The following is a 65310-nucleotide window of genomic DNA, read 5'->3' as shown; positions in this document are numbered from 1 at the left end:
GAGCATGCATGCCTCCGTGTTACACATAAAGAAGAATTTTAACAAAAACAGCCATATATAGAACAAAATATTCAAGCTACACAAACAACTAAACTGTACGCAAACCAATGTATATTCTGAAAAAATTGAAATATTATCAAAATCAGATAGTTTAGAACCAAAGGTGAAACATAGATGTTAGTAATCAGCCACCCTTTTTTATATTGTGCAAATGGATAATGCCGGTCACTGTCCTGGCCATCAATGAGATCTGTAGGGCACTTAAAATTCATCGCCTGTTTTCCTGAAGTAATCATCATTTTGCCCTGGATGGTTATAAATGGATGCTACTATCTACCCCGAATTGTGGTCAATTCAAAAAAAAAAAAATGAAAAGCAAGACCACGCTTCATCCATATTATGAAGTAAACTGAGTCAACAAGGCAGAAGAATTTGCTTCAACATTTTGGTCACATGAAATCAACTCTGGGCCAACACCTTAGCAAACTTGGAAAGGTCGATCAAATTAGAGCTGTTCCAGCCTTCCAGGACTCATCATATGAAGACGTCTGATAAAAGGTCATTTTTCTTAAGTAACAAATGGACAGTGACATCTTAAGAAAAGATCAAGAAATTAATATCATCTCATAAGGCTCTTATTGCACATTTTTCTGTCCCATCATTTCACTCGGTGATTTTCATCTTGCTTCGAGAACATCGTGTCAATTGCTTGCTTTCTGCTTCCTCATCTGCTATACCCTTCCAAAGTGCAGGACGTAGTATTTGGCCTTTTGATTAGAATCTTGCCTCCGCCGGTGGAAACTATGGCTCAAATTCCATGTTAGGCATCTTAGGCTGCCTCAACATCGTGCTGCATATCCTGCAACCTTTATTGCCTGATACGTTAGGAAGTACCAGTTCTCATAACATTTCCGCAGCTGGTTCCTATTTATTATTTCCTACCATAATCACATAAAGACTTTTCGAACTCTCATGGTCAGATGCATCAGATAGGTATAATCACTATAAAACCCCAAGTAACACATCCAGTTGAGAAGGGGTCTTTTTCCAGTCATACATTTGGGCTTGCCTCTCCAAATCCAGGCCATCTCTGCGAGCCAATGTGAACATCTTGTGATTAGAGTTAATCAGAAGCTTGCTGGCTGAAAGCAGAAGCTACTTTCTTATGCTGGTAGACTTTGCTTGGTCAAACATGTCATGTCGTCTATCCCTAACTATTGGATGATGGTAGTATGGATTCCCTTGTCGATCTGTCATAAACTTGACAGGTTGTGTTCGGGTTTCATATGGGGGGACGACAGGGAGGGAAAAGGGTTGCACCTTATCAGTTGGGCGACTCTTTGTAAGTCAAAGGTGAAGGGTGGTGTTGGACTTCGGCATATGGCGGATGTTAATAGGGCTAACTTCTGTTTTCTTGGGGTCAAAGCAATCACACAAGATTCTCTTTAGACTGATCTCGTCAATGTCAAATATTTAGCTAAGAAAAGTTTGTGGCATTATAAACTCAGTGGGAGTGAATCCATTTTATGGAAGAGGGTGATAAAATGCTGGCAACTTATTGAATCACAAGTTCATTGGAGAGTCAGTAATGGGTCTACAGTCAAATTTTGGCATGACCGGTGGAATGGTGTTATCATCGCTAACATGATTGCACCTACTCATTGGCCCCTTGTTCTAGACACCATAAACTGCTCAATAGAGGAGATACTTGCCGATCAGGAAACCTATGTCCAACTGTTTTTAGATTCTATGAGCATTTTGATGCAACTTCCGGTCCTTGAGGATAGCCGGAAGGACATACTAGAATGGGTGGACCGTGGCAACCGTCCTCTGTTACGACACCATATTTGGGATGTGCTGCGTGCTAGCAGCACCGTTCAGCCTTGGAGGAATTTCATTTGGAAAGTTGGAGCCCCTCCCCGTGCTACATGGACAACCTACTTGGCAGTTGAAGGTCGCATCCATGTTGATGCAAGAGCCTAAAAGCAGGGTCTTCAACTTGCCTCCAGATGTTATATTTGCAATAAAGCTCAAGAAGTTATTAACCATGTTTTCCTTCATTGCAAGGAAATCAAAAGCCTGTGGGAGTTGGTTACAAGGAAGTTTGGGCAGAGTAATTTCCAACCTACAACTGTTAAGGAAGCTCTTATTTGGTGGACTTCTCGCAAATTTAAAACAAGATCATTTTCAAGTGCTGCAAGAATTTGCTGCACGTAATCATTTGGCATATATGGAAATGGCGCAACAGCTGCAAGCACGAGGGAAAACACGTTATGAACTTTACTGGTAAGGCGCTATGGAGTTTTTGCACTGATTTCATCATCTCTAGAGACTAGAAGCACAGTGATAGGCAAGCTATCCAAACATGGTTAGTGGTTGGGCTACCGTGGGGCTGCTGGAGGTGGGAGAATGGAACTGCCTACAATATCCACATTGCAGTGCATCATAACAAGGATAATAGGGATGTGTCTGCTTTAGTGAGAGAAAGTAGTGGACGTTTTATTTTTGGCATCGCTTGCTGGAGTGATGATAGTAGAGCTACTGATGAAGGAAGCCTACTCCTACACTGCCTACGAGCAGTCCAAGAAATCGATAGGCTTGATGGCATCATTAAGGTAATTTGTAACAACGGAAGTTTCATTAGGCGCTGCTGCAAGTGCTTGAGAAACAATACTGTACACCAGGTTTTGGGTGACTCCGTTAGTCAAGTGCATAACAAGCTGGTTTTTATTAGGGATTCATTTGCTAAGAAGGGTGGACAGAACCATTGCCAGCAAAGTTTGGCATCGGCCTCCTCCAAACTGGAGGCCGTATGTTGTGTGAAGTTTAGGATCGCTCCGATCCCATTTTGTTGATGTATATACTCTCCCCATTTTTTGTTAATAAATTCCAGGGCTAACCCCCAGCATCAGTTCTCCGGAAGTAACACATCCAGCTAACCCTAATAACGCGACCAGAAAAAGTAAAAAAGAAAGGCACAAATCCTATGATCATAATCACAGTGGACAGAAAAACTTAGCACCCACTCAGACTAAATCGGATGCTTCAAAACAATTAACAAGCTCACTGCATGTGAGAATCCAGAATAAATGCCCTTTCTTCTTTACCTAAAACATAACCAAAACCACCATTGTCGCTAATCGAAAGATCTCACTAGTCGCAAACCGTTTCTCCACGAAAAACCTAACCTTCAGTACCAGCACTTTCTTTATGAGCAATTAATTCAACCCAAAAATTGGGTCGAGATAAAATCTATTTCTCACCAAAGTATAAATGTCATCTGTCAAGAAAGCACATCAAAAGGACTCCTGATTCGATAGATGAACTGATAGATCAATAACCAAAACTACGACCAACCTAGGCTGTATCTTGTAAAAGAAGAAATCCTCGAACTTTGATATATACTACGTTTGATTACTAAAAGTCCGACCATCAAAGGACATCAAAAAAGAAGAGGGTGGGAAGTCCTGAAACGATGAAAGCCAATTTGTGGAAGTTAGGAAAGAGGGCAGCAAACATACAGGTTGAGAGGTATGCCAAGAAAATCCTCTGAAGAGGTTGACTGCACAGACGCCAGTGAGGTAGATGGTGGCCACACCAAGCCCACCGGTCAACACCTTGAAAGCAACGTCCCCCGCGCCCGCCATCCCCCTTTTGATCTTCTTCTTCTTCTTCTCGCTCTCTCTCTCTCTGTCTCTCTCCCTCACACCCTCTCTCTCTCTCACACACAAATAAGGGCATCAAGAATGAAATCTCATGCCAACTCTGGATCTGACCCATATCGTCTTAAAAAGATCTACAATCTTCCAAACTTTTTGAAGATTAGTTGCTTGAGGCAAACACGATCCTTGACCTTGGTTAGCTTTTCATTTCCATTTTGCTGCTTACGCAAAAGATCCGTCATTGAGAAACGCTCTAAACTGGGTTTATCTAGAGCTCCTCAAGCTAAGCACCTCATTGCAAAATCCCAACATCTCTAACTGTTACAAATGGATCCATGTGATAAAAAGAATTCGCCATTTTCAAATGTGTTCCACCCAAATCAGATCCAATTTTTGGCGCGTCTAGTTCGTCAGTAATCAAGTGCCTATCGAAAACGAAGCGGAAAGAACAATTCTAAATTGTGGGTTAAGACATAATTGGAATTCACATCATACGCACTGCAAACCTAAATTTTTCTCTGCAAAGTTATTGAGGTGCATTTTTCCTCTTTCGCTGCTGAGGAGCCAGTCCCAAGAGAAAAGTTCATGTTCTGATTTCCATGTAGATGAAAGCAACTGCCAACGAAGGCCAGCGTCCTAGTTTAATTGCTTCCTACTTTACTTCTGGAGGGGATCAACAGAAAAAATAATGTATAGTTTCATACACGAGAAAAGATCAAAACGAACTTCTAGAAAAGACATGCATTATACATAGCCAAGAAAACTGAATCTGAAAACTTAGATTGGCACATTATGAGACAATGGGCTTCTTTAAACACTTGAGTCATAAGAAGGACTAGACTCATGGTGATCCATACGTCAAAACATATAATTCCGGTACCTGCATGCACTCTTAAAACTATGAGAAAATTTCAATAAACGCTTGCGTTACAAATTTAAGTCTACTCTTAATGAAAAATCAAGAATGTTCAAGCTTCTTTATTGTGTGTATCTTTATTCCACTACTCTATGCTAGCTACTGCTTTGATTATGTCTTGATATGAGATAAATTGATATAACTATTATAGCATGTCTCTTGGATACATGGACAAGACATAATGATAATGAGAGCAAGTAATCTTTTCATAAGACATACATGAGGAACGAAAATCATTTGTTGTTTCATACCTCTTTATATTTAAATTCGTGAAACCACAAGGGTGAGACATGGGTCTGACATAATTCTGAAATATATGAACTATTTTCTTGTTAATTGATATATTCATCAATATTAGCTTTAGTTAATCTTCTCTAAGTGTATGAACTCTTTTGTCATGCATATGTTCAAGCTTTATAAATTAAATTAGGGAAATCATGTTAAGTCATCACGCTTATTAAGCCATTCCAAGCAACTTCTTTTCAAGAGAGAGTTTGATGCAAACAACTTCTAAACATTAATTTTTATCAGCAAAAAGTGCAAACAAGTTCTACTTATTTCTTCAATGAGAAAACATTATCTAATTTGTTTCATCAATATATGTAATCCAAGAGTATAACTGGTAGCACTTGTTGGACTTAATGGGCGGAGTGAGCCAAAACATGCTCATGGGTAGCATTTTTTTGGCCTGATTCCATTTCATAAATGTGTTCATCATTATCCAAAGCTTACAAAATCAAGTCCTTATTTATGTTGAACATTTACTACAAAGAATTCTTTCTCAAACCTATAATTATGATTACCATATTTTGAGATCCACCCAAAAACCCTTGATCCAAGCTCGTCTTCAGCAATTCAAAATTAAGGCAGTCTCCCAGCTACCAACAAACCCCACATATTTCACACATATAGTTGGGCAAAAGTTTTGTAAAAATGTAACATGAGAAATAATTAATGTGATATATAAGTATGTGCATGAACAGTGAGCCTGTGGTGGCTGCATGTCCTGTCATGGTCATAAAAGAAAATAAGGATGAACATGACATCATACAACAGTTTGGCATGAACAGGGACATGATGTGATCCAAGCATGTGCCTCGTTAACGTGCAAATAAAGCTTCATAAATTCCATGTTCACACATGTTCATTGACATCGCGCTCCCATGGATGTAATTCTCTTTTACTGACGATTTTTTTTTCGGGTCAATCAAAACTGGGTCTTCTCTCACCTGTTTATTTAAGTGAGACATGAGAGCCGTAAAGCCATCATAACTATTTTGTTGATGCATGGTCATTCAATTGTATTCCTTTCAAAAATTCTTAGACATTTAAAATACATAATAAGATGAATGCGGGGCACCAATATGCAATAACCAAATTGTATAGACCTCCCCCACCTGCTGACATGACAAATTCTTCAATTAATCAAGCATTTTCATAAAAGTGGCCCCTTTGCTCAAAACAAAAGTTTGAATTGCCAACCCTGAATAACTCAAGCTTGGTTCCAAATTGAGACATCGCTAACTGCAAGTTGGCTGACGAAGCAGATGACTTCACATTAAGAGCATCATTGCTCATGTAATCACTCCCATTGGTTTGCCATTTAAAAATGAGTTTGCTCATCGTTTAGCCGGTAGGGTTGGCAGGCTGGTAAAAGCTCAGTCGTTAATTCAATTCCTATAAGTGTTATTCATTTGGACTACAAACGATATGATTGCGATAATGTTATTCATTTGAACTGCAAACAATAGGATTGTGATATTGATGAGAAATGGGTCCTGATTTTCATGTTTCTAGAAGTATATATATAAAAAGGTCCCTCATTGGTCCAAATTGAATATGGCGTAATAGGCAGAGTTGACCCCTAAAACAGTCTTGGGTCCCTCTCTCCATACACGCACGTCACTGAAAGATTTGATCAATGTGAAATGGACGGGGAGCGAAGTTTGGTCCCCTTCACTTTATGGAAGCACGAGGACGGCCACCTTAGAAATTTGTCCCGTCGTCTTTTACCCGCCTTGTTATTGTACTACACAAGGCGCAGGAATCGGTTTCATAATCGAATCGGGCAGCGGTTCAATTTTGCCGATTCAAACCACAGCTTAGAATCATTTTCTACACTGAAAAAAATTATTATTATATATTCAAGGAATTTATGAGGTTGGTCACAGTCAAGATTAGACTTTGACTTTATTCATGAGTGTGGCGGCACTTGGGTTGGGTGTACTTATTCTTGGTCAGCAGTGGAGACCCACTACTTGGTTGTATGAAGAAACACTTATTTAATTCTTGGTGTCCCTATGTACTGGTATGTAGGAGTGTCGCTCAAATTGTATATTGGGGGTTTTGTTTTTGTGCGACAAAGAGTTGACACCAGAAAAATTCGATGCAAAAGCCACCTACCAACCCCTACTCCATCCATTGTATCAACTAAGATACCTGTTACGTTTTCACTTTTCATGTTAGAGATAATTGTTGATGCTCACATATCTCTCAAAGGCATCCATGAGAGAGACCTAAATAAATGAAACCTTTATAATCAACTTGTTGTTTTAACCCTGCAATCTACGTTGAGAACCAGCTTATGTTTATATATCATCTTCAAATTATACTTCTTTTTTGTGTACCTTCCGTTGTTGTAACTTATTTCTCGTGAATTTAAGTATTAGATAAATACAATAGATATGTTAATATAAGAATAAAAAAATCTTGAATTTTGATGTCTACATTGAATTTTATGGGTCGAGAAGACCAAGGCTCTTGACTTTTAAAACCTTACAAAATTTAGCTTATATAGTTGCATGATTTTTTGCTCCTACAAGTTAATGTTAACGATTGGCATCTATTTTTATGTAAATTAAACTTATACAAAAAATAGCATTCATAAGGATTTGGAACGGAGACACTGGGAAGTAGGATAAATTTAAGAGGAAAGGGACCAGATTACAGGTCTTAACTGTTTTCACCGTTCTTCCAAGAATGTGTCCCGGAAATATTCTGCATATGGAAAAGTTGTTCGGTGGACGACTTCAATCAAACAGGTGGAATACCCTTTTTCCTTCATAGTGGCACAGTATTTATGAGCGTAAGCATCGTCACGCACTACTGTACCAATGCACAAGCTTGGGTGTGCTCAAATGGTGCCCACCACCATTTATCGAGAGCCGCTTATTGCTATTACCCGTGAGCACGACGACCCAGAATGGGTAGCCGTGCCATGAACCTGTCTGTACGCCGCTGAGAATTGGTCCTCCCTCTCTCCATGTCTCGTTCCGTCGAATTACAGTCGGTTGGTTCGTATAAAACCCGATCTTCTGACAGATAGCCTTCTCGTTCTTGCATTGACTTGAGAGAGAGATAGAAAGAGAGAGGAAGGGAGGCAGCAATGCTGTCCCCGGGAGAGCATCCTCAAGATTGGCTGTGGTCGTGTGTCTGTGGCCTACTTTTCTTTGCTTTTTCTTTGTCGAAGGAAATATATTCTCCCTCTCGACCGCTCTCTTTCTCTCATTCAATTATATATTTTGACGTTTTCACTCTTCATTCAATGCGACCGTTCATGGTCGACGCTCTGGTTCAACTACAATTGGACGCTACTAAAAGCTTGAAATGTGACTCTTGCTAAACAATTGAGCCAGGAAACGAGAATAATAAATCTCTCTCTCTCTCTCTCTCCCCCCGCCCACCCCTTCTTCTTCCTTTACCTCATTTCAATTTCCCCTTCAACGCCTTCTTTTCTTTCTGCTCCTCGTCTTCACTACCATTTCCAAGAAGCCAAGTAAGGCCTCGACGTTTGTATGTTCTCTTAACTCATACTCCATTGTTTCTCTTCTTTAGTCTGAAAATTGTTGCGAGAAGTTGGTTCGTTTATCCTGAACTGAATGTCTTTTTGATGTTTTTATCTTCACTAAAGTACCGCTTTGATGTTGAGAATATGGGTTCAGAAAAATCCCACTTCGTCCCATCTCCTAAGTCCCCATGCGATCTCAGAGAACTGAAAAATTAGTGCATCTAACTTCGTCTCCTCTGAAATCAAGAACCCACCTTCGTGAATGGACAACCCTGTCGCGGTATACAAGCAACAAGTTGTAATCGAAGCAGAAGAAGAATATCATGAGAACAACATCGCCTGCAGTTCCTCCTCATCCTATAAGAGCGCCTCTTCGTGGTCAAAAACTGGGCAGTTTCGATTTTCTGTCGACGAGGATCTGTCAGAATTTTCTGTTTCTAGTCTGGGGGTGGTGAATTCGGCCTTTTCTATTGAAAGTGCCAGGATTTCGAGCTCGAATTGGAGGAGGCATGACTCCAAAGGTGGGAATTCTGAGGGTCTTGTAAGCTCTCAGAAGGAGCTGAGCGAGGAAGCCTCCCGTTTATTGTATATCAATGATTCCCAGCAGACCAACAACCGATTCCAATTCGCCGGAAACGAAATCCGAACCGCAAAGTATTCTATCTTCACTTTCTTGCCGAGAAATCTCTTCGAGCAATTCCACAGAGTAGCTTACATATACTTCCTCGTGCTTGCATCACTGAATCAGGTCCCTCAATTAGAAGTCTTTGCCAAGGAAATTGCTTTTCTTCCCTTGCTCTTTGTGCTTTTTGTTACTGCAATCAAGGATGCCTACGAGGATTTGAGGCGCCATCGATCCGATAAGATAGAGAACAATAGCATGGCTGATGTTTTAGTGAACGGGAAGTTCGAGCAGAAGAGGTGGAAGGACATTCATGTAGGTGAGATCATTAAAGTCTGTGCTAACGAAGCTCTGCCCTGTGACATGGTACTGTTGTCAACCAGTGATGCCACCGGTGTGGCTTATGTCCAGACCACCAATTTAGACGGAGAATCCAATCTGAAAACGAGGTACGCCAAGCAGGAAACACTCTCCAGAATGCCTGAGAAGGAGGGCATCTCTGGGTTCATTAGGTGCGAAAACCCGAATCGGAACATCTATGGCTTCCAGGCCTATATGGAACTCGATGGGAAAAGGTTCTCGCTAGGACCATCGAACATTGTTCTTCGAGGTTGTGAGCTGAAGAATACTGCATGGGCAGTGGGAGTTGCGGTTTACACTGGCAAAGAGACAAAGGCAATGTTGAACAGCTCCGGCGCCCCATCAAAGCGTAGTCGGCTGGAAATGCAGATGAACAGGGAGATAATTGTTTTATCCTTCTTTCTGATTGCTCTGTGCTCTATAATCACAACATTGTTTGGCGTCTGGATCGTTCGCCACGAGGATGGGCTTAATATTGCTCCATTTTTCCGGAAACAAGATTTCACTAAAAACAATGATGACTACAAGTACTATGGAAAAATCAGGGAGATACTGTTCACATTTATGATGTCAGTTATTATGTTTCAGATCATGATCCCAATTTCTCTTTACATATCCATGGAAGTTGTCCGCCTTGGCCAGGCGTATTTTATGACCAGGGATACTAAGCTTAGTGACAACGCCATGCATTCAAAGTTCCAATGTCGTGCTCTGAATATAAATGAAGATCTTGGGCAAATTAAGTATATTTTTTCAGATAAAACGGGAACCTTGACAGAAAACAAGATGGAATTCCGGTGCGCAAGCATTCGAGGAGTTGATTATAACCACAGCTTTGTGGGTAGTGAGGAGGATAGCCATCTGGTTCAAGGTCTGAGAAAATGCTGGTTTGAAGTTACAATCCCTTAGACTGAAGATTTTTCTTCTCCTAACTTGCATTATATCCGTTGTCTATGAAGCAGTGAATGGGAAAATTCTTAAGCCAAAAGTGAAGGTGAAGCCGAATGAAGACCTGCTGCGACTACTGAGAAGTGGGGTTGGTACAGAGGACAGGAAACACGCTGAAGACTTCTTCCTTGCTTTAGCTGCTTGCAATACTATAGTTCCTCTGACTCTTGAGACCTCAGACGAGAATGTGATGTTGATTGATTATCAAGGAGAATCTCCGGACGAACAGGCACTGGTTTATGCTGCTGCCGCCCATGGCTATACACTCGTCGAACGAACTTCTGGCCACATTGATATTGATATGCAAGGAAAGAAACAAAGGTAGTTTACATGCATTCTTGTTTATTTTTTTACAGCCATACTTCTTTTGTTTGTAACTCATGAATATGCTTTCCTTGTGTTCACTTGGTAGATTCAATATTTTGGGCTTACATGAATTTGATAGTGACCGTAAGAGAATGTCTGTGGTAGTTGGCTGTCCTGACAATGCTGTCAAGTTATTTGTGAAGGGCGCAGACAGTTCGATGTTTGGTGCCATACACAAATCCATGGACCTAGACGTGGTCCATGCAACAGAGGCGCATCTTCATGGCTACTCCTCTCTCGGTCTAAGGACACTTGTTGTTGCTGTAAGAGCATTTAGTGATTCAGATTTTAAGCAGTGGCAGTTGGAGTATGAGAAGGCTAGTACTGCATTGATTGGCCGGGTGAATTCACTTAGGAACCTTGCTGCCAAATTTGAGAGCAATCTCAGCCTTTTGGGAGCTTCTGCAATTGAAGATAAGCTTCAGGGAGGTGTTCCGGAAGCTATAGAATCTCTCAGGCGAGCAGGGATCAAGGTGTGGGTGTTGACAGGGGATAAGCAAGAAACAGCCATTTCAATTGGGTACTCTTGCAGCCTTCTTACAGAGGACATGGTGCAAATTATAATAAATAGCGACTCGAACGAGTCTTGTCGAAAGAGACTTCAGGAGGCTAAAGTTATAGTCAGTGAACGCTTAGTAGAAGGTATGAAACCAACGGAAGGGAGAGTTAGTAACCCAAAACAGGTGGCCTTAATTATTGATGGTACCAGCCTCGTTTATATTCTTGAATCTGAGTTGGAAGATGAGGTAAAACTTTCAGCAGACACCTCTGTTTTTATCCTAATGTTTCCAGCTGCATTATTTTCTCTGTCACTGATTTTTCATGCCTGTTCGGTCTTTGTCTTCTTATATCTAGCTGTTCCAATTAGCTACAAAATGTGATGTAGTGTTATGCTGTCGAGTGGCTCCAATGCAGAAAGCTGGGATAGTTGCCCTTATAAAGAACAGGACAGACGACATGACCCTTGCCATTGGAGATGGTGAGTTTTACTACTAGTTCATATATGTGAAGATATGGTGAAATTTTAGAGTAGACCACTCACATCCATACCTGTCTGCTGGATTATCCAGTTTCAATTTTGAAATATTGATGGTATTGCTGTCAGTGACTAGAATAAGTTTTACTAAAATCAGATGACTACATTTGAATTCTTGAAAATCCACTGCAAGCGACCAAAATTTTAATTGGTTTGCCCATCTTTGTGGAAGACAACTAATCGTTGCTTCTAGAAGGACTAGATGGGCGCATTGACATAAAAAACAGGAGAACGGACAGTTTCTTACGTGGGCACCGTAGGACTCTTTGCGGGACTCAATTTCACAAAGTGGAACTATAAATGAAATTCTGGCGTCTATAGAAAACCATACATGTCTATGTGTCTCTGTACTCGTTTAGCTGCAGCCGCATATAAACACCCTGCCATATATTTAATTTGCTTACCGGAAGTGATTGTTTCTTGATCCTTCCTTGCAGGTGCAAATGATGTTTCAATGCTACAAGTAGCCGACGTTGGAGTAGGTATCAGTGGCCAGGAAGGTCGGCAAGCTGTGATGGCATCCGATTTTGCAATCGGGCAGTTCAGGTTTCTAGTGCCCCTGCTATTGGTCCATGGGCATTGGAATTACCAGAGGATGGGATACATGGTACTGTACAATTTCTACAAGAATGCAGTTCTTGTACTTCTACTCTTCTGGTAAGCATTACGTTTAAGATAAGAAAAGAACTATAGAGCAGGGTGCAGGTCATGCAAATAACACCCTTAAAATCTATCTTGGTTACAGGTATGAACTTTACACAGCATATACGTCAACTTCAACGATCACAGGGTGGAGCTTGGTGTTATATTCTATCATCTATACAACTCTGCCCACTGTCGTCATCAGCATCCTAGAGAAAGATTTAAGCCATAAGACCTTGCTCAAGTATCCACAACTTTATGGAGCTGGGCAGAGGTCCGAGTGCTACAATGCTGGATTGTTTTGGTTGCTTATGCTGGAGACATTGTGGCAAAGTGCAGTAATCTTCTACGTGCCTTATTTCACGTACCGAAATAGCACAATGGATGCATCACGTATGGGTGATCTGCTGATCCTGGCTCTAGTAATACTTGTGAGCATTCACTTTGCCATGGATATAATGTGTTGGACTTGGATTACTCATGCTGTTTTATGGGGCTCTGTTCTCGCCACTTGCATTTGTGTAATCGTTATTGACTCCATACGACAGCTACCAGGATATTGGTACTTATGCTAACCCAGATTTTGTAATATCTCTCTCACTTTTTTTCTCTTTCTTCTGAGCTAACTTGCATTTCTGATCTTGGCAGGGCAATCTACCATTTTGTTGCATGTCCATCGTTTTGGCTGGTCCTGATTCTCATCCTTGTAGCAGCAGGAATGCCACATTTTGTCTTAAAGCTTATCAAGCAGCAGTTCAGGCCCTCTGACGTTCAAATTGCAAGAGAAATGGAGAAGAATTTAAAACCGTATCACTTATCGATAGCATCTTTAGAATCGACTGTAAATAGCAATTCATTTAGACGAAGTTGATTGCATCGATCATTTTTCCTCACTTTTTTTTATAATTTTTTATAGCTAGCCAATTCTTTACGACACTGCTGCTGTGTTCGCCACATGGTTGCCGTTTATCTCGAAGGTTGACTGGTGATCTTCAGCAAGATTTGTATACGCTATTATCAATTTTTCAACTGAATACAATCCGTGAATTATTTGATTAGTAGAGGCCCACATTTGTGTAAATTAATCACTCAGATCAGATCAATCTTTCCCGAGTTTGAAGCCCTGGAGGTGAACCAAGTTTCGAATTTACTTCTATAAGGTGTAAGCGAAATTTTTCTTTACAAACTTCCAAATGAAGGGCATGAAATTGCATAGCTGATTAAACCGTAGGTGTAGGTAGGCACCATCTGAATTAAGTTTTTTATTATTTTTCTAAAAGTTAAGTTTATATGTTTGTTTATGCATATACATTGTCAAAAAAGCTTAAGAAATTTCTCACGAAGCAACGGTTGCAAAATGCTGCTAGTAGACGGCATTGAAAAGCATGGATGTGCCAACAAGAACAAAGGATGCTCAACTTGGGTAGTTGTTTTTTCTCCTTAAATATCACATGTATTTGGTTTAAAATTAGCCTAGAAACCTGCGTGCCAAGCATGTGGGCTATAATATTAAAAGATTCTGAAGACCTAAGAAATAGGGAATGGAGAATTCGTAAGTTGGTTCACCTGCAGGGCTTCAAACTCGGGAAAGATTGATCTGAACTGAGTGATTAATTTACACAAATGTAGTCCCAGGTAACTTTGACGACTTGCTGATTACACCAAAATGATCCCACCAGCGCATGAATAAATTATCGGTTATTAGTTTTAACTCCTATGGTAGACTTGAAGCAAGATGCACATTTACAACTGCACAAATCATTCACAACTCAGTTGTGCAAGTTCATGCTTGCGTATGGAAATGCGCTAACGGTTGGTTAACAAACCAACCACAACAAATAGCAATCACCTTTTCTCTTTTCTTATTATGTAAGGATAAGGAGCACGAAACGCTCAAATATAGGAAATGTTCTCCGCAAAGAAAGTGGCGCTGCGTTTCCTTCAAATAAAAAGGAAATGTGTCTAGTTCTGAGCTTTTCGTCAGTTTAGTCTTGCCTTTTGTGAGAGAAAGGGGACCTGCGGTAATATGCCAGTGAACCAAAAAATGAGGTGTTTTTTTCATATATTAAAAGAAAAAATCAATAAATCAATATACAGTTCTGTTTGAGCCTCTCTCCCTCGCTCTCTCTCCCGGCAGGCATAGACATACACACAAGAACCAGCAACACAATAATACACTTATATGTTGATAGTAGCTTCCCAAAGCCGAAGTAGTCCATTGCGGCCTCCACTGCAAATCCTCTTCCGGTCAAGGTCAGATGCGGCACACCGGACCTACATGGGACAAAGATGTCAACTAAAAAGTACAAAAACTCATTCACGCAGCCTGTGTCTAGAAAAATCACCGCATGAGACCAGGTCCAGGTTCCCCAAACATGAAATCCAATCCCAACTACCCCTAGCATATTTTTGAATACCGACTCCTTTTCAATGGTTTGCTTTTTATGAAATATTTCAACTAGTTGCCCCATGATAGTTGATCACCAGGCTTGCGATTGAAACAAATTAGCGTATCGCTTAAGTGCACTTCATAACAGGGTACAAGAAAAGACACTACGATCTCTAGAGACAACTGGAACCAGAAACCATAAACTTGCACTTCCAACGCCTGGAAATTCCTAGTGGATCCCCAAAACACTTATTTTTCATGAGCAAGCAAAAGAAAGAGAGAGAGAGAGAGAGAGAGAGAGAGAGAGAGAGTACCATAGCAACAGTTCTTTGTGGAGTTCTATACAATTGCCATCCAGCCATCTTGGATCCAGGGCTAGAGAAACTGCCAAATCTTTCTTGAGGCCGATGGAATAGAGACATGGAGTTGTCTGCAGCGGCAATGCCAAGCCAATGTTCTCCAGCATTGATAGAAAGGATAGAAGCAGAGTGAATTGTCACATTCTTCACACACCTTATTCCTCCTTCATAAATATGTAAGAAATGAGTTGCATATACATTATCATCCATAAGACAAAATGTTTGAGAAGGATATTGAAAAAGCTGAGAGACATGGGCTGATCTAAAGGTTGTGATGTCTAGAATGCAATTATAGCTAGTTCAAGAGGTCACATTTTTGCCCCAGTATTCTGCACAATTCTCATCTAAGTTAACTACTATAAAGTGGAACTAAAATAACGTAACAATTTATTCCATGTTTTCACGATATCCATCAATGACTTGTTGGCAACTAACAAAACTATCCTGCCTATTTATGATTCACAAAAAAACCCCTGGCATTTGCATTTTCAATACATTTGTTACTTCACCAATGGTTAGCATTAAACATTATTTGGAAAATACTTGTATGTTGTTCTTAAGTGGTTAAGGCGTTAAGCTCTTCATTTCATTTTCTTTAAAGGATACTTATGTCATTGAAAATACTTCTGTTCAGAGACAACCTCCAGGACTATTTTGGAATGCTGAAGTAAAAGTAGGATGTATTTGTCAAATAGCTCTAAGGACGGTGGAGTATCTGAATGGTGCAAATGTAGAGATGAAGAGGAAAATGGCTTACCCTCTTCATTTTCCCAAAAACGCAGTAATCCATCTGTGGAACCTGTACAGCAAAGAATAGTAATTCATCTCACTTTGCCAATAATACAAACCCCGACATATACATAACATGTATAGTTCTCCAACATTTATACTGAGAAAATGGATAACACTAACCAGTAATAATGCCTTTGTCTGATGGTGTGTATTCAACACAAAGAATAGGGCCTGCATGGCAGGCCAATACGGCATCACATGTGCCACGAGAAACAGACCACATTCTAGCAGTCCAGTCATCACTACCCGTAATCACAGTGTCTCCAACCATTCTCAGCGACCTGAACGTTGGGGGTAAGATAGACATGCTAGAAAGAAGCAAACCTATAAAGAACAAAATAAATATTTCAATAAAGTTTACCGGATCCATTTTGTATGGCCCACTAGTTTGTGCATCTGTCTTCCAGCTCGGATATCCCAGACATTTGCCACCCTAGAGCAGAAAATTATTCAAATTAAAGTTGATACCTAACAAAAAGCACCTACTTCTGTTTATCTTATGAGATGATTTGGAAAGGTGCAGCCTATCACAACGACTAGTATGAAAGCATGACAATTGACACAGCACAACTCTTAATAAATATATATCAAGGCAACACAAGTCTCGGAAGACGGCAATAAAATGTAATATGACACGTTGAAGGGGAACTGGGTTGTGGATCTTGACAACAGAGAATACAAAACATGACCGAATGAAACAGAGAACTATTGAACTCTCACAAGGCTCCATAATGTTGATTGTATTATCCCGCATAACAGTAAGAACCTAGTAAAATTGAAAGATAAAACAACCAGCATGTAAATTAGTTTGACACATACGGGTCTCGCCCACCAGCAGCCAGCATTCCAGTTGAATCATCATACTCCATACAAAGTACTGCACTTGAGCAACGACCAACAGTAGCAACACAAGTATCTGTTCTGACATCCCACATTTTTACACTACCATCGTGTGAAGCTGTAAGCACACGCTCCCCTGAAAGCATTTTCACACAACTGACCTGAAGCAAAAGATCCAAATAGCATACTCTAGTTACAAACACGAAAGAGAATAATCAGCCCACTGGATTATTATTAGCTAAGCCATGTTTTCTCAAAAACTAAATGAAAACATGATGATATTCACTTTAAATGATATACTATGTTGTAAAAAGCACTACGTGCAGCCTAAGCAGCGACTTTGAGCCAACAGCTTAGGTCTTCGAGCCAAACAAAACAAAAATATAATACAATAATAAAAATATTAAAATTAATAATGACGAGTGAAGCATTTCCCAATGAAGAACATATTATTATCAACTTAGAACAATTAAACAATTAAAATGCATAACCTGATAATAAACAAGCTAAAAGCTTCAAGCATCAAATAAAGGTCGTTAAAAAAAAAATAGCAGGCCTAGAATTTAGGATCAATACTTTTCAAGTTATAAAGTGTTGAACATGATGGAGGAAGAAGAGAGAGAGAGAGGGAGAGAGAGAGAGAAGAAACCGATTCTTCTATTAGCTAACCCTAATCTCTAATTAAAGAGAAATTAGGGGTCGGCAGATGTCCTTACATATGAGAGACACACAAAAATATAAAATGACTAAAGAAGACTCTAATTCTTTAAATAATTAGAAAGTTACCAAACTTAAACACAAACTTGCTAATTTCAACATAAAGCATGGAAAATCTTCTTGTTTCCTCGCTACTTCTAATTTCCAAAATAAAACCTTAATCTAAAACCTGAAGTTACTAATCTAATGTTAAAAAACAGAATATAAATCCAAAAGAAAACAGATTAAGAAAAATTGTACGCAAGGTAGTTAAAAGCCTAAGACAATATATGAACATTCAAAATTTCAAAGTATAATAGTATATGAGCTAGAGCCATAACTATAATTATATACATGCAACATACAAAGAATGGGACACAGATTTGCATATAAACAGAAGAAGGAAAAAAAATCTGCCATGATGGAAAAGAAAGAAGAGGAAGAAGAAGAAAAGAAGGTAAAGAACCTAGATCATTGAACGACACACAGTGATGCAATGTGACCTATGCCCAGGCTTTCACCTGGACCCCAAGGCTTGGTTGGTCATCTAAGTTGGTGATTCATATGGGACTTGCACATGAAAACACATAAACCATCACATAGATGCCTAAGAGAACAGAATCATCACATTGTAAGTAAACCAGAATGATCACACCTTCTAGGCTCAACCAGAATGATCACACCTTCTAGGCTCATACAATTATATAACAAAATATAAAGAAAGATTCACCCTTTTATCAAGGTGTCTTCAGCATGGTGGGCACTCCAACTATGGGTTTATGGTAGTTTTTTTCTTCAAAACCCACATGCTTTTCTTGGGTATAAATTTTAAACCGAGTAAAGAATTTTTCACTGTCAGATCAGCTAAGGTCTCAGGTCAAGCTTAACCAACCCAAGTTTGGGCTTTCTTAATCTCAGCAGAGCTGAGCTCCAGCTAGTGGACTTGAGCTCAACTCAAATTTGAGCTGTGCTCAAGCTATGACTTCTATGGCATGAGTTGAGTTCGAGCCTCTCGGCTAGACAGAAACTTGGCTTGTATACATCCCAACCGAGCCATATTTTTGACAACATTGATCATATGTTACATGACAATTTTTGGCCTTTATGATATTTCAGAGCAATTTAATTAGCAAATATAAACAATAAACAGTAGTTAAAAGTTGGAGCCAACCAGAATGGTCACATCTTCTAGGCTCATACAATTCTATAACAAAATATACAGAGAGAAAGAAATTAGATGGAGCTAATATATACAGGAAGTAGGTCATATTCAAGCATAAGAAATTGCTATTTGAAATGAACTTGTCAGAGGCTATCATTGAGATAATCTTACCTGTGCTTCATGGCCCTTCAATTCTTCTAGAAGTTGATAGGTCTGCTTGTCCCAAACTATGACAGATTGATCATCAGATCCTGAAACCACTTTAGCTCTATCTGAGCTTAATGCGCGAACAGTCCTACCCAAGGTAAAGCACATAAAAGTATGAGAATGAGTCATACAAATTTAAAAAATGGACTGTCACATCTTTCATGGGCTCAAAACCAACTTCAGAACACCTTTGCTCCATCTCGAGAAATAAAATTACTTTTCATGTCCTTCTAACAGTACTCACAGTCCAGACTTTAGAGTTAAATATCAATGTGCTATATCACATACTTGGTATGACCTTGCAGCGTTGCCTTGAGCTCTGAACCACGAAGACTTGGATCCCAAATTTTCACCTTCATGAGGTAAAAAAATAAAAAGATAATCAGTAAAACAAAGTCAATAGCAATATATAACTACAAAATAAAAGGGAACGTACCAAACAACATCAAGAAGTAGTAACCCTAAAAAATCAAAAAGTCAAAGTGAGAAAGAGTTAAATTACTAGAAAGCACCTTCCAAATTTTGTCAGAACAAGCAATTACAGCCAATTTCATGTTTATGGAGGAAAAATATATGGTTTATGCATGACAGGTTAAAATCTCTCTCTCTCTCTCTCTTCCATAAAAAAAAAAAAAAAAAAAAAAAAAAAAAAAAAAAAAAAACAGATTATCAAGCAACAACAAGCATTTACACAAAATTCAGCACTAATGGCAGTTCCTGTCAACTAGAAAATTTAGTTTGACTGGCATCAAATAATAAAAGGTCAAGTGTTTATATTGTTCCACTCATAAATAACTAAAATTTGACGGAAGTGTGAAGATGGAAAAGGCAATCTTGAAAGTGGCAAGCAACAGTAGGTTACCAGGCAGTCAGTGCTTCCACTAATAAAAAAGCCTGCATCTTCACGATCACCCACCAGATCCCAGACATCACGCCTTGTTACACAATGTAGAGCAGTAACAGCACCCTTATGGCCCCTTAGTATTCGAACACTTGATTGAATTTTCTTCTGTGCAGTAGCAGGCTCTGTCTTCCCAGAAGAGACAGATGATTTGGAGTTCTCAGCTGCACCTGAAATTCAAGTGAGACTAACACACATCCTAACTGCCAGGAGGAAAAGTTTAAGAGGGTTTCTTGCTCTACCAAGATACAGCAACAAAAGTTACCTAAAGAACCATTGTCAGATGTCCACTTACGCCCACGACTAAAAGAACTGGACCTTGTGGAAGCTTCCCTACTAAACATGCTGTGGACCCAGCTTCGCCCAACTCCAGAAGCCTCAGCAGGTTGTTGGCTTTCATCAGTCACATCTTGAGACCCTGGAGATGGCACACCATAAGATGAGACTGCCTGAACTTTTCCAGGAGAAGGTCCCCAATACCCATATCGCAATTGTTGTATGTGAGATAACAATCCCCTGAGTTTAATCTGAAACATATTTTTCCAGTGTGAGACCATCAGAGAAAACCGACAAGTAACAAATGTATGTCTTGGCAATTTGGTAAAAGTAAACCTTGAAAGCATAAAAAAAAAAGTTAATAGACAAAAAAATTACCCAATTTTCCTATACTTGCACTCGATCACTAGTCTCACTTCCAAAAGCAGAACTAAAAAAAAATGCTAAGCTTTTCCAATTGAGACTAGGGATTAAAACCACATCCCTAGGTCACAATAGCATAAGCTGCTATTACATGCCAATTTCCTATAAAATCATGTACAATCATATCTAAATGGTGCATGAGAAATGTATCCAAGTAAAATGTATTGCTTAGAAGCACACCGAACATTGAAACACATATATCTAAGGAGATTAAATCTTGATAACACAATTTTGGGATGATTGAAACAACTCTTATCTCCTTATTCATCGATGCTCATAATCCAGCTACTCCATGGGCCAACTTAACCGCATGCATGGCCTAAACAATAAAGCGCTAGTATTTGGCAATTGGGATATAAAAATGAAGAGTTAGTCATAACTGGGAGAGACAAGAAATCTTTTTCCTCCTAGAAGTGTGGATGTCACTAATAAAAAAAAAAGGTACTAAATTCATTTAACAAAATCTTCCAACAAAGACAGGGAGGAGACTGTCGTGCTTATGTGATATAGGTGTGCATCTATGTTAGTTTTTCCCCTAGTTTGTTACCTGATTGCATGACATAAAGCGGCATTGCAAAATTAACTCGTGAATCGAAATGGCAAACCTGCCAATTCACCGATTCGGCTGAATCAGTTATGAATTGCCAAAAAAATATTAGAATAACAAATTAAAAGAATAATTAGGTTTTTTTTAAAAAAAAAATTGAAAATAAGAACATTCTTATGAAAAATGAACATACCACTCCTTCATAAATGCCAACTAAGTTTGTTTAGATGAAACTGTGAATATCATTTTTAAAAACCTTTTCTTAGGCTGCCTATGCAACATGGCTGCTGCAAATAGGCTGCCATGCTCAAGGTGAGTGTGCACCGGATGTGGGTGTGCAGCAGGTGCTTTGGTGCAGCTATTAATAATTGATTGTTATTATACTTTATGCTCTAATTTAAACGCATATGTTTCTCTTACATTTATACATATAAGCTTATTCCCCCCCCCCCCCAAAACACACACACACATATACATATATATATAGAGAGAGAGGAGCTGAAATCCTCCAACCATCTTGAGCTCTGGCCAATCACAACGGCCCAAAGCAATGCATCAGGCAGTGTGCTATGAGAGACCAGAGGATTCTCCAACCAAACCCAGACAGAAAAATCCATAAATCAATATATATATATATATATATATAGAGAGAGAGAGAGAGAGAGAGACAGAGACACAGAGGAACTAAAATCAGCCGGCTGCTGAATGTTCACAAATGGTTAAATTTTAAAATCCATTACTAAAATTCTTTAGCCACGAAACATTAGCAAGTAGCAACAGTCAATGATGTAGCAACAGTTTGTGATGCTTTAGTGACAATTTCATAGGGCATTTAGTGACGGATTTCAAATATATAGCAATCTAACATCTGGTGGCTGACTGATTTCAATTTTCCTATACACACACACACACACACATATATATATATATATAATGCGGTATAGAGAGAGAGAGAGAGAGAGAGAGGATGATTAGATTCTGTCAGTTGCCAAATGACTAAAATTTAAAAATTTATTGCTAAAAGACAGTCACTACATCGGCATTAGCGATGGTTTATAGTGCAGCGATCATCTATAACTTTATGGTGGCTTTCAGCAATGATTTATGGTCATTTTAGCAACAAATTTTTAAGTTTAACCATCCATCAGCATTAACGAGTTCTAATATGGTTCTGCTTCGAATGATCCAGTTTCACCAGCATCCCAAAACACATGGGGTACTATTGCCACAACAGCACCCAATTCTTTTGAAAAATGGTGCAGCTGCATGTGGTGCATGGTGCTTGGTACATGGTAGAGCCATAGAGGGAGGGGGAGAGAAGGGATTGGGGAGGTATGGGGATGTGAAAAAATGACTGACAACATCAGCACTCAAATGTCATGTGATCATGATAGCAATATGGGAGGCCACTGCAGTAGACTAACTCAAAAAATATCAATAGCCAAGAGGTGATAACAAGAGGCAGAAATCATGTTGCTCACAAAGTGGGGTAACCCATAGTTAACTGTTCAAGGAGAAGTATACTTGGTCTTGCAATCAAAATGTATGTATTTAAAGATATTCACATGGCAGACAAGCTGCGCAAGAAACAGAAATGTAAAACAGTTCACCAAGGACGCACAACATTGAAGTGTCTTCTCCAAAGAAGGATCAGAGATCTGACCTGGGTGTTTCGGCTTAAACTATTAGTCCATCATGACAGAAGGATAAAAGAAAAAAAAAAAAGATTTCTATTGTTCTTCTCAAGAGGATTAACTTACAAATTGTTTATAACCAATATTATTTTTTTCAGCAAGTGTCTCAAGCATGAACCATGAATCTGTGTCGGAAAGACCCAAACCAGCCTGCATTGTAGCAACATATGCAGAAAATTAGCGTGAAAGTAGACAAGAAATAATATTCAAAGAACCTGCAAAAGATATTGGAACATGATGTCCAATAGAAAGCACAAGTTCACCATATGAGATGCTATTATCGCAAGCTGAGCTGTCACAAGAGTTGCATAATTGCCTGATCTGTAGAAATGAGAATAAAGAAGATAAACATAAGTTTATCGTCCAATATCTCCAAAGGAAGCATTATTATGCCCTCAGAAATCCTCATCAGTCTGATAGGCAAGCAGAAAAACAACCTAGTCAGAGCAAGTAAAAGATGCATGCAGGCCAAACATTGATCAAAACTTTACAACAATCTCATTTGCCCACTCCAACTTATATTAACATGACACATAATCTAGGAAGACTAAACAAGAATATGTGCTTAATAGACAGGGGACCGGCTGGCAGACGAGCATCGACCCGACACAGGTTCGGGTGCAGGCACGCTAATGACACGGCATGAAGACGATAGTCCGCTGCACCCCACTCCTTGACCGTGCCAGGCCCACGTCCATCCACCTTCTGGACACAGTCAATGCTAGCCAAGACTCGGTCCCCCGAATATTTTCTCACCCACCCTTTCTCTTTTCTCCCTTGTCCTCCACCTTTCCCTTCCCTCTTTCTGCCCTCCTCTTTGCAATCTGCCTCCTTACCTCCTGTTTGGCGTCTCCCACCTCCTGTTCGCTGCTGCACCTTCACCAGACACATAGGGTCTTCCTCCGCAGCGGCACCTTATAGATTCCACCTGTTTGCCGCTGCACTGACGCTTCCATCACTACATGGAGGGTCTTCCTCGCCGGCATCAGGTAACCCTCCATTCCAAAACTCCTTCCTGCCTTCCACCCCTACCTACCCCTTTTGCTCCACTTTTCCATTCCGGTCCATCCCAGCAGCAAGTGTTCCAGCGTCTTCCGGCATCAGTAAACCCCCAAACTCCTTACTGCCTTCTGCCCCTACCAACTCCTTACGCTCCATGGTATCCAATCAAACTTGACTTGAATTGATGAATCATGATTGAAATGGTGAATGATACATTTTTAGTTCGTTTGAAATCTTCATGAATATAAACTTTTTTACAATATATATATATACGGCAGCTGCACCCGCATACCCATGATTTTGAATTAGGTCCACACCCACACTCGCACCTATGTGACCTAGATCTTATGATAATTAAAGAGTAAGATTGGGTTCCCACTTAAGTAATATTGCGAAAAAAAAAAAACCAATTCCAGAATTTCATACTCTCTGGTCTGGAAACAACAGACTATGTCAATCTTAAATTTTGACAATCCTTAAAAAACAGACGAATGTCAAGAGACTATTAAATGGCACAATTGAAAGCTGTTGTATGCACATTAGCTTCACAATTATTAATTATACACCAACCGAGAACATGCAGTAAAGATGTCATGGAGACATTGTAGGAAAGAAAATATTTAAATTAGACTAGACAAATGTTTCTCTTCTCCACAATTAAAAGGTTTATGCATCTATGTATTGGATACAGTTATACCACATTATTTTGCTCTTAAGGATTTTAAAATACAATACTGACATGTAGCCTCCGTGGACACAGCTAGGTAGCATTGACAATATTATGGAAGATCAAGCCGCACATTTTGTTTTCAAAGTAATTCAGGTGCCCTGCTGTAACATCAAATACCCACAGGAAAACACAAGAAATACTCTGTACAAGTAAACAAGCAAGCATGTACAGAAGCACATAATCAATTAATCATCACTTTCAAATGCAATATTTTCAGAAAGAATTTCAGATGATTGATGGAACTGCAAATTATTCTACAAAATTTTCAGAGTTCTATTTTTAATTCCTAAAACCTGAACTACACGAAATAGTGGAGCAGTATGGCAATGTTGATGAGCTTACACTTGACAATTTTGGAATTCTTTTCGTTTTCCAGAATGAAACAAGCATCTACATCCTGAGAAATTCAAGATGGTCATACTTTCCACTGCAGGAATGAGCACAAACAAAGACATGCCGTGTGGTGATAACAGCTTGTTGTTTCTGGGTTAGAGCTTCCTATGGAGATGGCACTGGTTATTTCTCAGTTACAGATTCCCAAGATGAGTGCTTGTTTCTAAATTGCAGCTACCTAATCCACTAAAGATGTACTCGATTCTGACTGACCAACTCCCCAAACTGGGTATGTTTTTCTGAACCATTAGAGTGGCACTCGATAAATAATCAGCTTTCATAGGCTAACTTTCTATTAGCAGCACTGTAATGCAACAATTTGCAGTCACTTCAGCACATTAGTGCTTCAGAATGACAGGATTATAAGGTTACACGAGAAAAGTGAAAAGAAAGGCTTTTACTTCAGCGAAATCTTTACTAACATGCTATTGAAAACAAAGAAATTCGATGCCCCAAAAATTATTAAAATATCTGCCAATTAAGAACATTCACTTTGTTACATGTTGCAACAAATTAAAGTATACAATAATTGCTCCTAAAAAAATGTAAGGGCACATTACTGTGAACTAAGAGAAACATATGAACGAATAACAGGAAACATACTTGTCTGACGAGCGTTCCATTAGACTATCAAAATATCCTTCCCAAAATCTGAAATAAAAGGTACAGCCATAATATGTATTAAAAAAATCTGATAAGTGATAACATGAAAAAGTAATTTGGTTGAACCTTTCAGATGTAGAAAAACATCTAAGCATCCATTGAAAATTTAAAAGAGAAATTTCCACCATATTGGCCTTCACACAAGTACAATTCAGTGTTCACTTCTATCCAGGTTTGCTTTCAGAGAAAAATGTGATGTTCAAATGTGTGCATGTGTGTGTGTGTGTGTGTGTGTGTGTGTGTGTGAGAGAGAGAGAGAGAGAGAGAGAGAAAGAAAGTGAAGAAAGCATACCGCAATTCATCCCATGTCGATATGGAAGAAAGATGGCGCTGAACATAGTCCGGCATATTACTAGAGTCCTTTCTATACATTTCAGCAGAAACTTCAAGTGCATCTCTTACAGTTGCCATATCAGTCCGCGAGGTGGCACGACCAATAGCAGTTTTTAACTGGAATAAAAATGAAGTGCCATAGAATATCAATCATAAATCTTAATTCATTCAGCATACAAACTAATTTTCTGTGGAATTATGTTAGGAATGAGGCCCTCTCTCTCTCTCTCACTTACGACACCAAAAAAAGAAAACGAAGAAGAGAAAGAAGAAAACATAAGGATTTTTACATGGTCTGGAGACAAAGTTCTGCTACATATACGACCACACAGGATTTTTTCACTATCACAAAAAGCTCTACAAGACCCTTTCCCTCCCTCCCCCACCACCATTCCTTAATCATGGGAACTAGGGCAAACCCACAGAACGAAAAATTACATAAATGCCCTTACACAAATTCGTGCAAATTAGGGAAAAGCCTATTAAGTATAGATCCGGCTCCACATTCCAACAAAATAAACCCACATTATCAACATATGTTAGCACCCCGCAGTTGTTCCAAGTGTCAAATGGACATACCAGCTCTTTTACAGCAACAAATTGTTCATCAGTCAAGCGGCAGACCCATCCCTGATTGCAGATAAAGATTAATAAAGTCCAAACATCTACAAATTTTGACTAACGTGTTAGTGTCCAATCTGCCTCACCGAGTGGATGTGTTCCCTGATACATTCAACAAACCCTCTACCACCAATTCCCTCAGCATCAGATTCAATCAATGCTGAAAAAAGCAAAATTTAAGTATTCAAAGCATTAATTTGCACAAATTGGAGTACTTACACAATTAACGTTACCAATTTTAAACCTCAAAATCCAGAATGGAGCAAAGGAGATAACTCCAGTCATACCAAGAATTGTTCCATATTCAAATGATGAAAGAGGATCATCGGTTGCTCCTAGCTTCAGAAGACGCAGCCACAGTCCCTGTCAAGTGAACCGAGCATCATACATCAACAATATTTGCACAAAAAATTCAATATCATCAAAATCCTTCTGTTCACTGATGAATCAAAACTATCAAGTTTTTATCCCTTCTGAAGATCCAAACACCAACTTTTAAAAACTCAGTGGACTTAGTTGTCAAAATTCCAAGTTGGATTTAGGTCAGTCAAGACCCTTAAAAGTAAAAAGACTAGTTAAGACTAGTCAGGATTAGTCGGTTTAAGTGGGTACACGTCTTCATGTCACATTTAAAGTAGGTGGTACTAGACAAAATATTTAAAGTGAAAAAAGTAATAAGAAAACATAAAATATTATTAGGAGTCATGTCAACCAACAATTCAGTGATTGCACATAGCACCACACAAGGATGATTGAAATCTAAGCATCTAAGGTTCCTCAAGGGTTCACATATAAAATCACATTTTAAAGAGAATGAGAGGTGGGGTAGGAATATACAAGATACACAGTATATCAAATAAATCTCAAAATATTAATTATTTGAATAATCTAAAAACTTTTTAGAAGGAAAAGACCCGAGCAATTAATTTTGGTCTCCATAGGGTTCTCTCATCCCTTTTTCTCTCCCATTCTTTCTGCTGTTTAACCTTTTTTCAACCATTGTTTTTCAACATCTGGGCTGGTGTAAACAGTCCCCCTTCGCATGATGGAGGTACTTTTTTATTTTTTGGGTTTTTCAATGTCGATTTTATATTATCCTTATTCTTTTTTATTTTCAAGCAGAACCTGGGATTTGGCCTCTGAGAATCTCTGTGTTATATTTGCAGCTTTGCTTCAATTGTCTTGTTTCTGACTGTAAGGTTTTCTTCTTCTGTATGTTTTTGTTTGTCACTTTGAGCTTTACCATTCTCACTGTTCAGTAGAAGTATTTTACTTGTGGTCTGCTTCTTGAATTAAGTGTTATTTCACTTGCATGTACCTGAATAAAAATATTACTTTCTTGGCTAGATTAAATGGTATAAGATAAACAGATATTTAAATGACAACTTACATATTTCCTTTTTTCAATAATGGTCAACAAAACCAGGCCTGAGTCACCAAATTGACGACCAAGTACCAAGCTGATATTGAGCAGATCGAATCCCAAGTTACTAGGTTTAGAGACATTGCCCAAGGTTCTCAAGTTTGAAAGCTAAAGGGTTCTCCCCAGCTTCACAGACACAAGAATGCTGCAGCTTACTTACACTCTGTTTGGCCTCACCCATTATTCACAAACATTAAAAAGAAAAACTGCCACGAAGAATCTTATATTTTCCTTCCAAATTGATTTCACTAAGATGACAACAAAAGAAGGATAAGTTATGAATGAGAAAAGTTGGTGATGACAAAGATGATAAATGATGGTCACTTGTCAAGAAATATATGAACCTCACTACAGTTTCCCAATGAGCAAAGCTCTGACTCTTTGGTTCGCGAGTGCTTTTTGGCTCATAGGTTATTGGCCCAGTTTGGCTACTTCATTTACAAGATCATGATAAAGCTTATGGCAAATAGAATGCAAACCCACCTGAAAACTAATCAGCCAACCTATGATGCTTCTCTTGTATCATGTTAGTGGCACCGGTACTTGCCACAGGAATAATTAGCAGCAGTTATGGTTAACAAACAAAGAGTAGTAACAGCATCATGGTAATATTACTGGTGGTGAAAAAGTGATCCCAATGGTACACCATGATAATATCCAGGTCTATATTCATTAATGATATCTAGAGTTTTTCCACCAAAATGAATGACCTTCCACTGGAATGCCCGTTAGCATCTGCCAATGATGTTATTGACCTTCAAATGGGATAATATCATGACATTTTGAAAATGTCACCATCAATGGCTGCTCAAAGACATCATAACTCACCCTTTCAAGCAACAGCATCATTCAAAATGAATTGACAAAAGCAGAACAAAAGAAGTAGTCTATGCAAGCAGCATATTAAAACTGACAACTAGAAAATAGTATACAGAAAAAAATAATGATAAGATGGCAGGTATATAACCAAAAGGATGTAAAATAATCTTATATGTCTGGACATGAAACCACTTTGATTATAAAATTTTAACAAGAAATAAGTTTCAAAGGAATATTCACCTGCAGTTTTACTTGTATGTCCAAAACCATTCGCTCTCTCTCAGCCTGCAAACAAAGAGACTGATTATTGCTAGAAACAAAAATACTAGGCCCTAAAAAATTGCAAGAGATTGCTGTAGTAGATTAATTTGTTGAATATGCAACTGAGATCTATTAATTGCTTACAGCTCTTTCACGTGGACTGAGGCTTTCTGTAATTGCTGATGAGACTGAAGGAGAGCTGACAGCAAAAATGCAGGGTTGAGTAAGAAAGAGACAAAAGTTAAATAAATAACAATGGCATAATTACCTAAAGATCTCACGAAATAACTAAATAGTTAAAAGACAATATTTATCTACAGCAAGATAATTCGTACACATTAGCAAAATGCCATAATCTATCTATCATGGTTTAGAAACTCAAGATGTCTCTTGAGATATGAGCGCCATGTTTTTTTTTTTCCTATTAACCTGGAATACATGAACATCTATGAATGTAAATCTCTTTTTCCAGAGGTCACATGCACGCACAGAACTAGTGGCAACATATCTCATGTACTGATGAACCATATGTCTGTATCATAGCTCTTTTATCCTGGTGACACTGCGGGAAGCATGCAAGTTTCATATATGATGTATTGGTAAACTATATACCAAAACATTGATGTACCAAATGGTTTTGACAACATCATGATGTTATCAGCATTCTACCAGTCAATAATACCAGAAAAATATCATAGTATTTTCAAATAGTAACAAAATTATATGAACCATAATAACACAATATCTTGCAATTTCTTTAAGTTCCTTTTTGTATATTTCGGTTGTAAGTTTTCTATTTCACTGTTGCTTTTAAATCTAAGAAAATTATTACAGTAATCCTTTTATATCTCGCAACAAGTATATGACAAAATGTATTTCCTTTCTATACTTTTTCAAACTTCTTGACTTCGACAATTTTCCAAAGACTTTTGTCGGGAAGATTATATTTTAGGAAAAATAAGAAAAGCCTTGCCAAGAAATTGTCAAGAAAATATTGACTATGATAAAAACCAAAGTGTTGAACAGCTAGTAGGACGTACTACCAGTACCATCAATTATTTCACCAAATACTTATATCTTATCTTCTGTCACATTGTTCTTACATAATAAAAATACAACACATTTGTTCACTTAAGGAAAGACAAAAACCTTGGAGTATGTCTACTCTGGTACTCTAGGGCACCACTTGCTGCGGCAAGAATTGCTTTTCTCCTTTCTTCTTGCTCCTCAGTCCGAACATTTGCAGGAAACCTATCATAACAATATCTTGCCCCAGATCCTGATAACAAGGAGAAAAGCTCCATATATGAGACATTCCTCATTCTTAATTTTCCCTGGCATTTCCAACAAGCAAACCACAAAGTATTTGCAGTTATGCAAAACAAGCCATCACCATTACCTCCAACTCCTACAACTGGATCAGCTATTGTTAGTGTTTCAAGCTCAGCTGAAATCATGGGAAGAACAGAGGAAGGGTTCTGGCCTCTCCCAACTGCATCTTGCAACTTGTCAAGAAGATTGTTGCTATTCTCATCAGAGTGAGTACACCTCTCCAAAAAATCAAGAAAACCTTGGGAATCTAGAAACTGCATTAGCTGTAAAGTGAAAGGAAAAACCAATATCAATACAGAAGCATGATATGCATGCTCATCGACATGAAAAAAACTGATATTGGTCTGCAAACATATTTCTGATCTCACCATTGGATCTGGAGGTAGATTAGTCATGCGAGATCGTTTCTTTAGAAATGCCTGTGAGTTGAAGACATTTACAGCTGTATTTTCCTGTTAGAAAGATGTGGACTAACAGCACTGTAAAGACACATACATGTTGCAGGAAACCTCTTTTCATGAACTAAAGCTTGAACATGGAATAGGTAAACCGAAAAAGAGTAAATAAGTCATAAGGCATACCAGAAAGTTGCGGTAGCCGCTTAAAATGGTTGCAAGGAATCGTAAAAAGATCAACCTAGAAAAGCATCAAAAAGGATATGTTGATCAAGAAGAAAAGACCAATCCATCACTCAACCCAACATTCATGAAATGGAATTACTAGTCACCAAAATTATGAAGAAAATATCTTAATAAAATTAACATGGCTCAACATATCACCACATCACAGGGAAAAGTTAGAAACAATAAAATAATGAGATAATTTCAGAGTCCGGACCTACATAGACATAAAAGAAACTATAATACTGTCTTCACTTTCAGTCAGAACTGATATAACTCTTTCGAAATGAGAGTTCCACAAGCTCGATAACTAGTAATTCTTCATGAAAATGAACAAGGGTGAATGGAGAAATCAATGGCTGAGTGTGCAAAAAACACACAATTAGCACATAGAGAACAAACACTGATGTGAAGGGATCCCAATCCCCTTTACATACAGGTTGAAAAGATGGCTAGCCATTGCCTGGTCCAATTGCTAGAACCTAGCCATTTAACTAGTCAAAGTAGCAGCTAAGGCCTGTTCGTTATTTGATAAAACAGTCATTAGCAATAAAATAAAATAAAATAAAATAATAAAAGACTAAAGAAAAATAAGAAAAACAGAACATATATTATATATATATATAAAGAAATTAAAAGATTAACACCCCACCCCCTCCAACTTATGGTTCTGCAATTCGAAGCTTATTAAGAAGAAAGAACAAATTTGGATTAGCAAAAGCTTTTGGTGAAGAAATTGACTTAAACCTCTCTGGAAGTTCAATACCTCAATTGAAGGTCATGATCCTTGCTCCAAGGTTTGTTGACACCCCTAAGGGAACGACCAAATGTACCCTCTCCATTCCCTTTCATCAGATCTATTTCAATCACATTTGGATATAAGAGTTTCATGATTTCACCACGAAGAAAGCTTAATTCAGGCTCTGGAATAGAAGGTATTTCTTCCGTTGTTGAGATTCGATTATAGTCAAGATCTATTACCACTACCTGAAAGAAGACAGATAAATGTCAACAGCAGCAGGACAAGAACAAAAAAACGCTTGCAGAAAACACCTTGGTGAATCGGTGATGCTTCTAATACATAAGAATGTTCCTTACTAACTCATGAACCAAACTTTAAGTGTGCTTGTGATCTTTCTCATGAATTTTAACCAGTTCAACAACTCACAATGCAGCTTTAAGAGAAACCCAGTTCTTGAAAAAGATTCAACTAAGGATTAGAACAGTAAATATTTACAATCAATTATGTTTTATTTAAAACTGGCACCTAGACTATAACCAAAATAGACATCCTAAACTTGTCTTTTCTTTTTTATTTTCATTTCACTCTTTCATTTGACAAGTTGAAGAGGAACCAAATAGAAAATATTTTGAAGATTGAGTACCTATACTAGCCTATGTCACAAAGTGTACATGGTGTGGATGCTGGCCCAGGTGTTATTTTTTCAAGAAAACTTGGATGAGGGTGTAGCAAGGTATATATCATATACAACATGTGTGTGCATGCTGAAGAAGTCTCTCTCTCTCTCTCTCTCTCTCTCTCTCTCTCTCTCTCTCTCTCTCTCTCTCTCTCTCTCTCTCTCTCTGGTGTTGCCTCCCCTCTACCACCCACTGGGCGTTGCTACTGCTGCTGCATCCCCTTTGCTGCCGAGTAGGCGCACTCCTCCTCCTCCTTTTTCCTCTGCTGGCCTGCATCATTTTGCCGTTACAGGCACCCATACTGGCATCACATCTATGAGGGTGCACAGCCCAAATGACATATACATCTTAAATAAACATTCAGCATTGCAATGATTAAGATGGGACTTCCCGATGCATAAAAGTAACAACCTTGATAATTCAATGCCTTCTTACTTCAGTTTCCTTTAGAATCACTCACTACTTTACTAAAGCCCAGGTGCATTCTTTGGTTCAGTTCAGCATTTTCAATCTTCACTCCTATTGCTTCAGCAACTTGGTGTCTATGTTGCTTTGCATTTCTCGTGTGACTATTTATTTCGTGTTTTTTTTCCTCCTACAAATACTAATTATGTTTTTCACATCCATATTTGCACCTTTGAGGTTTTAATCCACTCCCACATATGGAAGTCAAACATCTAGAAATCTCCAGATGATCTTATAGCTGTAAGGTTGCTCCTATTTTTCATATTCAGAAAATTAAATCAGAATTTTCCAAAATTATCCAAGTTTACTCATACATAGAAGTTACGTGATCCATATTGTTTAAAAAAAAAAGTGTCAATAAATGGTTGGGCTTGTAGTTGCTGCTATCATGTGTACATACATATTCAAATTACAGCCAACAACGAAACATAGAAAAACAAATTTCCAACCACAGATGATTACAGGATTCGAGATAACAATGAAAAAATCGGTAGGAATCATAAGCAGAATCAGCTGAATAACTAAAAAGAAGTATAACCAAACAGGAAGGAAACAGATAAGAACAGCAACTACACCGTGCATAAAGCTAGTGCCTTAACCATTGGGTAAATACAATTCTTTTTTTGCAGTGAAGCAACTTACTCCATCCATCGCAAGGCCAGATGTGTCCACTCCTGAATGAAGACCCATCATATATGGTGTTGGGGCATCAATGTAGTCCACTCCACTAAAAAATAGCAATGGAATATAGACATGCTACAAAACCCAAACTTCAAAGGATAAGAAGAAAATCTTTTGGATGTTGGACTGTTGGAGACACATGAATACTTATGTTCTACCTAAATAACCACAAACAATATAGAACCATACAAATGCAATACAGTTTTACATGTCCATGACCATTACAAATATCTACTGCAAATAACTACACAGTTCTTGGTATGATTTTGGTAACATATTGTCCCCACTTTTACTTTTGATAGGAGAAAGAGAAAATTGATGCTGTACTTATACAAGTTAAGGCAACGTCGGCCAGTCCACAAACAATTTATGGCACTTATCTCAAGTTGAGGAAGTGAATGTAATGGCATTCTAGTACACCTTCAGAGGCAAACAAGAAAGCAACAGAGGTTCATGAGTAGAACAAAGTCTGGCCATTTTTTTATACATTTGTACATGCAACTGAATATAGGCTTGCAATCTCTAGTTCATATGCATATCTTTTTCTACATGACCTTGCATTTGCGCCTATGTATTTCCATCATGCCCTTATGCTTCAGCCACAAAACTCTATTCACCAGAAAAAGGTAATATGAGGTGCTTCTTAGGAAATGAGGACCTTTGAAAGCTCTATCCATGATTGCAATGCCCGAGCTCCTCAAGGAAAGTACAGATACAAATATATACTTCACAGCAAGAATCAACTCAGCAATATGAGAAATAATGCATCAAAGCACCAAACCTTGCTGATAACACAGCAGCTCACAAAAGGCACCAAGGCCCAACATCTTGCTATATCAATACAGCAATCAAGCAATCCAGTGCACTAAGGCACCAAAAACAAGCAAGTACAGCAGCTCACAACAGGGCACCACAGCCCAACAGAGAGACACAACTGAATGGGATGAAAAACTTCATTACGAATAGGAACAAGGGTTGTAAAATAGCCTCGCCAAAAATATGTTATAACAGGATCTTAAACTTTTAAATAAGATAGTAAGGAGCAGTTGGAGGACCAACTGCTAGAATTGTAGCCATTGGGGACTCCAACGTCTCTTACAAAAGAAAAATAAAAATAAATACAAAACAGAAAAAAATGCGTAAAATGAATACATGCGAGTCCTATGTACAAGTATATATCAGATTATATATACGTATGTATATAAACCTGAAATATATATGCGCACTTACACATATTTTCTAACAGTGCTTACCTGCCACCTAAATGGATAGATCAAGTGACAAATGGCCTCTGAAACCAAGGTTAAAAGGGAATACCTGCATGGAGACTTGCAAAATAAGCATATATCAGAAGGATGTGGTCAACCCACATATCATGTCAGTTGGAACCTGGAACCAATGTTTGATTAGTTCCAAAAAACTGTATATCATGGAAAAAGAAGAGATCTGGGGTATGCCAGGAGGCATGAAAGCATGTTATTTCTGCTATTGACAAACAATGATCATTTTGTCATATTAATTTCAATAGCAGAAAAGAAGCACCAGGAGGCATGAAAGCATATAAAGATCCAATATCCAAAGAATGATGTTGATGTACATTTGTCACTATATTAATGCATATTTACACAGATGATTGTGTGGGTGTACATATTTGTGTATCTATCTATCATAGATCTATCAGTACTCAGCATACTTCAGAAATATGGCATTCCTCATGCCTAATTTTTTCATTAAATGGGTGAACATTCAATGACTCACATCATTTTACATATCATAGCGAAACATTGAATATTTTCATTAAATTAGTATCCCACCCCAAAACACACACACATATTAAAGAGAAGGAAAGAGATTGAACTCTCTTGTTGTGCTAGTCTCTATGTTCAAGGAGGGAGAAGTGGGCCCACAGATGATTCAAAAGGGGATGAATATCTATATATATATACATATTTGTATGTGTGTGTGTGTGTGTCTTTATATATATATATATATATATATATATATATATATATATATATATACATATTTATGTGTGTTTGTGTGTCTTTACATATAATATATATATATATGTATATTATATGTAAAGACACACAAACACACATAAATATGTATATATATATATATATATATATATATATATATATATATATCAGAGTCACAAATAATGTCTCGAAGTTTTAAACGGCAAGGTTTTTTTCGGGTATAATACCACAAGCTTGTAAAAAAGGAAAAAATATGGTAAATTTTTAAAAATTTTTAAAAATTTTAAAAAACTAAAAATAGGAGAAAAATAAAATAAGTGAGAAACTAATAACACAAACATAAAAAAAAATAAGATTATTTACAACAAATAAAAAATGAAAAAAAAAAACTGTTTAGCATTAAAAAAACTAAAAAACGAAAAAAGTAAAAAAAAAAACGCGAAAAACACGTTAAAAACATGTTTTTTTGTTTTTAACATTTTTTCAAAAAAATGTGTTTTTTTTGTTTTAAAATGCTGTTTAATTTATCACGTTTTTTTCGAAAAAACGCTTTTATTTTATATATATATATATATATATATATATAGACAAGAAAAAAATTCAACCAGGACCTTCTCCTCGAAGGAGAATGATTAAGCTTGGTAAGAGCACATGCATTTCTCAACCTCAACTAGTTGCAATACTAAGCTTACATGCCAAGAACCTAGCAAAAATAATACAAGATAGCCCAAGAAAGAAACTGACGTGTTAGCTCGGATTAAGATCCGTTTTTCAAGCAGGACAGCAGTAAAAAAGCGGATGAAATTGTCAACATCCAAGCATTGAACCAGTGGCTGAAACGAGATCTGCAAGGCATAATGAAGTAATATCATGTTCCTTTTGATGTATAGAATGTAACCACCAAAAAGTGACCAAGAAAATTCCAAAGCAAGTTCGCATACTCAGGAAACCAGCAGAACCATAAAATTAAACATACTCACATCAGCATGGGGTAGGCCATCTTTTGGAGGAACTTCGATGCAAAGGAGACAGTTCTCAACTGCAAATAAGACTCGATCCTTTCCAGGTGTTGGCAAAGGAACATTCAGTACCATATGTGCAACAACATCCCACAGCGGCTTGCTAAAATCAATTTCAAAACGGAAAGAGTCAAAATGGAAAAAATCTGAATGTTGAGGTACCAGCTGTAATTGTAACCACAATCTCCAATGACACCCAAGCAGCATGGATAGATTATGTGTAATCATGACGATTTTCAGATAAAGAAGTAGAAAACAGGAACTATCTCATCCCAATCTCAGTTTACATCTTCAGCACTAAGTGCAGAAAAATCACAGTATTCGGATATTATAAAATTCACGCAAATTGAAATAATGTACCTACTTCCAGCAGAAGAAAAACAAAGGTTAAACAATTCCTCTAAAGCTTCACGGAGGACGTGAAAACTGGGCGATCGAGAAACAAGACAGATGCATTTATCAGCATAGGAATTTGGAGGGATGCGGTAAGCCTCAGCAATGTCTTCACTGACAGGATCACGGAATGCAATGCAGGATACATAAATTTTGGATCCATCTCCCTCTGTAAGTGAGTTTGCTTTAGTACAGATGAAATGATCCAAAAGATGTCATTTTAACAATTAAAAGAGCAAATAGTACACATACATGGAGAACTTTGTTTCTTCAAAGAACTACAAATTTTACTTGGCACGCAAAAAAAATATTATAGCCAAGTGAAGACAAAAAAGGACTTATGTGTCCATTTGTGTTGTTATCAAGTATAGTGCTTCTATCGTAAGGAAATATGAAACCAAGATAATACTACAAAACTATAAGATGTAGATTTTGTCATTTCATGATTCAACAAGTAACAATAGCAACCTATACAAAAGCACAAGGACTAATCAAAGGCATCATCCTCTTTCCTGCAGTTGCTTTTCTTTTTTCTTCATCTCCCTAGCACAATAAGTTGAACTTTACATGGAAGAATAAATTTGGTGACACTTAAGTTAAGGGCCAAGACTGTTGCGTATCTATTTTCTTCTTCTCTTTCATATGTCTGGATTTTCTTTCCTTTTACAGTATTGCATTAAAAAATGGAAAAATAATCAAAGCTGGAAAAGAATGAAAAGGCTACCATATTTAAAAAAAGAATGACAAAATAAAAAGTAAAAACACCACATTTTTTTTACATCTTTTTGCTTTTTCCAGAAAAAATAATTATATTCTTGAAATTTTGAAGACTTTTTAACATTGTATTAAACATTTTGAACCTAAACATTTTTTTAAGAAATTAGTAAAAGAAACTTAAACTTTCATATTACTCTTTATATTGTAAAAATTCTGCCCAAAAACTTTTCCTAAGAAAGCAGATTTCACAACTAATACCAAAGGAAGCCTCAAGGGGCATAGCGTAGCTGGTTGGACTAGAGGCTTGTATAAGGCAGGTTTCTAGTTCGATTCCCGTGAGCGCTATGCTCCTATGTCTTAAGGCGGTAGGGCACGACATCCAAGTTGAAGGGTGTCCTGTTCTATCACTGACACCGACGCAGCTCAGGACCCCGAAGGCAGGGGGAAGGGGGGGGGGGCCTTCGGGCTTCATTCGGGCGGTGCGATTGACTCTCTCGCTCACCCGGAAAAAAAAAACTAATACCAAAGGAAAACTTTACCACTAAAAACCCAAGAACAACATTTGTGACAATGGTACTTCATCCTTTCTATTTCTTACTTTTTTCATATTTTTCCCTGACATATTTCCAATTCTATTCTTATTCGCTTCACTTTTCTGTGTCCACCTTTCTTTAGGGAAAGAAAAATTAAGGGGAAGAGAAAGTGGAATCAGGCAGGTCAAGCCTGACCGAAAATAAGCAACATCTGCATTGCCAGTTTGAACTAGCAACTTTGTGTGGTTGTTGCATCAGTAACTAACATGGTCTCTAACGAAATTAAATAACAGGTCCCATTATCTGAGATAAGAAATATAATACTAAAATGCAAAAAAAGAAAAAGAGGGAGGGGCAGGAGATGTCATTTGCCAATGTTTATGCATTTCCTTAGTCCTGCAACTTAAAATCAGGAGACATGTTTGCTAGACCAAGCCCATTTCCTGTTTGAATTTGTTTAAATGATTGTTCTCACTACTTCATTTGGTTTTATGCATTCAAGAAACAAAAGTGAAGCACGTTTTCTGGTCTTCCACTTGCATCATTTCACTTGTCTAGCCTCTCATCAGCATCAACTGGATGTTTTTTATGCCAGACCCACGAACTCCACTTTTTCAGTAGATTAGATCATAGTTGGAAGCAAGATACAGCCAATTTAATACATGGAAAAGAAACACCCTTTATCAGCATCCACGATTTATTAGGTCATCCTGTCAGACTAATAACTTGCCTAAGATTATTCAAGGCATTATTCATGAAAAGAACAACTAGAAAAATAAATGGCTCCTGTAGCATACCTGTCAGAACAATTGGATAGCTCCTTGGGAATGTTGATAAATCCTTTGAATTAGGACCGGAAGAATAAAACTCCACACCAGCTGGAAGAACACACTGCAATATGGAAAATAAATCTGGCATCTCAAAGAGCCTATATATATTGTAGATCAATTTCAAGAGAACAGCTTTCTAAATAACAACCTATTGCATGTCAGAAGCATTGCTTCACAGTCATCCAACTAACATCTGTTACACTACAGCGTGTTAACAAAACTAAGCCTTAATAAACACACAACTTTTATCAGGATTAGTGTTTCCAATTATATCCCCACCAATCACAATATGAAAGGATACAACATCACCAGATAGAGTATAGTATACTAGCATAGAATGATTGCCAAGTAAGCCTCTTTACACAACACAGACAATAAAACAATTAAAGGTAAAAGAACCATCTCATTGATAGATGAGATGGAAACAAACTTTTAACATTATTTCCTACAAAAAGTGATTCTCAAAAAATCGACATTTCCTTACGGGATATAGCTTAACTACCATTACTGCCATAACGTACATCACATAGAATTTCATTCTACTTAAAGTAAATGCTTTCCATAGCAAGATCAATTTTCACATGAGAGTCAAGAAGCTCCTTATGGCTTACAGTACTTTTCCAAGAATCACATGCCTCATATGCATTTCCATAACCAGTACTTGCCTGTGTGCTTTTGTGTGTGCGTATATAACTAATAAGTACACAGCACAAAAATGTTATAAATACAAAGAGAGATACACATTTTAGAGAGAGAGTGTGAGAGAATAACACACAATAGAGGCTGGATGTAGATTAAAAAAAAGCTAATTAAAAGAAATGAGGCTGAAGGTAGTTTGAAGGAGAACTGTTAAAAAAGAGGAAACTTAGTAAATTTTTACATTTGATGGTTGAAATCATATTTCTTTAAAAAAGATATCCACTTTGGGAATTAGTTGGTCAATGACTACTTGTTGACTAGTTGACCAAATCAGTTGACTACGCCCCTTCATGGGCCCAACTGATTACACATCCATTGACATTATACTTTTCCAGTTTATTACCTATTTGCCACCCTTACTGCTATGATGTAGAAAGTAGTACCATCGGACATCAATAATGACCTGAGGATTACTTCTTCTAAACCATATGACCATACATCAAATCTGAGATAGGTTACTAAGAACCACGGTTCAATTCCTGATGAAGGGTTATTTATAGTTTATACTTATGTAAATATGTAACTGATCCATGAAATTTGTGATGACTACCAATCTCTATCATCACCTCCCTATGTTATCCTTCACTTGCTCAATGGTGAAGTCATGTTTAAGATTGAGATAAATACTAGAGACTTGATACTCATGGATGTGTTTTGATAGGCCTGAAGATGAGAACAGACGCTAGAAATGATGATTCGTGTATGCTGAATTTACTTGATTCCAGCAATTTATGGCAACCTGAGCTCAGAAATTTCAGAGCTTGAGCCATTCGCATACTAGACCAGGCTTCTAACTAAGATGAACCATATGCAAATCTTTATCCTTTAAGGCTCACCTAGTTGTTGGCTGGAGTTCTGCATGGGTAAAAATTTACTAAGTATTGAGTTCTGTGTAATCAATGCAGCGATTGGTTACCAAGTACCAACTACATAACTTCTGATGTGAATCTTCTAATCAATTGGTATAATAAAGATTAGAGTTATTATGCACTTATTAAATTTAGATATTGTGCGTGAAAAGATAAAGCTGATTAGGCTCAGCTTCAGGTACAGTTAACCACTTATTTTAGAGCAATGGGTTCTTTGGTTTTGGACTTTTAGTTTTAGATAATATATACAATTATACATAATTACATATATGCTGAGTTTGTTAACTATTGGCCGGTTGTAAATGTTGAATATCTTATCTCAAATGTTTGTTTTTGTTCGAGTTGTTTCGGGGCAATTTTTTTGTCAAGGTACCTTAGGTAGCTCTTTTCAAGGTGTGGATACTTCTTAGAAGATTTATATCTTTAAAAAATATATATAAGTAAATCATCGGATGATAGGTTATCTAGATTTTAGTATTTTCATGCAGACAAAATAAGAGACAAGCATAAGTGTTAGAAACACAACTAAAACCAAAATAAATAAATAAATTTACGTACAGGCAGTTAAGGATATAAAAGATTCTTTTGGAAAAAATCTTGAGAAAATCTCAGAAATATCTGGGGATAATTTCATAACATTATCAAGATATAATTTTTCTGGTCTAAGTTCTGCCTCCACTAAAAAATAATTTGATCGAAACACAACACCACTAACGTTCAGAAGGCAGAAAAATTCTCCTGTTTATGCACAAACTTCGAGATGAACCCTGAATCGGCAGTGATCAATTCTCCAAATACAAGCCCTAAGACTATAATCCTGAATATGCTTCTAGAAGACCAGCTTTCACCAAGATTCTTCCAACATGTGCCGTAAACATAAAACCCTGAATTTCTTTAGCTCAATAATGTTCACCAGCCACCATGTTGTAGAAAATGACTAATTCTGCATCTCATCAGCATTATTGGTACTAGATTCTACGAAAACACTACACATCATGCGCCGTTGTTGGACAAAAGAACTGGGCGTGTTACACCATCTGCGCAGCAATGTCATGCTCTACCAGTATGGAGAACTTCATTGTCATGACCAATAAAAAAAATTTCTCATTTTTTTTATGTTTGTGATCAGACTGTCCCATCTACCAATAACCTTAAGGGAAAAAGAAAAAGATTCTCCTACTACCTAATTGCAGCACGAACCAAAAGAATCAGCACCATCGCATCAATGTCCACCATACGTACGAAGCCAGATTAACAAGATCAAATATAAAACGGCAATACCAAGAAGATCGAAAGAAAAGGAGCAGAAAATTACTGTTGGCAATTGAGGAGGAGGCGGGGGATAGGTCGACTCTTTCGAATGTGGAAACTGGTCTAGAAAGGAAGGCATGTACATGACGCCCATTCCCTGATACCCCTTGTTCCCATCGAGCGAGCGGATTTCCGGCCCGATCCCACAGACGACAAAGTATTCGAAGATCCTCCCGCCGCTAACCATCGTCACCAACCAACTGAGCCTACGGAGCGACGAGGCTGTTTTCGACCTTCAATATCAGGGGATCAGATTACTCTCAGACCGATCTGCTTCTTCTCTTCAACTGCACCCATCATTGTCTTTGGAAACAAGCGAGTTTGAACCACAGAACGAAGTGCAAAAAGAATTGGCACTTCCTGGAATGGCGCCGTCGTCAACCGGCGGCTGCAATGGTGGAGGAGGAATGGCGGTGGCGATGGGAACGGTCGCGACTCGCGTTCAACTTCAATCGGAGTTCCTGACTTGCAATTATTTTGGTCGGGAGTGGCGTTCTCTGCCGTCGCCAAGAAGTCGGGTTTCTTGCTCGCGCAGTTCCTTACCAACCCAGATCCAACCGAAGTTGAAGTTCAAAAACCAGTTGTCATTTTCTCAAATGATCCCTCCCTTCTGGCGGATCTTCAAAAACGGTGCCCGAGTTACCTATTTTTCAAAATTAGTGCTTACTTTTTTTTATGTGAAATTTTATTTTTCCGAAGCATAAATAAGTCCTAAGATTGGGTACTCGGCTACTAGCCATTAGGTTTTCTTGACTTTGGGTGATCGTGAACCAAGTCTCTCAGCTCAAATGCAGTTTTAATTAATAATAAATATAAAAAAATTACCTTCTCGCGAGACCAGATTGATCCTCCTCCTCATTGAATGTTCTTTGGGATTCACAAAAACTTTTATTTGAAAGATTTTCTATAACATTTTTATAATGCAAGCTACTAGGAGAGCACTACATTGTAGATATATTAACTGGGTTAGGGTTCGTCCTACCAACATCAAAAAATTAAATAAATTATTTGGTGTTTGACTTGGTGAAAATCGCACTCCACCAAGAAACTTAGTCCTTCACTCGGCAGCATAAAAGTTAAAACTGTGAGTCTTCCAATGTGCGCTTCCAAGGATTGATGTTATTGTGAATCGAACTAACGACCAGCTGTTTACTAATCAAGAGTTCAGCCAGTACTTAAGTCAAACACCTTGAGGTTAATTTTTTGTTCATTCTTAAAGAGTTTTTCCTTAATATTTTTTTTCTTGAACAGCCACTGATCCAATTAGTTATGCACAAGCCCCGGGGCCTGTCCATCCTTAAAACAAAATGTTCCAAATATACAGTAGCTCTTTAATTTGTACTTGACTAGCAAGAAATATGCACATATTATTCAGTCAGGCATATCATCTTATCCTAAAATTTTGAGTTCTACCATCAAAAAAATGCTAAAGTTAACCTCGCATTATAGAACCAAAGATTAATACGGGTGAATACAAAAGAAAAATCTGTCAATCCGTGTAAAATTAGTACAACTTTGCCTTGTTCCAAAATTGATCATGGTTAGATGGAAGTTTTCAACATACATGTAACCAAAATAGATCTCATTGTGGATCAAACTTAAACTGCACCAATTTAGGACATTAAAACTGCTTAATCTTTATATATTTCAAGTAGAGGTGGGCATCAATCCCGGGCCCATAAAAAACCAGTCTGGGCCAGCCCAGGTTGGCCGGATGGGTACCCAGTTAGGCCCGATAGATTTTAAATATTATTTTTAATTAATAATATATATATATTTAATTATTAAAATGTTTTTTTTTGTTTTGTAATCAGGTTGGGTTTGAGCTTGGGTTTCAGGCATCGAGCCCGAGGTTGGGCTTGGGTTTTGGACGTCCGGCCGGACAGAGGCCTAATTTGAAGGACTGCCTAACTCTTCAGATTTACATTTATCTACCCAAATTTTATAAAGTAATTCACGAACACACACTTCATCGATTCCTTATCACAACCTTCCAAAAACATAGATATATATCCTTTATATAAAGAGAAAACCTTAAGAAAAAAAAAATACGAGTGCCATTCTTTCTCTCTCTCACTCTCTCCATTGTACGTAGGTGATGCATTTGTGCAACAACATCTCTAGAATCAAGTATTAACTCAACAATACTTGATCGTTTGCTATTAATATGTATGTATGTATGTATATGTGTGTGTGTGTTAAATTAATATGTTATGGGTAATTGATGAAGCAACATAATGTCTCAAGGATAGCTTTTACTTCAAAGAAAATCTGTCTTTGATGTACCCATGTCCTTGATTAATTAGTCTCAAGCTTCATGAAGAAAGTATAATTTTTGAAAATCCTACCGTATGAAAGCATAAACAGCCAGAAACAATTGACCTTAACCATGGTTCAGATATCTCTTTCAGCATTATTTTGATCGGCGCGTGCATGCATGCCCGACCACGATTCAACATTGACGAGCAATTAAAAGTAAATATACTAATGTCCCAAGTCCAGCATTGGGTGCAATTAATTGTGCTTTCATGGCTATTTAATTCTTTGGCTGTTTAATTACTCTGTTGGTCTAGCTAGGCCATACGCAGGGGGCGGCAGAGGCCATGGCCCCTTTCTCTTAGGTTTTGAAAAAAATCAAAATTTTATTTATAAATTATAGAAACTTGAGTTTAACCTACATTAAAAAATTTGAAAACTTATATTTCGGCATTTATCAAAATTTTGAAATTATTGTTCAGCTCCTGCGATGAAAAATTCATACTCACGCCCCTAGCCATATGGATCAAAAAATAGCACTAAGCTGTGGTGTTTATGTCAAACAATTGTGTTAAGGTCATAGAGGAATTAACAGGGCTGCAGCAAAACTCACTGCGCTTGACCACATCTCGTTTGTTAGAATTCAACGTTAATGTACTTAAGTTTCTAAGAGTATTAATGTTGAAGGGAATTGTAAAGGCATGCATGCACGTTTAAAACTGCGTTTCCACATTTTTTCCTCCTCCGGAACATAGTTTCTCCGCTGCATCAATATATAAACTGATCAAATTCATTAACTTGCATGAATATATTTATTCATTCGACGTCTAAGTACAGCTTCATCTTGCAATTACTTCAAAATATACACTTACCAAAGCATATGAACAGGTCGAGATCATAAATGGACGAGGGCAATGAAAGTTCGTAACTAAATCACTAAACACGAAGAACGGCCAGCCGCTGCTGCAGCTGTTTCTTTCAGATTAACATGCATATGGCCATGGCGGAACAGCAGGGAGGGGCATTCACACACACACACAGGATGTCACATGATGCGTGTCTGCAGAAGTAAATGCATGCGCGGCACAAACACACGTACACGTGACAGTGCCGAGTGTGCGGGGTCGAACACAAGCTTCTGTTCATGATATTTGATATGCATGACACTGCACCATGCAGCTCTATCTGATAAGATTGCCACATGAAAATAGCACCATCCATATTCTGATCATATGACCGTCGGGCAACTTCTTGTGGCTTGTTTGTTTTTGTTTCTTCGAGATACGCGATCATATTGGAGTGCGCATTCGCAGGCTTTGCATTTATGATTTACTTGAGAGTTCTCTGTGCGTATTGAGGATTATGATGGCTCTCTTTAACGAGGGGCAAGTGACGTATTCATGAGATTCAACGTCATAACACCCCTCCAGATTGGTTAGAAGTTGCATGACTCTGCTAAATGATGAGCAGACAGCCTGCAAACACCAAACACTACAGTAACCAAGTTAAGGATGGTGCCACGACGTAGAAAGAGAGAGAGAGAGAGAGGCTTATCCTCCATTTCGCACTTCGATATTAGCATATGGCTTGCATGTATGTCATGATGGGATAGATCTTTAGAATTAGCTCTATATGTGCATTCGGCTGCCTATACCATCTAAATCTGTATCCTTGAAGCAAGCATTTGGTGCACTTAACCCTCATGATTTCCATGCTGGTATATCCATGTGTATCCCACTTCAATTTTAGAACATATTGGCAGACTCCTATATTCACAAATGAGAAGCCTGTTTATATGATATCGTACATTATTTAATTTATCTTATGTACACCACCTAAATTTGTGTCAAACTCCAATAAAGTCCCCATTTTGCTGTCTACTCATATTGGAGCAGCAAGATTACTTGCACTAGAAAAAATTTTAAAATGTAGTCATGAACATCTCTGTAACACAATTGAAACGGGACTTTGATAACTGTCTTCTCACCCATCGATGGTTTGATGGAACTTCTTCGTTTTACCAATTTCATGTCAAATCTTCTATTCCCAAACTAAGTACCAAAATTTGGTAATAGTTCTTTTAGGCAATCAAAGGAAGCTGAAGGTTTGCCTAAACTACAGTGGCTTTTACAGGAAGGCAATAGATACACCTGTCCAGAAACTAAAGTAAATAGACAATAGCTTATCATATTTGTTTCATAAGAAGTTCTGGGAATACCTTCAGGAAGGGTATGCTTTGCCATTCCCAAAAGTAAGTACTATAAGGCAATATGATAAAGTACTACAGAACAAATGAGCTAGTTAAAGAGGTTTTATTTTTGGTACGAACATATTGAAATTCACGCTCATCAATAAAAAATGATCTGGGCGTAAACATGAAGTTAATACCGGAATATAAAAAAAAATACTAATAACTCATCCACAACTTCAGACATCGATTAATTAGAGAACAAAAAGTTATTATGGTTCTCACATGGTTGTCCAAATGCTTATTGCTAGACCAAACAAAGATATACTATCCTTTGTAATACCACAAGGAAGTTGAATTCATATTTAGCTTGAAATTGAAAACAGAAGGGTCAACGTGATTAATTTAAGCAGTAATAATTAGTATCATCCAATACAACTTGACTTACTAACGTTCCTAAATATGTAATTCATAAATAAATTTTATTAATTCCAGTTTCATGGATCTTTGGTGAATATGGAAGCAGCATTATATGCAGAGAATTATATATATAGTTTGGTGGATGGTGGGAATGATATAACATCCAATTAATAGATAAGACTACAAACAAGCTGATAGACCAGCTGATTTATGACAGCCGATTGGATGCTATAAGCGCGAAATCATCAACCTTGCTGCAAAGATCAAAGCTGAGTGAAATCACCAGTAACAGAAAAAAAAGAAAAAAAGAGACCTTTGGAATGAAAACAGACACCAGCAAGATATATATGAGATTGAGGTTTCAATGGAGGCATGTTCTGCCCTTTGATTAGATCCTTAATTCAAGCCAGTGTTCCACAGAAAGTGCTAATCCACATTTGTAAGGAAGCATTTCAAAACCTGAGAAAATTTTTGCTTTTAATTTTTAAAATGTTCCTCTATGCACATAAATAAGGTCAGACCAATTCTTAACATCTTTCGCATGTGCATCCACTACTTACATTAGATGGGCCAAAATCCACAGACATTTGTTTCTCTTGATGCGAGTCACAGGCTTGCTTATAAAGGTCCGTGCATGCATGCCACAGTATGAACATAGAATCAAGTACTGATCACAAAGCAAACTTTAGATACAAAGTATGAAATTAAAAAAAAAAAAAAAAAGTAACCCACTAAAATGAGTGTAGATACAACATATGAGACAGCATCCTTGAAACACTTTCAGATTAGGTACCATCCGTTCATCTGATAGGCAAATTCAAGTAATAGTAGAATATATTTGATTCGTGATCAACATCTTCATCTGTCAGTTTCTTTAGAACTCGCAACTTCATTCATCAGCACAACAGCATTTCTTTCACATTCTTCTAACAAGTTTGGCAGGACCCAAGCTATCTTGAGTATGAGTATCCTATTCATCGAGTTGGTTAAGATATTTACCCATATATAGCAATCTCTCTCTCTCTCTCTCTCTCTCTCTCTCTACATATATATATATATATATATGTGTGTGTGTGTGTATTAAGTGAGCATCTACAATGATTATAATGTCCGATACAACGCATGGCTTCATGCCGTCGCTGCTGGGAAACAAGCACCTGCTACTCAACTGATCACCATTGTCGCATCGAGATATGAAAGTTTTAGAAATTAGTGAAACAGGATGACCTTGATATTCCCGAAACTGTTGAGGTCGAGACCCATTTTCAGATCATCTGAGAGAAAGCCAAACATGTACAGTTTGGTGCTGTATAACACTTGAAAGACTTCTCCATTATTAATGGAGCCTCTTATGATCAATTCCTAGCTAGCCATTTGGTAAAATAAAGCTCACAACTTTTTTGCTATGAAATAAAGCATTTCAACCTTTATAAAATGTCATGTATCAATATAACATCACACAATAAACGCATTTTTTCTATCCAAAAAGGGAAAAGGGTTCATTGGAATAGTAGCATGCTTAAATTTATATCTGAAAACGAGTATGACCAACAATCTGAAGCACAAGCGATCACCAAGGTGATCTGTAACTAAACCTTTGATAAAAAAAACAGGAATAAGCTTCTAGACAGAATGAAATTCAGTTCCAAATTAGGATGTCCTGCAAGTTGAGTGCAGCTTCTCAATTTCTCAAGCTTTTAGCTGTACGCGCAATGATGTCAACTGACTACGCGTGTTGTTCCCTATATACAAGGCCATTGGTAATAATGATGGACGGTGCAAGGAACGATGAACTTTATGCATGACTCCTCCCATCTCGAATTATTACGTTTCCAATAGAGCAGGTGACTTAATAATGGGGAAGCATGAACAAAAGAGTACTACTTACTGAGGAAATGCAAAAAAAAAAACAGAGGGACAACATATTTTTTCATTACTAATTCTTAATCTGTCTTTCATGCTTTCTCAAGGTAAACTGGATTTGAACCGGCTGCCAAGAGTTATAGATTCGTCACGAAAGGTAGCCGTCTGCATTAATGTGCCAAGCTTGCTCACTGCATTAATGAGAAGTATTTAAAAAGAGAAAAGACTTCCACGGCTTCTGGTTGTTATCAAGGAGCGATATATACTTGTCGCCAAATAAGGCGTTCGACAATTATATACAGACTGTACGTATCTTTTATGTTTTCGAATATATTTTGTGGTTCTTCCACGATTACGCTCAAGAATCAGAAGAAAATGAAAGAGTTCAACAAACATAGTAAGAACAAGTGAACCTAAAGATTCATATAACAAAAGCATACACAGTTTCCCGATCTCAATCTGATCAGTTCGCTGGGTCTATGGAAAATAGAGACTTTGAACCTTAAATTTCCACTCTTACCACCCACATGCTACACAGTTTATGGTAATAACATCTCATCAAATTGAGTTTTTCCCTCAAATGATAGAATCTCATAAAATTTCATCAGATTGAGGTACTTCCTTGCAAAACAACATTAACCAGCAAAATTGCACCCAGAAGGAAGAACATGCATCATTCAGTGGAAGAAACAAATCGAAGCATTAACTTTTTAATCTCGATCCTCTTGATAATCGATCTGAAAAGAGTTACTAGCAAAACTTTAGCACCTTCTCCATCACTACCACCTTGCGAACACAAGACCCTAATCAGACCACCAATACGACACCGCTACCACCTTTTAATCACCATCAACAACTACATCATGAAACAATAACATCAACAAAGACACCAGTACGTACGTACATACCATAATCTCTTCAAACACCATAAAATTACACCCTCAATACAGATTGAGAGCTTTTCACCACGAAGCCACAAGAAATCCTCAGATAATTAACAGCAGGACTGCAGCAAGCAACATAGATCGGACCGTCTGCTTGATTCCCCGAAGAGACGAGAAAGAGAGGGAGAGAAAGACCCGCTCGATCAAACCAGAAGAGATGGAGGGTCGTCACGGCAATAATAGCCGAGGGGAGAGCGTGTGCATCTTGAGGTGGGGAGAGAGAGAAAGTGGACGCCAAGGAGGAGGTGGTGGTGGCAAGCAAGAGAGGGTAATGATGGCGGCTCAGACATATGCGGGAGGAGGACGGAGGGAGTCATGATGAAGATGACTGTTTCGTGTTGAAAGGAGAGCAGCAACTCCAGCGGCGTGCGTGTAGGAAGAGCGGCCATGGGAGATAGTCTATAGAGAGAGAGAGAGAGAGAGAGAGAGAGAGAGAGAGAGAGGTCTCTCTCACATGGGAGAAGGAGGAAGAATTATGATGAAAACCATGAGAGCGTCCTCTTTTTTGTGAAAAAAGGAGCAGCAGCGGGCCGAGCGGAAGGAATTTACAATTCATTCTTTTTAGTTTCTTTATAGAGTTTTGGGCAATTTGCTGGTATTGTTTTTTGATGAGAATGATGAAAGACTGTCATGGGACCAACCGACTCGGTTAGGTTTGAGACTCAGTAACCCACTCGCTCTGTCTCCGCAACACGCCATGTGGGTCACGTGTCGGTGCCCATCATGCAGAAAAAAAAAAAAGGTTCGGCCGGCGACTATGGCACATACAATTAATCTCACTAATATTTCAAACTTATATTCTTAAAATATTCGGTAAAAAATATTTTTAATATTAATAAGATGAGGGTGGAATCAGTTTCCTCGTGTCGTCTTCTAGATCATGGAGATGGCTAGCTGGTTCGATTGTGGGTCCAATTTGGGATTGGTTTGGTTGGATCTGGAAGTAGAAGCAATTACTAACCGGATTAAGTTAAATTGAATAAGGGCTAAATTTGACCCAGATCCAATCTCCAATTTCATGCTAAGTTCAAGAGATTAAAACTAGATAGTTTAATTAATCATAAAAAATTTAAAATAAAATAAGACGCCAAAAAGAAATGGACCCGGAAGGGGCCTTGATAAGTTGCCGTTTTCAGGAGCTTTGCAGATGCCGCGTCCATCTGACATGAGCTCCAGAAGAATAAATGCTTTGAGATAAGCGGGGGCACTGCCGCACTGTGGCTTTGATCGAGACCCAGTTTTCGTTTTTACCTTCCCTTTTTACACGAGCAAATTGCATCCGATCAGCAGCAGAGGCGGGCACTAGCTGATCCACAGACTCCACGTAAACAGTTATTTTTTCAGAGCAAGACAGATGATTCATTCATTCAAGCTGAGATTCAGAAGACGGAGTTTCGTGTTCTAAGTCATAGAGCTAAGTGCCAAGTAATTAGATCAAGTTAATATGAACTAGTTTAAGTTTTTATATATGTGAGAGACCTCTTCACGTTGCTCTTAATTAGTTTATGATCCATTTTTGGATGGTTTCTTATTTGCTACCATCTTCTTTGCTCACAACTTTTCATCAAATGATTGAGCTCTCTCTTACGTTACATTACATTCCACTTTTTTTTTCCTTAACTAAATGACACGAAAAGAACTGGTTGCTTTGAAACTTCTTCTGAAACATCATGCTTCTTCTGAACCTGCTCCCTCTTCATATTTTTGCGCTTTCGAAAAGTTCTTTTCGAGGCCATCTGCATTTTCTCAGAAGAACATTTTGACACGAGAAAGGAACCTCGATCGAGTGGTCCAAATAATCCGAAATCGACGCATCGGTCACCGAACTGAAGCGCCGACCAGTTTTTGGCCGGATTCCGCGATTCCAGCTTGGGTTTTCACCGATGGAGTTACTGGGGATGGAAAATGGTCCGAGTGGGTCCCGGATCATGTTCCACCTTTACATGTACAAATGCCGTGTGAGGCCCACTGGAGGCTCCTACCGGACAAACTCCGGCCATGCAAACGCTTCCAACTTTCTCACTCGATCTTGTTGGCCTCCGCTTCCTGCAGAAAGTTACGTAGAAATGTGTCGGTTGTTGCTGGTAAAAGTTCCAGAGTGTCCAGGTCCATCGTCCGATCCATGCAGATAACTTGGATCCTATCGACTCGCCTCTCAGAACACTGCACTCCATAGTTTGGGTTTTGTCTCCGACGGTTTTCCCGTACTCTCCCCAATGAACATAATGAATCTCAAAACTGTACACTTTAACTTAATAGACATGAAAAATATATGCATATGTCTGCGACTCTTTATTTATCCAGGTTTCTTTATTTATCTCTTTATTTATCCAGGTTTCGAAGCAGCTCTAAACTTTGGAGAAAGGCGACCCATAAAGTAGACAGAGGAAGAGGGGGCTTCTGCTCTCCTGATAGGCAAATAACGTTAGCCAAACTATGAGGCACCAACAACAAACCAACGTTATTCACATCTCAACACCACTTTAAACTGGGTCTTTCATCACATTTTCAAAGAAAAATTACTCCAAACCTACTCCTTGTGGATATTGCTTGGGTGGTGGACAATGGCAGAAATTTTTTTGATAAAGATATTAATTCAAAAAAAATCTTAAACCATTCAAAAATATAAGAAAATTGATCGAGATTTGCAGAATGAATGATTGAGGGGCACAACTAATGTATGATTAAAACAAATAGCTAAAGACAACCAATATATAAATAAAGACATTTGATAGAACTGTTTGGGCAACTGTATACACAAGCATACATGTGGCTCCAGTGGCAATGGCAAGAGTAGAATCTAATCAAATTGGAATCGAGATTAAAATGCATTTTTCTTATCCATTTACGAGTATGTTTACTTTAGGTTGCATTAGCACCTAACACAAGCCTTGATCAACAGTAGCTAGCTTGATCAGGAAAACATGGTCACTTTCCATCGGAGTCTAAACATAATTGCAACTTTACTTGGCCATTTCCCCCAAGGAGTTCAGTTTTACATCTGGACAGAACCCCAAGCCCCTACTTAGAATCGAAGACATTATGGTTAATGACGAAACCACTTCTGATTAATAAAAAGAACTCTTTGTAAGGACTAAAAAGAACCGAAAAAAATCCAAAGGCTAAAGAGAACATTCATTTTTAAATAAGTTTGAAAGTACCTTTAGCGTATATGTATTGCATGCATCAAGCAGGGTACCCAACACATTCTCACTTAGAATACTTTATCACTGCTTGGTTGCAGACGGTCCAGTTCAGGTTTTGTTTGCTTAGACTGGCCGGACAAAGTAAGTCCGATTCCCTATATGTTTGACCGGTCCGGGTTCGAACCTTTACAGAACCCCAATCATGGCTAACTGTACCTTAGAATTCAATTACCTTCTCTCTAAGAATGGAATCTGGACACCTTTATTGATAAATCCGGTTGGGGATGACTCGGTTTATTTACACCTCTATCTTACTTTTATGAATTTGTCACTTGATGAATATAACTCACGGTGAATGCCCAAGGCTGCCACAACTACATAAGATCTTGTTGGTGTACCATCATTGATACACTAAAAAGCCAAACACTGTGTACTCAACAACCATCAACGTACTGTTCTTTTCTTGGGAACATCGGAATCCATTGATGCCTTTTGGAGAAAATATTCTTCTAAATACATGAACCAAACCCAAAGAAAGACAGAAACAATTCTTCTTCTAGTTAGTAAGAATTGATGCTGACAACGACGAGAGTTGAACAAGAGCACGGTCCACGCCCAAGATGCTAACCCTGAGCCACATGTGAGCTTGTGTATGCAATGGTCTACACAGTCCTACAAAAAAACTAATCTATTTGTTGGTTTTCTCCTCATCTACTAAGTGTCCTCGAATCATTTTTTGTACTTGTTTAAAGAGTTCAATTTTTTTTTTTTAATTTAGCGCCTCTGGATTAAAAATTTCTAGCTCAACCACTGTGTCAATCCCTCCAAGCCTTGGTGCAACAAGCCCTAACATTTACATAGATTTATTTGTTCCAAATGCAAACCCCGCGCTAGCAATGATGGTCGATGTTTGTTTTCTTTTTCTTGTTTAAGAACAAAGTGCTTCGAGATGCAGAGTCCGCTATGGTCAGACGAGAAGATCAGGGTTGAGTTGCGTTTGCCAAACTGGTACACCATGATCAGACCCATGTTTAAGAAACTAAAATTAGAACCAGCAACTTAGTTGGACTTTCCATGATCAACTTTGCAGCAGAGTTCATCATCCATGATGCTTGTGGCTGAGCATCTTTTCATGCATGTTGCACAATTTTCTAACCAAAATGAACAAAAGAACCACATGACATGTCCCAATACTGCTAAATCGTACTTCAAAAGATTACAGAACCCACTGCACATTGTTGCTCTGAATTTTGAGCCCTTGAAAATGGCTTCCTTTTGATCTCCTTCATCAAAAGTGGACACAGAAAAGTATCTTCAAGTTTTATTATTATTATTTTTTTACTTCTTTTTTTTCAGATTTTTTTTAGAGTTTGCATATTGAGGTTGGAGATAATTGAAAAGCAAGCCCTGACCATGTAAAGGCAAAAAGGTTGGGGACAGCAAAAAGGCAAATGTGAAGAAGTCAATGGCCAGTTTTGCCATCTATTTGATGAATGTGGACAATATCTTGGATATTCAAAAAGCTGGCAAAAGTAAGAGGCATTTCTAGGGTTTAATGTTTCCCACATGTGTCGCACCAAACACATTTATTGGTAGGGTGGAAAGCATATTGCCAAGATCAAGTAGTGGGAATTATTGCAAACCATGCTGATCGCTATTTAGGCAACGTTGCATCATTTGAGCAACAAAAATTTAGATGGGCGTATGTGATTGTCTTGCCATTCTAGACAAAGAACGTATTAATGTTGAGGAAAACTAACAAGAAGAAGAAATGAGAAAGAAGGGATCATCAATAGCAACTGAAATAGCGACTGAAGATAACTAACAATGCTAACGAAGACCAACAACTAAAAAACGAGCAAGAAGAGACGATGAATGCACCATGAAACATTGCTATATTATAAACCCATTATTAATGCTCATGTAACCATTATTTTTTAGCGATAGATTTTTAATTCTTAATAATCAAATTAACAAGAGTTAGCATCTGCGTAAGTAGATTTTTAATTGCAACTCATTTTGATGAAGGAGTCAAACACATGGAATGTTTTCGTTTTGCAATAGCCGGGGTCGGACATGACACACTATCTACAAGCAAACCAATACAAATTAAGATTTTACAACTTATCATGGCTGATTGGCCACAGTGGCACTCATCCTCAGTTTGATTTGCATAAGTGCTATTCATCTAAATTGCAAATGATGACATACACAACACTCGAGTAGAAAGATGTACTATATGACTGTCATGGTCTTAAAACAATCCTAGATCTCAGGGGCAAGAGAAAAAAGAGGGGGCTTCCTTTTCACTTGAGACGGTGGTTCCTCCCGCTCACCCCAATACCTTACAACTTTTAGAAACAAAGAATAAATTAAACACAAGTAAGAACAGCTTTCAATAGTCCATTCACGAACATGAAACCGACCATGCCGCATTCGTAGACTACTCGGTCCATTTTGATGAAAACAAACTTGAGCTACAAGTATGAGTTTCAGAAATACGGTACCGTATGAATAAAACACGATATTTGGCTAGATCACGAAGAAAGTTCAAACACATTTTTTCATCTTTACATTGAACATTAAATGAATGTGGCTGCTTCTGCACATTAACAAAAGTACGTAATTATTACTGCTTTATCATTGTAACTATATATAATACTATCTACATTGTTGATCTTATGGTCGATAGATGTGCCTACCGTGGACATACGGCAAGAATTTGAACCACGTAAACCCCGTTATGGTCATGTTATTCTCTTTCTATGGGAGGATGAATAGAAGTTTAATAGTAAGGAGATTCTTAGAGTTTTACAATTGGTATATGAAATCTTACCTGCACATCCAAATAAATGATCGAGTTTTGGACAAAAATATAGCGCATTAATTTGTTTACTATTTAAAAAATGTTATGAAAGCCTGTGCAAAATAGTCACTCTCAAAAGTTTTTGAGTTTCATAACCAAGTAGTAGTTAATTAGCTGAGCTGACGTTTCAGCTACTCACTGTTGACGAACAGTGCCGCCATTTCTGAAGATTAGGGAAAAAGAAGTTGAGCACAGGGACGAACAGGAGCAGACAGAAAAATGGGCCTTTCCTCACCTTTTTTCCGCTGACTGCTACTTTTCTGAACATTTTTTTCTTCCCCGCTTTTTCCGTCCACTTTCTAAAACTTTTTCCCACTTCACACCCACAAAAGTTCTCTTCCATCTCCTTTTTCAGTCTCGATGCTTCAACAATCACAGGTAGCTGTAGGTACAGATATATAACGAAACCAGGATTAATTAATTGTTAAATTTTTGTAGTTAATGTTCACTGGTTTCTTTGAATTTTGCATTTGAGTATATACATGAATCCTGCATGTCTCAGATGGAAAATCATCTGAACAAAATTTGGGTTTGATCTAATCGCATCTGGCCTTGAATCTTAGCCAGATTGTGCCGATCAAATTTGATTGACTTGGTAATCAAAAAATTTCCCACGTCATTACATATTTTTACATGGCCACGTTCTATCATTGAGAGTTACTCACCCTTAAACAAAGAAAAAACATACATCATTCGAGGAGGAGATTGTTCTAGATCGAAACATACTTCTCCGCGTCTGATCATTCCGATCTAATTTTGCAAAAACTATTAATCAGCACAGTCCCATCAAGATGAGCCTGTATTGACCTTCGTATTTCGTTTCAACAACTAATATTAAGAACAGTGGCAGAAGCAGGATGGATCCAACTGATCATATATACGCCTCCTGTCCGCAACCAATTCTCGGCAGGCGGCTAAAGCAGATACGGTCATGACCGTCAGTTTACACTCTAAAAGATATCCTCCACCTTGACTGTCAGTTGTGCCATCGTGTCACATTCAATCGAAACGATGAGACCTAAGCAAGTAATTGTAACATTAAAATATTTCAAACCATGTCAGTGTATAAATAAAATAAGGGCAATTTCTACGTTGGCAACCTACCTTCTATCTATAACATAAAAAGGATGAACCCAGTTAAATGATAATTAGGGCTTAACTTTAATATCAGTTATATATATATGCCTTCTAATGTTACCATCAAATGGTTTAGCATTGGACCGGCGTAAAATAATCTTTCAAAATGGATTAGGTTTTATCTTCTTCAGATGACTCTTTTAATGTGTTGATATTTTCTATAATCATATGACTTATAAATCAGAGACATTTGAAATAGTGGCAAACAAGTGCTTTTAAGCCATAACCATTGATATTTTGACTCTCGTATTTCAAAATGATCTACCCATCTAATCAATGGTGTCATAATAGATGATTAATAAAAAAACAAAGAGAAAAGAGTGATAGACATTTTCTTGATTCAGTATTAGTCCACACCTTTTTGTCTTCATTTTTCTCTCAATCATTCATGTGCTTTAAATAGATGGCTTTTATTAAATGGTTATATGGTCAGAGTTTTATATATATATATATATATACACTTATTGACTAGCTTCAGAAAATAATGTGAGAAACCAAATGTAGAAAAAAACTCATATGTCCCAGGTCGAGTTGATAGAAACTAATAAGATATATAAACTTCTTTACAAACAATGAGTTAAGAGCAGTCTCGCAAGGGAATTCCCATTTAAAATTTCTTTCAAAAAAGCAGGGAAGCGGGCTTTAACGAGTTTGACTGGTTAACTATTGGAGTTTAAAATACATACTATGAGCTAGAGGCACTTAAGACTGTTTGACACCAAGCTAAGTTCAAAGTTATTATTACCAATCAATGCGATAAAAAAGGTGAATATCTGTGGATCATGGCAGCAGCAGGGCCACTCCACTCCACCACTTACAGTATCCCTTGTATATTTAAGTAGTCGTTCAATTTACTTATAAATACTCTTTATTACTGCATGAAGGTTATGCATTATGAAGAAAAACAGAAACCAATAATAGAAAATAACTCAAAGTGGAGCATATTTTCTTTACCCACCGAAGGCCGTCGGCCTTAAAATCCATATTTATAAGGGATCTCTACAATGGTTTTCAAAGATTGCTTCGAAATAATAAGAGCTGTTACAATAGAGATTTGTTTGTCTTTATTTATTTGACGACTATGGCATCTCTTGTTTTGAAAATTGCCGTGCAGCAATATCTCTCTGCCTTGATCAACGGTGCTGCAGTAGAGTCATCCTTATCCATAATGCATAACTTTCTTTCTACCACCTCCATTTAATTTCAACTATCAAAGTTTTCATTGGAGGCCATTTTTAGTAGTTGTTAACAACAATCAAACCAATAGCGGAGCTACCATGTGACTGGTGTGGTGTGGGCCACAGCTCAATCCAACCGTTCAAATTTGTTATTGTGATTGAGTTGGACTCCAGCCACGTCGAGTGCCCATGCTGGACCCAGAGAGTGCCCAACAAAAACCCTAGTGATGATGGACAAAAATACCTTTATCAAAATTTAAACAAAAAACTTTTTAAAAGAATAAAAAATGATTATGAAAAAGTAAAAAAAAGTCTAAAATGTCTACTTCTTTTATAAAATTTCCGAAAAATATCGCCACCCCTCTTTGGTGCATACTTGTTGCCTGCATGCCTCAGGAGATGAGTCCCGCAGTGGAGCGGGGCCTCCCCACTTCCACAAGCTGCCAATGGCCATGGCCGCCTGCCCCTCCAGTGTCTCAACCTCGTACGGATGTTCCCTCAATTTGGAGAATGCCAAGCCATCACTGTATCCTGCACGTAAAATTATGGATTGGACAATAATTGCTTCAACCTTGTCCCTAGCTCAAGGTCACCAGGTCAGCACAGTCTTTAGTCTTCACCACAAGCAGGGGCGGAGCCAAGGTAGGGCTCCCATGGGCCCTGACCCACATAAAAAAAAATTAAAAAATTTTACATGTAAATTTTAGAAAATTTCACTTGTTCTATACAAAATTTTGAAAAAATGATATATAGACTCTAGTCAAAATTTGAAAACTTCAATTTACCCCCTCATAAAAAATTTCTGGCGCCACCCCTGATCACAAGGTATAACCTGAGTTTGCCCTAAATGACAATGAACTGTAAAGCTAGAAATGAAGTTGTTTCTTTTTTATTAAATGTAGCGCATTCGTCCGACCAGGCCCTTCATTTTTAACGTTCTTAGTAACACAACAGTGTCATTGTGGATATGATCAATCGTAGAGGTAAAATTTTTTCCTAATACATAATAAATGCTCAATAGACAAAGATTACAAATTAAAATACACATAGCTTAAAAAAAAAAAAAGCAAATCAAATAATTTTAGAGATATTCAAATCAAATGTTTGATAGAATGCCTTCAAAGATGTTAGATATGAACAAAAAAAATAGCATCTGGTGAAGAAATTACATCAAGATTTGGATTTAGGAAGTGACATCCCATTAGATTCATATCCTAGTTCAGTTTTAAATTAATCTTCAATTGGACTCAAATCCAAATTCCGGTTTGGTTTTAAATAGCTCTCCTATATTCGATATGCATACATTTTGAAAGTTTAAAATGTTGTGGTTCAGATTCAAATGTATATTTAAAAGTGGAATTCAGATTTAGATGTCTGGATTTAAATTGTAAACTTAAACATCAAATTCAGATACAAGACAGATCTTTTTTCATTTGTAGTGGAATCCAAATCCAATCTGAAATATTTCAACATACGATAAATTGGATATGGTAAAGATACATCCCCATTCGAATATGATCCATTAACATTTGTAATAGTCCTTAACAAATTTTTAATTGGCCTAAAAAAGTAAATTAATTAATTACCGTCATGAACAAATTTATAAGTTCACGTCATTGATTTTTCATATTCCATGCATTGTTGGTTCATCACTATAAAGCCTGTCCTTCGCCTCTACCGTATTCTCTCTTCCCTCTGCTTCATCCTCGCCCGACACAAAATCTTCTTTCCCCTCTTCTCCTACCCGCTCCTTTCCTGTCCTCCTTTCCCTTTTCCTCTCTTGCCTCCCCTCCTCCACCCTCACTCCATCCCCTTCCCTCCGTCCCTTCCCTCTCCTCCATCCTCTCTCCATTTGAGTTTAGAGGGAGCAATTCTCCGAACTCTCACAGTATATTGCATCAAGTGGCGTGCTTAATCGCACTTATCAATGCAATGCATCCGGTGAATTATATGAAAGTTGATTTGAAAATGGGACAGACACTCCACAAGTCCATCGATTAGCCAAGTTGAACGTCGCGCTGCACAAGCTACAGTAGTTTGTCGCATCATCTGCAGACAATGCAGAGAATGGTGGTGCACAGAGAAATCTGGCCTTTCCTTCGTAGCTCTGTCAGGTGGGTAGCCATAGAGAAGGGAGAGGGGATGCATGTTGAGAGGGTATCAATTCTTTTTAGGGAATATTTTCTGCAACGAGGCATAGCAGAGGGAATGTCCCCAAGCAGCCCTCCGAGAACCGTCACCACAAACCAGTTTAGACCGGAGCCAAGGCTTCCTATTTCTGTTTCTGTAATAACTTATAAATTTATGAGTATCGGTACTCGCTTCCACAATCTATGAAATGGCGTCTTTAACTCTCATTTTACTACGGCTTCCTATTTCTGTTTCCTGTTCTGACTGCGAATAGGATTGATCAAAGAAAATTATATTTTCAGAGAAAAAGTAAGAAACAGAAAAATCGACTTCCCATACCTGGAAACATAAAAAAAACAGGTTGGGGGTTAGGGATGAGGGTTGTCCGGGTGGAGCCTCCGGCATCTTTTTTTGAGTGGTGGTGGCTTGTAAACTTCTCTGTTACCAAAAAAGAAAAAAGCTATGAATCTGCTTATCTAATTCAGCCGGGGTTTGGTGTTGGGCAGATGCAGTTTCCTTGTGAAAAAAAGCCCACCATGCAGCCGATTCAAGTGTATTTTGACCCTCTGATGGAACGGGCATTGAATTGAACTGAAGTCCTCGGATTGGCTGCTTCTCCCCCGATTCATCAGCCTTTTGACTAAGATCAAGTGCAGTACAACACTGATCAAGGGTGCAATTTATGCGTGATTCTTGAAAGGAAAAAGGAATTGGAAGGTAAAAACAAAGAGGAGAGGACAAAGATTTGGCAGTACTGTTACTGTAACCAAATCCTGCATTAGATTGGACAAGCTAAACAATAGAAGGGGTGGACCTTGTTCCTGCGCGCGTGGCCAGCGGCTCCGTTTTCCTGCATTCCCAACCGGAGAAGAACCAGCACGTCTCGGACGGACTAGTCAAATATCATAGGCTCCAAAGCCCAAAGTGGGACATCGAGACAGCAGTCAATCGGCCAGTCCCCTCCCTTTTGTTGGTTATAAACGAAAACCCATCCTGGAAAAGGTGAATTTGGGCAAAACTCCAAATGTATGGCCGGTTCTAGGCTACCCGTTTTTCTTTCTCAATTCTTCTACCACTTCTTTAATGCATTTTGTGTTTTTCAAACTTCACCTTTTTTATTTCTCAAATTCTTCTACCACTTTATTTTGTGTTTTCCAAACTTTATCGGGAAAAAAACATAGCATAACTGGTCAGGTTAAACCCAATTAAAGACCTGTAAAAATGTAAATCTTTAGTTTGATTTTTATGAATGCAACACAGACCTAAAAAGGTAAACCATTATCATTGTTAATGTCGACAAAACTTAAGACCACAGAAACATAAAGAATAGAAGGCCTTTCGGGCCTCTTAAATTAAGAAAAAGTGATATGTACAGGCATTTGCACCCTAAGCTGGCGCTGGAAAACCATCGCGGCGCTCAGTCCTAAGGAAGCTTGACCCACCTTTCGGCCATCATCTAACTGTGGACTTCACATTTCCGATGTTCCAGAAACAACCCTCACTTTTGCTCGACGTTGCCAAGGGCCTGTCTATTAAAAAAATGTTTTTTTTTTAACTGTAATACAAGAAAAACAGCACATCAGTGTCATTTAATCATCTTCAACTTGATAGATATTTTAACTAAAGGTGTGAGGGTGACAGAAACCAGGCTCATAATTTTCAGTTGACGACCAAAAAACTGAGGCGTTCAGAAAAGTCAGAAACAAAAAACCCATTTTTGAGATGGTAGCTCAAAGGTAGGTCCAACAGTAAAAGTTCCACCAATTACTTTTCTATCTGAATAGCAGGAGGAACTTGTATTTCTTTGGTTCGCTAGTGCCCACTTCAGGGTCCGAACCGTTAACATCGGATGTACTGAGGGAATCAGCAGGCAAACAGAGAAAAAAAGACCACGCAAATCCCGAACGGGATCAGCACCTACACGATGAAACTCTTTCGACCAAGTTTGTCAGCATAATAACCGTTGACCAACATTTAATAGAATGATTTTCTAGTCGAGCAGATCTTTTCTTTGCCATGGAGGAGCAAATATAGAACAAGTTCTGTCGCTTTCACCTTCAAGGAAAACTTTTCCATGCAATGAGAAAATTCATCTCTTTCTCAATTCAAGCAAATGATCGCTATAAAAATCTACACCACTAGGAAGGAGTATTGCAAAAGAATCGATTATATCCAGAAAAATCTCATAAAACGTCTAGTAGGCTTGTGTAACATGGCTGCATTCTTACTTCCTTGGCCTCAAATACTGACACAAAGAACCATAATAGTACAGACTATACAAAAGTAGCGAGAATGGCATGGCAAAATGAAAGGTCACATTTTGGATGCCGCTTCTTTAATTTCTTCCAGAGAAATAGTCTGCAACACAAGTGACAACAATTATTCAATGCAAAGGCAACAGCTATGTGCAAACATTTATCGCTTTAGTGCTACTTTAGAGAATCAGCAAACAATTTTTCCTTGAAACAGGAGAATGCAGCAATATCAGTGTATCAGATCACAGATAACACCATCACCCGATTTTAATTCAACATGCAAGATACTCAAGTAGTAATAATACTGTGAGCTTCAAGTGCGGTTGTCACCCACCCACTTTGCAACCCTTGTAAGATAAATATAGGAAAAGTTAAGAATGTGGACATAGTACAGTGATTATGGACCACCATGTGAACCACAAAGTACTTGTTCAAAATCCTTGAACTAAGCCACATGGGTGCAGGCAGCATGGGTACGGTTACGGCAGCATGACAAGCTTAAAAAACACAACCACAGGGGTATGGCAGGGTATATAGATGTATACATGCAAAATACCCAAAGAATTCACAATTAAAGCAAAACCTAATCAAACAAGATATAAACGAAAATATTACATGTTAATGACTAATAACCCACAAAACCATAATAAAAAAAGAGTTAGAAACAAGCTAAATCAAGTAAAAGTAAGTCCTTTGGTTCTGCTCAGACCCAAAAAGTACCCAGGAGTGTCCAAATACCCATTTTGCAAAGTCACTACGCGACATGGGTATGGACGCTTATCCAAGTACCAATATAATTTAGTCCTTGAAATAACAAAAAAAAAACAGAAAATTTAGCAGCTCCGGGCTCAAACATCCACAGTTTTCTGGAAAATGTTTATCAGATTTCAAAACCCCAAAATAAGCCTGTTAGCAATGAGAAGATTGCCCAGGAAAGAGGAATTGGGAGACTGTTCCACCACAATAATAACTATAAGAAAAAAAAGAGGGTTTCAAAGAAGACATAAATATCTGAAGATACTAAAACGGCTTACTACATTTTCAACAGTCCACTCGATATCAACTAAATTTTACCTCATATGGAACAAGAATTAGAAATTTTAGGTAATTGACAACAATCAAGTACATAAGCAAAGCAAGATGCCCATTTTCAATGGGAACCTGGGAATATTGATCTGCATTCACACTTCAATAGAAGCTCCAGCAAGCCAAATAATGAATATTTTTCTAAATAATTAATCCATAATATTCTATTTCAGCATGAACAGCTCCCAATCAAGGGCAAAATAACCCTGAACATTAGATCTTTGTACATTCATATACAATAGGATGTAGTTGTACCTGATCTTTCCCAGCAAAGTCATTATCAGGGGTGAGGAATAACATACAATGGCACTCTTTTCTGTAAAAAAGAACTAAGTATTAGAACACAGAGAAATTGTACAATGAATAGGAGAACAAAATCTAAACAGATGATACAGGAAACATCTTGCATTTTTTGCTAAAAGCCTAAAACGGACATTTGTTACTGAAGAAAGAAAGAAAACGTGGAGAAATGTTCTCTGAAAAGTGAAAATGGATATGAAAACCTCTAGCTAGAAAATTTATCTTCCCAGGCATGATCCACTTTGACATCACTTTGCAGACATATTGTCTCCATGCTTCAGCATCCCCAAGAGTGCAGTTTGGTTGGAATCAGTACTTTGTCTCGAGAGTAGTTCTTTAGAAGTATATGAACCAAACTTCAGAACCTTTGTCATCTCTGAAGCTATTAGAGATATGGTAAAATGGTAAAATGAAAAAGAAAAACATATAGATTAAAATGAGATGGCAAGATTCAGAACTGGGTGCTGCTTTGGGCAGTTGGATACATTTCTTTTCAGGTCACAATTTGTTTTGTCCCGTTTAATTTTTTGCCAGATGGTTTGCATGCCTGGCAGCTGTGACTGCTCATCATAGTCACAACTATCTTCAATATCTTGAAGATACCGGGATATTATTGCCAGTACGAAGACAGCAGATAATATCTGAAAATATTGTAGTTATCTCAAAATACGGAAGAAATTTCACTATATATTCTTCATATATGCAAAAGAGAAAATGATGCAATATTATCAAAATATTATCCTGAGATCTTTCTGAATCTTTCATAAAAATCATTTTTTTTCATATTTTTAAGCATGCTACTTGTGTTTTTTTTTATGTTTTCAGAAAATATTTTACTCCTCTATTCATATTTTCTGAGAAAATTATTATCTAACAAGTTTTGGATTAGTTCTTTTATATTATTTTAAATTTTAAACTTTTGAGATTTTCCTGATATTATCCCCAAAAAATCGCCATCTGGAAAAAAAAATCCCAGAAAGAATGACTTTGGTGACTATGCTGCTAAGTGCTAATGTCCTTAACCAGAACCTGGGTGCAACCATGCAAGCAGTTAGGTTCTTTTTATGTTTTATTTTTTATTGCTTTAAAAGAAAATATGTGGATTTCAATAAACGTATACAGGGATGAGATTTTAATAAATTAAAAGAAAATATGTGGATTTCAATAAACGTATACAGGGATGAGATTTTAATAAATGGCTTCTAATCAGCCTGTTACATGGTTAAGCTGCATCACTCCTACTAATATGGTATGGATCTAGAAAATAAACTTTATGGGAGTAATCAACATGTTGGAAATAGCAAGCACTGCCTACTTGTGGTTATAAACAAGACCATTCTCTAAATGACTTAAGAAACATGGTTAAGCAACATTCATCAAGGTGCAAAGATCTCCTAGCAAGAGATGTTAATTAGAAAAGCATCTAAAATGGGGAGTTACCTTTCTCTCATGGGGACACATGGACAATTCCAAAATCCTTGTCCAACTTCAGCAGCCTTATCATCATAATGCCTGAAAATGTGCATAATGTTGTACTCAGTACTCCAACTGTAATACATCTTGACATGTAGAAAGCATTTCTGAAAATAAATATGTATATTCACCTTCCCACTAATGGGAATTTCAAAAGCAAGTGCTGCATTTACCTGCAAGGGCACAAGGGCGCTCCAACTGAATCTTTGTGATCAGCCAATCCCTGCATTTCACAAATACTCAGCAGCAGAACAATACAAAAGACTAGTCCCTGGGTAGTCATTAAGATAGCTTTAACGAAAGACACTAGAAATTATGAAAAAGAAAA

At 37.8% G+C, this 65310-nt stretch overlaps 3 protein-coding genes across 7 annotated transcripts in view; 1 reads left to right on the top strand and 2 right to left on the bottom strand.

Moving 5' to 3' along the window:
• Positions 1 to 7833: 7833 nt before the first annotated feature.
• On the top strand, positions 7834 to 13397 carry LOC116250549 (phospholipid-transporting ATPase 1-like). Of its 3 annotated transcripts, XM_031624252.2 has the most exons (8): positions 7844 to 8370; positions 8489 to 10218; positions 10307 to 10616; positions 10708 to 11407; positions 11517 to 11640; positions 12135 to 12354; positions 12443 to 12901; positions 12988 to 13397. In XM_031624252.2, the coding sequence occupies exons 2-8, from the start codon at positions 8628 to 8630 to the stop codon at positions 13208 to 13210; spliced, it is 3627 nt and encodes a 1208-aa protein (XP_031480112.1). In that variant the 5' UTR covers positions 7844 to 8370; positions 8489 to 8627; the 3' UTR covers positions 13211 to 13397. The 3 variants fall into 3 exon arrangements, with proteins under 3 accessions (XP_031480115.1, XP_031480112.1, XP_031480114.1); XM_031624255.2 differs by having other exon boundaries at positions 7834 to 10218; positions 11577 to 11640; XM_031624254.2 differs by having other exon boundaries at positions 7857 to 10218; positions 10310 to 10616.
• Positions 13398 to 14366: 969 nt separating this feature from the next.
• On the bottom strand, positions 14367 to 42271 carry LOC116250057 (DENN domain and WD repeat-containing protein SCD1). Of its 3 annotated transcripts, none has more exons than XM_031623400.2 (31): positions 41745 to 42271; positions 38829 to 38922; positions 36749 to 36950; positions 36350 to 36491; positions 36114 to 36214; positions 34641 to 34704; positions 33349 to 33462; positions 31589 to 31809; positions 30784 to 30838; positions 30571 to 30654; positions 30270 to 30465; positions 30020 to 30149; positions 29015 to 29069; positions 28850 to 28894; positions 26655 to 26730; positions 26454 to 26527; positions 26326 to 26376; positions 25706 to 25863; positions 25354 to 25401; positions 22889 to 22946; positions 22692 to 22775; positions 19951 to 20212; positions 19647 to 19855; positions 19073 to 19137; positions 18749 to 18872; positions 16699 to 16880; positions 16241 to 16312; positions 16000 to 16160; positions 15845 to 15886; positions 15043 to 15251; positions 14367 to 14613 (listed from the first exon to the last, which is right to left on the bottom strand). In XM_031623400.2, the coding sequence occupies exons 1-31, from the start codon at positions 41925 to 41927 to the stop codon at positions 14518 to 14520; spliced, it is 3657 nt and encodes a 1218-aa protein (XP_031479260.1). In that variant the 5' UTR covers positions 41928 to 42271; the 3' UTR covers positions 14367 to 14517. The 3 variants fall into 3 exon arrangements, with proteins under 3 accessions (XP_031479260.1, XP_031479261.1, XP_031479262.1); XM_031623401.2 differs by having other exon boundaries at positions 19647 to 19849; XM_031623402.2 differs by lacking the exons at positions 38829 to 38922; positions 41745 to 42271 and having other exon boundaries at positions 36753 to 36894.
• A 19746-nt stretch (positions 42272 to 62017) lies between these two features.
• Positions 62018 to 65310, bottom strand: part of LOC116250895 (ferredoxin-thioredoxin reductase catalytic chain, chloroplastic) — a 6677-nt gene continuing 3384 nt past the window's right edge. Inside the window, exons 3-6 of the mRNA XM_031624878.1 lie at positions 65156 to 65205; positions 64950 to 65021; positions 63465 to 63525; positions 62018 to 62226 (exon numbers count right to left, since the gene is read on the bottom strand). Coding sequence (XP_031480738.1) covers positions 62182 to 62226; positions 63465 to 63525; positions 64950 to 65021; positions 65156 to 65205 — 228 coding nt within the window. The 3' untranslated portion in view covers positions 62018 to 62181. The remainder of the gene's footprint in view (positions 62227 to 63464; positions 63526 to 64949; positions 65022 to 65155; positions 65206 to 65310) is intronic.

The sequence above is a fragment of the Nymphaea colorata genome, chromosome 3, assembly GCF_008831285.2.
Source record: "Nymphaea colorata isolate Beijing-Zhang1983 chromosome 3, ASM883128v2, whole genome shotgun sequence".
Lineage (NCBI taxonomy): Eukaryota > Viridiplantae > Streptophyta > Magnoliopsida > Nymphaeales > Nymphaeaceae > Nymphaea > Nymphaea colorata.
This window is presented reverse-complemented; position numbering and strand designations above follow the sequence as displayed.

Coding starts and splice junctions, on each gene's coding strand:
- LOC116250549 (XM_031624252.2), top strand. CDS start 8,628: ATGGACAACCCTGTCGCGGTATACAAGCAACAAGTTGTAATCGAAGCA. Junction 11,641..12,134: donor GACCCTTGCCATTGGAGATG/GTGAGTTTTACT, acceptor CCTTCCTTGCAG/GTGCAAATGATGTTTCAATG. Junction 12,902..12,987: donor CGACAGCTACCAGGATATTG/GTACTTATGCTA, acceptor TGATCTTGGCAG/GGCAATCTACCATTTTGTTG.
- LOC116250057 (XM_031623400.2), bottom strand. CDS start 41,927: ATGGTTAGCGGCGGGAGGATCTTCGAATACTTTGTCGTCTGTGGGATC. Junction 26,528..26,654: donor TGAATATGGAACAATTCTTG/GTATGACTGGAG, acceptor TGCTTTTTTCAG/CATTGATTGAATCTGATGCT. Junction 22,947..25,353: donor ATGGAACGCTCGTCAGACAA/GTATGTTTCCTG, acceptor TCATTTCTACAG/ATCAGGCAATTATGCAACTC.